This window comes from Simochromis diagramma, unplaced genomic scaffold (assembly GCF_900408965.1).
Source record: "Simochromis diagramma unplaced genomic scaffold, fSimDia1.1 OVJJ01000544.1, whole genome shotgun sequence".
Classification (NCBI taxonomy): Eukaryota; Metazoa; Chordata; class Actinopteri; order Cichliformes; family Cichlidae; genus Simochromis; species Simochromis diagramma.
The window spans coordinates 397,872-469,416 of NW_024387370.1; the positions used below are offsets into that span (position 1 = coordinate 397,872).

The window sequence follows — 71,545 nt, forward strand, 5'->3', positions numbered from 1 at the left end:
GTAACGTTCACACAGGAAATCATCAGGAAATGATAAAATGTCCAAACGCGCTCTAATCACTCTCTCCCGGCGGAGAGCTCTGCAGAGAATTCGGGCTTCACGATCTACTGGCTCTTCAAGGCAGGGACACGCCATGTCCGACACTTCCTACTGTCAGGTTTCCGACAAAGGGGCGGAGACAGTCAGGGTTAGTTGTAGTAAACCTGCTAGGGGGCAGGTTAGCTTCACGGAGTGTGTCGTCATGGTGACTCACTGAGGCTTCATCTGAACTCGCTTTGTGAAACCGAAAACCCAGAGTTTTCGTTAACTCAGGGTATACTTACTCAGTTTTTCCACTAAACCGGCTTCCTGAAACAGGGCCCTGCTGTCAGAAATTCAATTCTATTTATTTCTGTTTAAACAGATTTTTCATCCTGTTTTAAGACAGAAACAAGAGGAACAGATGACATCAAACTTCCAAATGTAAACAAATGTATCCTCAGTCCCACAAAAACATTTATTCAAAGTGAAAGAAAAACAGATTGTGTCAAACTGAATCAAAGTCCATCCCTCATTCACAGTGTTAATGTTCTCTTCATGAAAACTCTTCCAGCAGCACTTGTTGTTTAACACCTTTCAGTACATTTAACCAGACACTTGGACTGATGTCAGGTCAGGATTTTGTCCTTCTAGCAGCGGCTCGACTAAACACACAGATTTAACAGCAGAAAAAACTGATTCCATGTAAAACACTTTCGTTCACGAGTATTAACTCGCATAACTTCACATTTCCTCAAATTGAATGTTAGTCATTTAATCACAGGAAGTTTCTGGGATTTTGTTCCAGTCCTCCTGGCAGAAATGCTGGAACTGAATCAGGTTTTTAAGACTGTCACGGCCCAGCGGCACGAGGGAACAGAGATTGACACAGGTGCAGAAACCAACCCGGAAGCGAGACGATAAGGGAACAAAGGATTTATTTCCGCCCACAGGCAAAACACAAGCGAAAAAACAAAACGATGCCACCACAGTAGTGGCGCGTAGGATAATCTAAGATAACGGAGGGTGACCTAGACACCTCTAGGAGACGGCTGAACAGCAGAGGCAGTGGGGAGGTGGAAACAGGACTAGGTAGGGGCCGGGGCACTGGAATAAGAGGCGATCACAGTCAGTGGGATCCAGCAGACAATCAACGATCCTCCATAGTTGAATTGAGTTGCCTTACTTGGTTTCAGGTGGAGGGGAGAGGTGGGGCGGAAGGCCCGGAAGCGGTCGAGGCGTAGGGAGGCAGGCAAGTGAGTGGTGGGCCGGCAGGCCACGTCGTATCAGCAGCAAGCGGCCCAGGTCCAGGGAGGCGGGAGTGAGGGAGACAAGACCTCCACTCCAGGTGCTACCTCTGAGAACAAGAAGAACAAGTAAGTCATCACACAGATTCTGGACAGAGTTATGATGCTCCACTTGACTAACATGGGGATAGCAGATACTCAGGCGATGAATGGTTGAGAGCGCAGGTCTGATATACTGCCGGAATAATTGCTCACAGGTGGTCAGCCAGGGAGGAGCAACCGAACTCCGCCTAAAGGAGGAGGGGCCGCTGTTGGAGACCTGCAGGTACCCACCAAGACCATGACAGACTCTTTGTTGAATTTTGCTTCTTTCCATAAATACATAATAAATAAACTTGACTTTGCTTTCTTTAAAGTGTAATGTTTGTCTTTTTGTTCACTTCCTCACTGATGACCTGAGGTTTTCTGCACTACAGCCACATTAGTGTTCTTCTTCATGCCACCTTGTGAAGTAAACTTATACCTTGTCCTTGTTTCAGTATCTTCAGAAGCTCCTTTGCTGTTGTTCTGCGACTGATTTGCACTTTTCAAAACAGAGTCTGTCCATTTACAGGAGACTGAACACACATTGACTTACAGACCTATACATAGTTTTTAGTGCTAGAAGTTGTATTTCCCTTTCCTACAAGGAGTAGTAGTTTTTTTCTTTAATTCAAATTAAAAGGGGGGGAAACTGGCTTGATTTCCTGAGAACCATTGCTTATGATATGACGGCCATATTCAGTGTTTCCTCACAGGTTAGCTGCACAGAGAAAACCACAAAGCAAAAAAACGTAGCACACTTCGCACACGGCAGCGCCAAGGATGGTGTGTAATATAGTTATTAGACCCTTCAAACTTAGAGAGAATGGCAGCAACAGCCTTCACTGTTTTATAAGACACTAGTTCAGATCAGACAGACGAGCCACTCAGTGTTGTCAGGTTGTGTTGTGAAAGGACAGCCTGTCACATCCTGCCTGTTCAGAGAACCTGTAATATTATCACATGAACTATTAGAGTGGAGCCTGAACCCACAGTGGGTGGAGCTCCGTATTTCATTAGGAATGATGTGTGCTCCTCGTCATGATAATTGTTTTTAATCATAAAAGGTGATATTGTACAAGAGAGTAATGGAACAGGAGCGCTGAGGCATCAGAACTTGTCTATGAAGCCTACATTTTTAAGATTTCTTCAGCATTAAAGTAATCCAGTGACAGCTGTCAGTGTTTCCATGACTACACAGCAAACAGTAACTGTTGATGGTTAATTCAACAAACTGAACTGTAAACAAATACAGTTTAAAACAGCGCTTATGTGTAACTGTCCATCAACGTGACCAATCACATTAAAACCCTCTTCCTCTGGCTCCGTCCTCCTAACAGTCAAAAGGCAGATGATTAAGCTCCAATCGCATTCAAACTAATGACTGTAGAAAACATGAGCGACCTGACAGCTTCCCCCAAAAATGAAGTCAAAACATCTCTATCGCCCCCTGGTGTCTGGGTGCAGGTTTCCTTCCTCCTGAGTTTGACTCTAATTACTAGGGGTGCAACGATATTCGTATCGATATTGAACCGTTCGATACAGTGCTTTTGGTTCGGTACGCATATGTATCGAACAATACAACATTTTTAATTTATTTTATCAACTTTTCTTCTGACGATGCTGTCTGTGTTGAGAGCTCAGTGAATCTGCGTTCGACTACTCCGCCTAGGCTGCACTGTCGATTGCAGATCCACTGAGCACAGCGCAAGCTAGCAAGACAGAAGCTAAGCTTGTTGCAACATGGCAAATTGAACCTCCCCCACCCTCATTCAGATCTGGTGTTTGGAACTATTTTGGTCTTCATATTAAGTATGACCCTGAAGGTAAGCGCGTCATGGACAAAAGTAAAACAGTATGTCAGATGTGCCACGCAATGCTCAATTACATGGGTGGGAACTAGTGCGTTAGTGCAGTTTGCTTGTTAACGTGTTGCCGTCCAGCCCCACGCACGGGGCGATCCGCGGTAGCTCGTTAACGGAGATTTGCCGTGTTGTGGCGTTAACGTCATTTCAACGAGATTAACGCTGACAGCACTAGTGGGAACACAACAAATATGACTGCACATTTACGCCGACATCATCCTAGTGCAAAAACAAGTGGAAGCAGACAAAAACAACAAGCATGCTACAAACTTTACCCGAGTCATTTAGACAGCCGTTAGCACATGATTCTCCTTATGGGGACCTGATATGTTTAATATGCTGCTGAGAATATAGCCCATAAGAAGCGTATAGTATAGCTTTTATTTTGGAAAGAGCCATTTCTCTGTAATAAACTCTCTTTTCCAAAGATGAGTGATTTCTCGATCAGATAGATTTATTTCTTTATTACTTTGTTGTTTCAGCAACATTAAATTTAAAAACTGTACGTTTCAGTTAAAATATATATTTATAATTTTAATAAATGACAAATTAAAAAAGCATGAACATTTTTTTGTATTGAAAAAATATCGAACCGTGACACCAAAGTATCGAACCGAACCGTGAGTTTTGTGTATCATTGCACCCCTACTAATTACGTTAGTTAGTTAATGCTGTTAAACTGGGTGCAGCGTCACCCAGTTTAACAGCATTATCGTTTAACAGTCGGGTCCTTCCATCTAACCGACAGAAGGACTCGAGGCACCGACACACTTTGTCGGGAAGTTAAATTTTTGTTTGTAAGCTAATCAGTAACTAACGTCATTAGCTAGTTAGCTAAGATGATGCAAGTCGTGTTTGTTAGCTAATCTGTGCACTTGAGTGAATTTACCCTGACTAAAAAAATCACTGTGAGCCTGAATGCTGATTAAAGTTGTCACGGTTCTGGGTCCGTTGGACCCAGTATTTTGAGTTTATTATGTTTTGGTTTATTTTTGCATTATGGATTGTTTTCTGATGTTCTGGTGCTTTGTTTATTATTATCATTATAGATCTGTTTCTGTTATTCTTGGTGAGGGATCAGTTCTTAGGTTTTGGGTTCTCATGTGTATTATAGTTTCTGTTCAGTGTCTAGTCTGTCTCTCAGTGTCATGTCTGCATCTGGTTTAGTAATTCTTGTTTCCTGTTTTATTGTGAAAGTCTTTGTCTTATGTTAGTGTGTGCAGCTTAGCTCCCCCGTCTCGTTAGCCCTGATCTCCCCCAGCTGTGTCTCCCTTCTGTTGCCCATTCCCTCATTACTACCCTGTGTATTTAAGCCCTGTGTTTTCCCATGCTCGGTGTCGCGTCGTACCATCAGATTATGCCTGTGTGTTTCGGTTCTCCATAGTCCATGTTCACTTCACTTCATGTTTTGTTTTCGTACCAGCAATAAAGGTGAGGTTTTTGAGTTTCAAGTTAGTGTCTGAGTCCTGCGTTTGGATCCTCCTCTCCGCCTGCCGGCACACAGAGCCCTGACAAAAGTCAGTGCTGTAGTTCAGACATTAGCTCTGCTGCTCTGACTGAACTCAGGATGTTCAGACCTGCAGCTGAAGATGAGGCACTGAAACGTTTATATGAGAAACAGAAAAGTCGAAGAGGCTCTTCAACTGGTGGGGGAGGTTGTTACACCTTGCAAGAGCTCTCCTCTCTTCAGGAACTCACTCTGCAGGAGGGGCAGATACAGGAGAGGTGGAGTAAGATCTCAGCCTGGGCGTCTATTGTCTTGTGTAGTCTGGAAGATGAGTGGATGGTGGGGTGGGTGCAGTTTTCTCTGTGGTGGGGTCGGGTGGGCTGTTCCGGGCTCTGTGGGGCCAGGCGGTGCTGCTGCACTGGGCCCCGGTCCAGATGGGCCTGGGTCCCCTTTCCCTGACGGGTTGCGGAGTATGGGGGTGCCTACTGGGGTCAGCGGGGGAGCTGGCCCCAGGGAGGGGTCACTTGCCCCTCCCTTCCTTCCCTCCCCATCTCCAGCTGCCTCCCTCTTCCGGCTACACCACAACCACCCACACATGCAGGGCCTTGGGGTAAAGGTGTGTCACCAGGGTGCAGGGGAGGCATCCCCCCCTCTGTCCCCTTCTGGCTGCCTGTGCCTCAATTTTATCTCACAACTTAGACATTCACATTACTCACACTCTCATTACACATACATATAGGATCTTGGGGGTGGGCACGATACACGGACTCCAAAAGACCATCAGGGTGTACACCCCACCCCTGGCGTCGTTGCCCACCTCTCAATTTTAAATACACGTAGACATTGAGGGCTAGCAGGAGGGGCTATGCGCTTACCTGCTGCTCTCTGGCAGGTAGCTCCATGCCCTCCTGGGTTTTAAATGCACCTTAGAACACACATGCATCAACACTACATATGAGCGGGTGGAGGGAGGTTTGGAGTCTTCTCTCACCCCCGTTCTCTGCGACCTGCTGGAGCGGGGGGGCTAGGAGGAGGAGTTGGCCGTTCGACTGGGGTCTGGAGTGTGGGGCCTCCCTGCTGCTGCGGAGTCGGGGCGGTCTGCTTCTCCCCACCGCAGGGAAAAGGGTAACACCACCTGGGTCTGGGTGCAGTTTCCCCCTACAGGAGCAAGGGTACCTGGACCCGGTTCTTAGAGTACGCTTGGGGAGTGTGATTGTGCGTACAGTGTCTCTTTATGTCTGTCTCCACGTTGGTTGAGTGTGGAGTAATTGCATATGAGAGCATGAGGGTGGGAATGGATGTTTGTATATGTGTGTGCCTGTATGTCTGTGTCTATATGTCAGGTTGGGTATAAGACGCCACCTCTCTGGGGACATCTCAGGCCCTCTAAGGTTTGGAGGCCTATCTCCCCCACCACTCCCCCTGCCAGTGGCGGACTCCCTCAGACATCGGTGCGTTGGTGGTTCTTTGTGTCCGGGGGTGAGCGCCCAGGTACACACCGGCTCACTCCTTGGTGGCTGCTTGTCGGGGCCTGGAGCCTGGGGCTCGGTCACTCTGGCGCAGCTGGCTGCCGGCGGAGCTCCGGGACACGTCATTGCAGCCCCCCCTGGCTTCTGCTCCGCGGCTGATGAGTGAGCCCTCATCTGGGACTCTCCTCAGCTCTTTCTGGGACAGTGGCTCGGCTGCCCCTCTGTTGGTTTTCCTTGGTCTCTTGTGTTCTGGGGGCCTCTGGATGTCTGGAGTTTTGATCTCCTCCATACCTGCTTCATGCCCTGGAGGACGGGGCTATGGCCCCCCCCCACACCCTCTAGCAGATCATTACATGAAGGAACCTTTTAAAAACAAGCGCGTCCATGCTCACAGGTGTACACACGGGTGCTCACACCCACAAACTACACCCTTTTTGGCTCCTACCTCCGTTGTAAATCCGTTGGGCATCTTACTTCGCCTTTAGACAATAATTCTGATGGCAAAAGAGCCAAACGGGACAGGCAAAAAAAAAGTGAAACAGAAAAGTCATCGATCAGTCTCTGACTAACGTTACTGTACTTTTATTATGAGTGTAAAAACTTTAATCTGGAATTCACTCACACTGTGTTTTGCCAATATTGTGTTCTTTACCATGACGTCATTCAGAGTCCTTCATACCAGAGTAACCAGAAAGGATAATATATATTTTAAATATGTAACTTTCTACAGGACTGAATATAACATCATTATGTAAAAGTCCAGAGTCTCTGTGCTTCATCTGAGGATGATGTGAAAACTTCTAACATCACACAAAGTAAAGGTCTCTATCACACTGCTCATGAAATGCAGATTTGTCCATCTTCTATTTTGGGCGTATAGTGGAGGTCTGAAGATTTCCCTCTGAGGAAGCTGCTGGTGAAGATCGCGAGTTCTGCTTGATCCCTGCGGTGACCTTCAGTTCCTGATGTTTCTGAAATGACACATCAGGAGTCTTCCTCCGTGGGTCAACAGAAGCTGTGATAAATGAAAGGGAGGACATTTCTCAAACCTCTGGACCCAGGAAACCCAGCTTGGTAATATGGTCAACACCTTGGAGACGCTTACAGCTGCTGTGAAGGCTCAAAACAACACCATTGAGCGTATGAGGGGAAACATCAGAGAAAGGCCTGCTCAAAATGACACCCTTGAGCGACAGTTGGAAAACATCGCGGAACGGATCACTGCAGTTGTGAGGTCTCAGAATCAAAAGACTGACAACACCATGGAACAGAAGTTTGATACCATCATGGGGAGGCTCGCGGCTCTCCAACGGGAGATCGAGGGACCAGTGTCGGAGGGCTAAATTCGAGCTGCTCACAAAGGAGAAATCAACAATATTCAACATTTGGACACCACGGCGCCAGCTGCTAGGCCCAAGGCTGGAGCCCACCAAAACAACTCCCTGATAACGACTGTGTGATGACTATTCTTCCCGTCCCATGAAGGCCACCTGGGTTGGCTGGCAGACTGTTTACTTAGCCTGATAGAGCGAAGGACACTGTCTCCGCTGAACTCTGGACACACACACACATACACTTACACTGATAGGCACTCACTCATCCCCCCTCCCTCTCCAACGCCTTCGATGCTTGTTTCCGGCGAGGGAACACGGCGGGTCTGTGTGCCGCGCTGGAATGATAGCGCTGTGCAGGGTGGCTGCTGTGTTTCTTCGGATTACTCCTCACCCCCCACCCACCCCTGTGGCTTGTCATGTCCTCACAATGTTGTGCTGTGGACATTTATGTGCTTTTTTGTGCAAAGGAGTTTTTTTGTTTCCTGTTCTCATGCTGTCCTACCATGGAAGCACAGCATGAGTAGGGGTCTCTTTTTTCCTCTCGTACTTTCCCCACTGTAGTGTACATTTCAATGTTTTTCTCTGATTCTACCAATCTCCGACCTGTATCCCCATGTAATGTTTGTGCTATATGTGTAAGGTCGGGGGGGGGGTCCCATTTCACTGCAGGGCAACCTGCATGTGACGAATAAAGCTTTGATTGATTGATTTGATTGATTGGTCCTCATGGTCACCTTCACTTGTTGTTCCCCAGGGTGAATATAGCTGTTGATAATAATGTGGACTTTGGACCCTGTTATTAAATGAAAAGAACAAACTACACTTCTTTCAAACCTTTTGTCAGTGTGCTTTATTTCATTTAAACTTTCCATGTTAGCGGGCTGTAGAGCGCTCTGTGTGAACTGAAACTAAAACTGTTTAAATCCATATAATTCAGATACTAACAGTAACTCTGGGTCTCTGTGGAGTCTGCTGCTGATGTCATCTCTGTCTAAAATAGGATAAGAAAAAATGAGACCTGTGGAATCATTGAAGCATAAAGACTACGGGAGTAACAGGTGTGCAGCATCGCTAACTAGCAACAACCCTCTAATACAGTGTGGCTAATCTAGCTAATGATCGCTTACAGTTAGAATGACAGAGATGACATTTTGTATAAAAACTGGTAAAACTGTTTCACGGGTTGTTGATCCTGTCGTGTTCTTTGTGCGTTTGGCAGCCATCATGAAGCTGTACGTGTCCATCACTGCTGTCAGTGTGAGACCAGGACTTCTGTGTATTCTGGCTATCAAACAGCTCTACAGAGCACACTGTTTGTTCTTTAAAACATTTATTTAATCACAGCTCAGTGGCCGTGATATCACCACTGTTCTCTGTAGTTCCACTTTTACATCACAGTATTTTACCTTGGATGTCAGGTTGTGTTTTTGTGCCAGCAAACATTTAAAACTGTTCTGACTTCAGTTCTTCTCAGACTGAACCATCAGGAGGATTCATACCTGCAACACCTGGAACCAGTCAGCTGGAGGCAGCAGCAGTTTGTCTCAGAACAACTTTATGAACAAAAAAAAGTAATCTCAGAGAGATAGATACCAACCTCTGAACATGGATTCAAACCAATAACCTTCATCTGATCGACCTGTCAGGCTACACCTGTTATTTGTAGCTGTCCACTGTAACACAGCAGGCTGAAACTGACTCTGATCCACAAAGCAGGACCTCTGCTAACTGGAATGCAGCCGTCATTATCACACCTGTATTTTTCCTCCTGTGAACTAAAGACATCAGCTGTGGAAGAGGTCTGTCTGTGTCCCACATGTCTGTCTGTGACTCTCAGGTGCATCACTGTTTACAGGATCACAAGGATCCACCTGACAGCAAGAACACAGGAGATGGAGGCGAATCCATCAGCAAACCATCTAAAAGTCCTTTTACAGTAATCTGCTTAAATGATCTTAATATATGCTGCTCAACAAATAAAGGGAACCCTTCAACAACACAGTGTAACTCCAAGTGTTCCCTTTATGTTTTTGAGCAGTATATAACTTTGAATGTAATTTAGGAAAGCTTGAGCAGCATTGTCACAGCCACACTGTGCTACTAACTTTAAATGACTGTCAGGTGATTTGTGACAGAAGGACAGCAGCAGAGTGAAAGGAAGGTTTACAGGATGTTGGTGAGAGCTGTTGTGATGTCTGGTTTGGATCCTGTGGCTCTGACAAAAAGACAGGAGGCCGAACTGAAGATGTTCAGACTTTCACTGGACAAGATTAGAAATGAGTTCACGAGAGACAAAGTCAGAGAGGCTGACATCCTAATCTTTCCTGGGAATAACACTCCAGGAAATATAAATCTAATAAACTAATAGTTCATAAAGGACACAGACTCATTACTGTAAGATTATTTTTAATAGTTTAATTGATAAATTTAAAAAATGCTGGAGCTGCAACATGTTAACATGTGGTTAACAGATTAAAATTGAGGCTCTCATATTAACAGCTAACTTTCTATGCTGTGCTGATTTATTTGTCACAGTCTTGGTCATTTATTTTGAACTTTTTTGTGGAGGTTAAACTTTCTGTTATAAATTTACCTGTATGTGTATTTTAAATATGATCTGTTTCATTAAATGCAACAGTTTCAAATCCACCTTGAAGGCTGAGTTCTTGTTCTGAAAGATGAGGATGTGTAACTGTGACACTAGAAGAGGTGTGGATCTAATTCTCTGAACTTTCTCTAAACTTATATTTTATGTGACACTAACTTTGTATTTTCTGTTAACAACACCAGGGCCCACTGGGATGATGTCCATTAGCTTGGATATTCTCTTCTGCCAAGACTTCTGCTGCCTTCCTTCGTCCATACCTGATAAAGACGACTGACTGTTGTGTTCTTTTCACATCAAGTGTCCACATTATTCAGCTCATCAACACAGAGATTTTTAAGGAGAACATCTCACAGATGACCCAAAGGTTATGTTCCCACATGCTGGGATTGTTGTGTGTGACCCTGGTTGGACATCCACAGAGAAAGGTGAGTGTTATTATCTTTATTATCATATCACCACCAACATCTGATTTTTGTGATCATTAAAATCTTTTACATACAAAACATTTTTACGGAGCAGGTCGCTATGATCAGCCAGCAAGACGCTAAGCTGACCGTGGAGACAAAGGCTGTGGTGAGGTGACCAAGGATCCATCCCAGAGCTGATTGGCCGCCCCACACTTTCCACAGAGGTGGAGGCTAACCCAACCTAATATCCAGAGCTGTGAATGCCCTAACAACCTCAAAAAGTATGAGCTGGTTTAGGTAGCAGCCTGCGGAGTAGAGGATGGACTCAGCCTCAAAGTCCTCCTGATAGCTGTCCTCCAGTAGCCCCTGGCTGGCGAGAGAGGGAGCTGGCTACACAGTGTATTGAGGACACTCTGCCATTGCCTGTGAGGCATCCACCTTCCCTACATTAGCCTTAGGCATGTCGGGAAGTGGTTGGCTGGTGCGCTTAGAGTAAAAAAAGCGAGCACGAGCCTCTCTGGTATGTGCTGGCAATATGAAACAGTCTATGCAGGACTGTGGAGCTTCCCTGGTCTGCATGGCATGTTCCCAGCAGCGAGCATGGAGAGGGCACCGAGCACGAACTCGTGAGACTGTGAGAACAGCTCCATGTCCACCAGAGAACTCCCACACACTGGGCAGGTGATCCACAGCGGATCCACTGGATACGTGAACACACAGTAATTCAATTCAATTTAATTTTATTCATATAGTGCCAAATCACAACAAAAGTTGCCTCAAGGCGCTTTATAGATAATGTAAAAAGTGGAGATCCAACGATCACCAGTTTCACATCTGCACAGCTGATTATAGTTAAGCTGGTCTGTAGAGTTCACATGGAGCCGGTGTGGGTGAGGGGACTCGCCCAGCTCTAATGACCACAGTCCAGGTGTTGTCCCTCTGTCCACTGACAAGAAACAAAGAGCTGAGTAGCCTTGCAGGTCAAATCCTACCAGTCCCCTCAGTATGACAGCTCCCCCCTAGATCGTGGAACTTGTTAGTAACAGGGTTGATGTCAGAGGCCTGAACAGTCAGTCCCAAGGGAGAGTTATATTTAAAGGCCCGGAGTAACCTCTAAGAACTGTTTACAATAAAATGATTAATATTCTTATATTTACCTTTACTGTTTCACAAAGGTTTAAAAAGGGTATGTCCACAATTTAGACTGTAATTACAGGATATTTTACTTTATTTGGCAGGAGTGAAGCAGAGGCAGAATTAAATGATAATAACAGTCACAGAATAATAAGAAAATCACATCAATCATAATTATCTCATGAACCTACTCTGAGCTAATGCTGATTTTAAAGGATGAGAGAGGTTGGAGGAGAGAATGAGCAGATCTTGTGCTGAATTTTGTTTCATCTCAGTGTTTTGTGCTAATGGAAACAATCCAACAGGAAAGCAGGAATCCTTGAATATTCAATACTTCAGGAAAACAGCGAGACCCCAGATCTTCTCAGTGTTGGGAGAAGCTGCAATCCACCAGGAAAATGATGGGAGTCCAAACCTTTAGAATTATAATCCAACACAGCAAAGATGATGATGATGATGATGATGATGATGAGCAGAGATGGAGCCAAATCCATGTTAAATTTGTAAGTCCACTGTTTGGGCAGCTGGTTGATGTCTCTGGTGGCTCTGCTAGAATTTCCAAAGGTGCATTTCTGGCATCCAATCATCTGAACTGCTCACAGGACTGCTGGAAACAGAACCTGAACATCTCTGAGGCTCCAATTTATGCTCTGACAAGTGTTCACTCACCCCACCTCTCCTCCCTCTGGTAGGTCGTCACCAATCACTGTGTTTCTGGATGTTAAATCCTTTTACCCCCTCAAAGATGTGATGACAGGGGAAAGTGAAGGAGACATCAGCCTCTCTGTCACACTTTTCTTCCATCAGAAACTTTTTGTTTTTTATTGAGCTGAGATCAGATTTGTGATGGTCACTCTGATAACTTGATGTTGTTTCCCTTAAACCATTTTGCCAAAGTTTCTGTACAACTGTGTGTTTATAACCTCAAGTTCAGCTCTTGAAGGTCTTCAGCTGCTCATGTTGCAGATCCACTGTGAGCTGAAATTCCAATGAAGCTGTTAGAAAAATCAAAGTGATTTTTTAGATTAGTCAATGAGCTCATTAGTTAATAACTGTGTAAGATGCTGTTATGGTCCCCTGATCCTCTGCTGCCTACCCACCATCGATCTTTCCTTTCTTGTCATTGTGGTGCTGCATGGCCCACTTTCTCCTGAGATTCAGTTCACAGACAGATGTTCTGATAGTTTTCTTTACAATTTGCTGCTAGAATTCAAAGTTGATTGTGTGATTAATGATGGTGAGCCAGATGGGCCAAACCATGATACTATCAGCAGCATGTTTCATTGTAGTGGTGCATCATTGATGGGATAAATGGACTGGTGCTTATATAGTGATTTTCTATTTTCATGTGGACTAAAGTAGTGGACTGACCAACAGACTGACATTAAGATCAGAGCCGTGCTGCTAGTGTGGCTAAAAGAAAAGAGAAGAAGAGACAGTCATGTTGATATGAACATTAGAGAAACACATCATGGAGCTGAAATATGATCCTGCTTCCTCATTTGGACTCATTCACCTCAGCTGACACGTTCAACAGCAGACAGGTTTTTGTATTACTCTTTCTCACTGTGGGAGACTACTACATCTTTGGCTCTGGAACTAAACTGTCTGTAACAGGTAAGAACAAACATTTATTTTCCTTCAGTTGTTTTATTGTAGAAGCTGAAAATGTGTTTAAAGTCAGTTTCTGCTGCTTCAGGCTTTACATGTTAGTTTTTCATCATTAGTAGAGAATTCATCTGCAGCCATTGTTACATAAGAAAAGCTCAATAATCTCTGAAAACATGTTGAAATCTCACTGAACAACTAAAGTTATTCTTTATTTCTGCAAATATTAGTGATGTTACAAATATTTAGGATTTGATCCTCTCAGTGATTCTGCTGGTTTTCAACACAAGATCATATTTGATGATAAAAATAATACAGTAGTACATTTGTAAATATAAATGAAAATGTAAACATGTTTTTAATATTCAAAGAGATTCTATTTGTGATTTTTTTTTAAAAAATATATTAATATATAAATTGACATGGATACTGATTAGGGACACAAAAAGTGTTTAAACAGTGAAGAAAAAATATAAATAATAAATAATATAGATCAAACAACAAAATATGAAATTGTTAAAGTCATGTTTGTGTTTCTTGCTTGTTTGATTTGTCAGTCTAAATTAGAAATGTAGAAAAAATTCCACAATGATCATATTTCAGTAAATATTACTTCAGAAAAATAATTTTCATGATGTTTCAGATTCTTTAGATTTTATATTATAAATAATGATGAATTAATTTATACTGTTGAAAAAAGGTTTTTAATTCTCATTCAAATTGCAGCTTAATTACATTTAATTTGTGCATTAATTCAAACATACACCGTATATAATCAAAACAAAAAAAAAACAATAATCAAACTAAATAATAGATGTAGTGCCCTTCAAGTTATTCCAATAACATTTTTAAGGATTGTGAAGTCTGTGAAAGACGTATAGTATTGATTAAAACATGAATAAAACAGCTGTTTAAAAACTGATACAAAAGTGTAAATTTCATTGCTGGAATTAAATCATGTTGAATTATTAATATCTCTGGTAAAACTTGTGTTTAAGATGGAAAATATAATTTAAATAGTTTGAAGACAAATCTATATATGCGTACATTTGTGATAAATAATATATTAAAATATCAGCAAACAAATATTTAATTTAATGATGTAAAATCACGCTGAGTGTTCCTCATGTGAGCCATGATGACATGAGGTGATGACTGTGTTTGATATGAAGCTGAATCCAGTGTATGTAGTGAACTTTGTGCTGTATTGATGAGTAGTTTAGTGATCAGAGTCCATGTAGTTTCCAGGATCAGACTGAATGCAGTGCAGTGCTGGAAGCTGCTGCTGACTGTGTGAATGTGTGTCTGTGCTGCTTGTTGCTGCTGTCAAACTTCAGATGAGCAGGTAGTGAAGCCCGTGGTGAGCGTGTACCCAGCAGCATCCAGAGCCCACCTGGAGGGGAACAGCTCCCTGCTGTGTGTGGCCTCAGCCATGTTTCCTCCTCTGGTCCAGTTCTCCTGGAAAAGACAGAAGAAGAACGGCGGAGAAGCGGAGGAGCTGCCCCCTGCTGAGGGAGAGCAGCTGGAGCTCAGAGAGGCGGGACGCACCATTGCCATCAGGATGGTTGATGGGAGCCATTCTGACACATATAAATACAGCTGCTGGGTGAAGCACGAGGGGGGCACAGTGGAGGCCCAAACACAACAAGGTAATGAAGGCTTGGTGACTGTGTTCAGCAGTGATTCAGCTTCATGTGGAGATGCTGTCAAAGAGAGCAGAGCAGCAGAGGACTGACATTTCTCACTGCAGCTCCAAACATTTGACTCCTTTTCTGTTTCAGAGCTTCCAGCTCCAGCAGCCTCCTGTCCTCCAGAGAGAGAGCCAGCAGACCTGCCAGCTCTGCAGCCAGCTGACTGTAAGATCACCTGCTGCCTCTCTGCATGGACAGCTCCAATGTCCAATGAGGGAGCTGGAACAAGTTTAGGCTCTTAAAGTTGCACTAATTGATCAAATCTTCATCCAACAAGCTCTGATAAAGCCACTGTACACTAGCTGCTCAGCACCAAACAGCAGACAGACCATAATATGTCAGAGATCAGTTTGTTAGCTGCTTGTGGAGTTCTTCTGCCCCCAAGTGGACACAAACACTACATCAATTCATCCACTTGAAGAAGAAGCTGTGACTGTTTCTATTTGGACTTTTTCTCCTTGATCTGAGAGGAATAACCCGACTGTCTGTCTGTCTCTTTGTGTCTGTCTGTCCTTCAGTGTCCTTCCAGTCTCAGTGCAGGGTGAAGCTGCTCTGCCTGCTGTACACAGTGCTGATAGTGAAGAGTCTGGTGTACTGCTGTGGACTCTCTCTGCTGATGATGCTCACAAACAAGGGAGCGTCCACCAACTGCACACATGCTGACTGACTGTTTCCTGCTCGCCTTTTCTCACCATCACATCTCATCAATTCATCTCATTCATCACTTTGATCACAAATGTTAGTTATGATGTGTTGTGCTTATTTTGCCTTTTTCTTCAACAGTTAGAAGATCATCTGAAATAAATACATCTTTACATGTATTGTTGCTCTGAGTTAGAATTCTTTTTGTACTTATTGTGACTTTTATTGTAGTAAGAAAAACCATCAGGAATATTTTTATCACAAGTTTTTGTTTGATTTTCAAATGTCAAACAGTGTAGTTGTGTTTGTGTGAATAATAAAGATTTGAAGATGAAGAGTTTGATTCTACTTTCATTGTGTGATCAACAACAACCCGTGTGAGTGAAGCACAAACTGACTGTATCCAAACTTGCTCTCCTGCAGCAGACGGGCTGTGTGGGTTTCTGCTCTGCAGCCTCCACACCGTTAGCTGTGGCTTTTCACTTTAATAACACAATGACAGTTACAAGCATGAACTCTGCTTCAAGAATGATTCCAGGAAGGATCTGTGTTCTTCACCTGTGAGAGAAACAGCTCAAATCCTCAACTCACAGCTGACAAATGAACTTTAATGGAATCAAAGGAGAGACCATGAAGCCCCTGCAGTCTGCTCAGCTCCCATTTTATTACCTGAGCTGAGTTTTTCATTCTGGATATCACACACGTAAGAACAGATCAAGTCTGAACAGCAAATGTTGGAGAATCATTTTGAAGTCTTGCTAAATGTCGTTATTATTAAAAAACTACTGAATGATTCAGAAAATCCTTTCCAACAAGCAGAAATATGCAAACAAAGTAGAAACAAGGCAACATGAGTCATTCAGATGCAGATAACATATTCTCCTTATTTTGAAGAACACAGTCATGAAATCTTTCTGTGTGTCATTCATTGAGTTGAAGTGCCTAATAGAAGAGGAAAAGCAGCAATAATCAATGATAGCTGAGACATTGAGAACATGGCTGTATGCCTGCTATCATAACAGCAAACAAAGCACACAAACAGCAAACAGACAATAATGTGCTCGCAGCTTGTTGTGTGTTGTGTCATTTTTGACATTTCATGAAGTCACAAAAATGTGTGCGACTCATTAAAGGAGTCTGTACGTGTCAGTCAGTGCTCTGTATTCATGTGTTCACCTCATTAAAGTCACTCAGACACTTTTCTCCTCCAAACTTACAGCACAGCTTCATATTTCACTGACTGATTCTTTCATTACATCCATTAAGGGTCACACAGTGAAATTAGTGCAAACTTACAAATGTGTTGCAACAATTTTGGCCTCCAAACTGAACTTTGAGACAAACAGTGAAGCTGTGAGCAAAAAGAGGCTCCAGTGTGTGTCATGGTGGAGGAAACTGTTGTATTCCCACATTAAAAACATGCTGATCTTATTGGATTTTTCCCTCAAAGTCTTTTTCCTCCTTTTTCTCTTCATCCAAATGTTCTAGCAGGCTGACTGTGAGTCCCTGTTGAACCTGTACAGCAGAAAGTAACAGCAGTCAGCGGCCTCCACTTGACTTCATGACTTCAACCCCTCGCACAGTCACTTTCACTTTCTTCCTTCTGTCTTTTAGTCCTAAAATGTAGAACAACACCAGATCCAAATATTTGTGTCCTTCACTCACATCTTCAAATGATCCCTTCCATATCAGAGATGATACAAAGGCAACATTTGTCTTATTTCTCTTTCATGAATCAAAAAGTACTTTTGTACTGTTGTGTAAATGTGTGTGTAAAGGTGGATGACTGCCTGCTGCAAATGAAATCTAACCATGGCTACAAATAAATGAAGCTGAAGCTGACGTGAAACACAGCCCTGTTTTTATTACTGTTTATAGATATTAGAATTGATGATCATCATTTGAATGATTCTTAAAAAGCCTTTAATGAATCCTTCAGTCTGAAACCAACTTGGAACAAAACACATTAGAAGATGTGGGAAAGAACCACAGTGTGCACATATTTAAACACACAACACAACCACATGTGTTTGTTTCAAATAAGATTTTTACTCTAAATGTTGTTAAATATGATTTTGTTTTTTTTAACTACTTTGTGTGCAATTTATGAACTTTTAAAATATTTAACCATATTATTTATTTTTAGATTTTTCTATTTATTTATAGTTTCATTATATTTAGTTTGTATATTTAGTGTTTTCATCACAGCTGTTCAACAACAGATAACAGTGTGTGTTAGTAAATTCACAGCAACATGAATGTTTCTGAGTGTTTGTGCATCATGTGACCCAGATTCTTGGATCTGCTGTCAGATTGAAATGAAGACGATGAAACCACAGCAGCTTCAGCTGAGCTGTCAATCAGCAGCAGCAGTCTTATCTGTGGGCCGCAGGGGCTGATGGGAGCTTTGAGGACCTGTTAGAAACCACGTGGCCCTCGTCTGATCTCACAGCTCGTCCTTGTTTGGCCTCAGCTGCATCAGAGCGCCACTTCTCCCCAGGTTCACCAGAGGAAACACCACTGCACAAAATGCTTTTCCTCCCAGCTGCTGCTCTGTGCTGTCTGTGTTCAGGTGAGTGTTTCCAGCCAATCAGGAGCCAACAAAGTCAACCTGTAACAAACACTGTCACACTAACCTTCATCTATCTGTCTGTGTCTCTACAGCACTGGTTACCATGTCAGCAGAACAGCTGATTCAGGACGATTTAACATTGACCAGGAAAGTTGGAGAAAGTGTCTCCTTCAGCTGTGGAGGGACTGAACAGTGTTATTTCAATCCACGTGAGGTATTCTGGTATCAGAAAAAAGAAAGAGAAACATTCAGAGTGATTGGGTATACAGTTAAGCGTAGTGGTAGCTGCACGCTTAACAAAGGATACGGTCATCCTCAGGAAGATGACTTCATATCTGTCGATAAACAGGACAGCTGTGAGTTGAGCATAGGAAAAGTTAAACCTGATTATTCAGCCACCTACTACTGTAACTGTTGGAAGGAGGATCCCCACAGTGAGAAATGATCCCTGCAGCCTGAACAAAAACCAACAGATGAACAGATGTCAAACAGTGTCTGTGACAGGAAGAGAGCAGTAAACCACAGCCCAGCTTCACATGTTTCACCTCCATCTCAGAGTCACAAACATACTGAGCTCAGGGACGATTTTTATTTACTGCTGTCAGAAATTCAATTCTATTTATTTCTGTTTAAAACAGATTTTTCATCCTGTTTTAAGACAGAAACAAGAGGAACAGATGACATCAAACTTCCAAATGTAAACAAATGTATCCTCAGTCCCACAAAAACATTTATTCAAAGTGAAAGAAAAACAGATTGTGTCAAACTGAATCAAAGTCCATCCCTCATTCACAGTGTTAATGTTCTCTTCATGAAAACTCTTCCAGCAGCACTTGTTGTTTAACACCTTTCAGTACATTTAACCAGACACTTGGACTGATGTCAGGTCAGGATTTTGTCCTTCTAGCAGCGGCTCATTAGGACGCTGATGTTGTTGGACACATTTCCATCTAGTTGGTTCTGAAATTGTCCAAACCCAGCAGGTCATGGCCGCCCTGACCTGGTAGTGTCAGAGGTTTGTTCCCTGAAAAACAGAGCTGCTCCTTCCCACTTTCTGCAAGTCCTGCTAGTAAGGAAATGTTGTACATTTAGTGTTTCTGTTCATGATGTTGAAAGGTTTTAATTCCATCTTTGGTTTTAAGTCCTGTTAGTCGTGCTTTATCCTCACATCCTCGGAAGAGGCGGACGCACTTTTCCTCCTCTCCCTTATCTTCCCTACTTATGTCCTTGTCTAGTCTCGTGTTTTTTTTGTATTTTCCCTGAACACTCTCTCACAGTCTGTTCTCTAAAACCTAAAAGAGGAAGTATGGATTGGATCAACTGGTCCCTAAATGCAATTGACACCCCTTCTCAACGAGAAGTCTGGGCTTGGGTGAGCCTGAGTGCTGAAGATATCTACCTATTTCGAACCATGGTCACAGGGTTCTGGCTGATCGGAGCTGGCTTGGCCCTGACTTATCGAAGAATTAAGGAAGCGGAACCGGCTGTTCAAACCTCCACAAGGCTGCCCGCTGGGATTGGAACGATGGGAGAGGCGTGAGTTTCTCAAAATTGGCCCATTGAGTGCAGCACGGATAAGATCTTGGAGAGGCTACGGCTGCTGTGAATACTCAGAATAAGATCTCTGACTGCAGACTGGATGCATCTCGGAAGGGCTCGCTCGGAATAACATCTCTGGGCGCAAAATTGGATGACATCTCGGGGAGGCACACTGCTGCTGTGAGTTCTCAGAAATTGGCTCCTTGAGCACAAGAAATGACAACATCACAGAACGCAAGTATGGCGAAGCTCGCGGCTCTCCAACGGGAGATTGAGAGACCAGTGTTGGACTGTAGAGCTGCTTTGAAATTCATATGAGCTGTTCGCACTAAAGTAAAAAATAACATCACTTATGCGGATACCCCTTCGGCGCCAGCTGCAAGGCTGGAGCTGAACAAAACACCCTGATAACGACTGTGTTTTGTCTGTTCCTTCCAATTCCCTACAAGGCCACCTGGGTTGGCTGGAAGACTGTTTACTTAGCCTGATAGGGCGGAGGACACTGTCTCAGCTGAACTATGGACACGCACACACATATACTTCACACTGATGTATATATCAGTATACATATACATATACTGATACTGATAAGCACTCACCGACGCATCACCCTCCCTACCCCGGATCCAACGCCACCTCCAACGCTTACCTCTGATGTGGACATCGGGTCAGTTGGAGGTGCAGTCGAAAGATTGCAGCGGTCCCAGATCAGATGTACACACTGGGACTCTTTCCCATGTTGCTGTCTGTGTTTATTGTGCTATGGTGTGTTGATATCTGTGCATTCCTGTATTATCCTTCTGTGTTACACATTTCGATGTTATTTTTCCTCGCTACCTAGCCTGACCTGTCTCCCCAATGTGATGTTTGTGTATTGTATGTACGGTCGGCAAGGTCTGTCATCTCGGTTGTGGGCAAAAGACCTGCAACTGACAAATAAAGGCCATCTCATCTATCTCATCATCATCACATAGAGAATTTAGGAAACATGTCGTCCTGAACAAGCAGCTTGTATTAAGATATGTGGTCTGAGCCTCCTTCAGCTTTCAGAATAAACATGAGTTTTACATGATTTAGTCTCTGATTGAAAGTAAACAGGAAGGAGATGAAAAGCCAACAGAAGTGTCCTGAAAGACCACCTGAGCAAACTGGTGGTTTTCCTGCAGACTAAGGAAAACTGCAGAGTCAGACCTGCTGCTTCCACCTACAGAGCCTCTGTCAGTGCCCCAGGTCAGCTGTGGTACAATGTAGCTGCTATCAGCAGTGAGTGAATGTGTGAATGACTGAATGTAGTGTAAAACGCTTTGGGGTCCACGGGACTAAGTAAAGCCCTACACAAATACAGGCCATTTACCATTTAAGTTGTACTTGTTGTCCTCGTCCTGGCTGATGTCCTGGGATTTTCTGCACTACAACCACATTAGTGTTCTTCTTCATGCCACCTTGTGAAGTATACCTCAGCCTCATGTAGCAAAACACCACCACAGCATGATGCTGCTGGCAAAGTGTCATGTGACCTGGGGGTAGAAAGAGATTTATATCCCAGAATTCATAGCGCGGCCCAGCCAAACTCCAGTTTCCAACAATGGCGGCCGCTACTAAGTTTTAAAATTACTCATACTAATCTTTCTGAGTCACAAAATAAACTTTTAACATATTTTCAGGCAAGAAAGTAGTTGTGTAAACAAATGTCTGCTCGGTTTATCAAGATATCGCATATTTGCAAAAGTGCTTCGACGTTTTCGGAGACGTCTGCTACCCACCAGCTCGATAGCGAGCCGGGAGCTCGAGGGTTACTGATGCGGCTGAGAACGGCACAACTCCCGGCACATCATTATCAGATCACCGCGGACTTTCGCTGCTTGGGTTAAACGTAATATATAAGTCACTTAGACAACCTACAAATGTTATTGTTGGGCTTTTTTCAGTGTTTTGTTTGTTCGTGAGTAAATCGTTTTGGCTGAGATTAAAGTTATTAGATTAGATTAGATAAAATAAAACTTTATTAATCCCCCGGGTGGGTTCCTCCTTGGTTTTTACACAGCTGACTAAACGTCAAACAGAAAACTGATTAAACAGAAGTATGAGACAGTCGAGAATTTACGCCAGTGTCCTGTTATATTTTAGATAGCAAGGAGCAGACGGCCGAGTTTATTAAACTCCACCGAGACAGCGGTGACGCTAATCTGAAGGCTAGACCGTCCAATTTCACGGCCGTTTACATCCGGCCTACCTGACCTTCTGAGGACCCGGCCCACGTAGACTGCGAAGGCCGGGTCCTCAGGAGGATGCAGCCCATGAATTTGGACACGACCGTGGACTGCAAACTGCTCTTCCTGGGATCTTCCTTTCCAACGTACGCTCACTCAGGAATAAGATGGACGAGCTGGCCCTGATGAGAAGCATGAACAGAGACGTTGCCTCCTCCTGTGTCTTATGTTTTACGGAGTCGTGGCTCTGTGAGGACATCCCGGACAGCGCGCTCAAGCTGGAGGGCTTTCATCTGCTGCGCGCGGACCGGCAGGCCTCTCTCTCTGGTAAGACCAAAGGTGGAGGTGTCTGCTTCTACATTAATAGTGGCTGGTGCACAGATGTGACAGTGATTGCTCAGCACTGCTCTTCCTCTCTGGAATACCTTTTTATTCACTGCAAACCGTTTTATTCTCCGCGGGAGTTTGCTTCATTCATCCTGGCCGCTGTTTACATCCCGCCAGATGCGGATGCGCAAGCAGCTCAGTGCGCACTGAGCAGATACTGCACATGGAGCGGACATTCCCGGACTCTCTCATCATTGCTCTTGGGGACTTTAACAAAGCCAATCTGAGCCATGAGCTTCCCAAATACAAGCAGTATATTAAATGCCCGACCAGAGAGGAGAGGACATTAGACCGCTGTTACAGCACGATCAGCGGGGCCTATCGCGCGGTGCCCCGCGCTTCACTCGGACTTTCTGACCACGTCATGATCCACCTGATCCCCGCGTACAGACAGAGGCTGAAGCTCTCCAAACCTGTCGTGAGGACCAAAAAACTGTGGAGCAACGAGGCTGTGGAGGAGCTTCGCACGTGTTTGGAGTCTACAGACTGGGACACAATGAAGGCTGCTTCTAACAGCTTGGACGAGTTTACGGACACTGTCACCTCCTATATCCACTTCTGTGAGGACAGCATTGTGCCATCACGCACCAGGGTGAGTTATAACAATGACAAACCCTGGTTTACTCCTAAACTCAAAAAGCTGTGGCTGGAAAAGAGAAAGGCGTTCAGAAGCGGAGACAGGGACTGCTACAGAGAGGCCAAGTACAGGTTCACTAAAGAAGTGGACGTTGCTAAACATCAGCACTCTGAGAAGATGCAGCAGCAGATCTCAGAGAATGACTCGGCCTCTGTGTGGAAAGGTTTTGGGAATATCACCAACTACAAGCCTAAAACCCCCCACTCCACTGATGACTTGCTCTTGGCCAACACCCTCAACGACTTTTACTGCCGTTTTGACGAGCCATCAGGCAGCCTTCACACCTCCAACGGCCCCAACAATAGAGGCACTTTAGACACTAATTCCCCCACCTCTCCCCCCTCCATAGAGCCATCACCACCTTCAAACACTTCACCTACAACACCCCCCTCCTCACCCCACACAAAGGAGGATTTCACACCACCTCCTCCCACCACAACTCTTCATATTCATGAAGCAGGTGTGAGGAAGCAGTTTAAGAGTCTGAATGCTCGAAAAGCTCCCGGCCCAGACGGTGTGTTTCTTGCCACCCTCACACTGTGCAAACGAGCTGGCCCCAGTGTTTTCTGGCATTTTCAACTCCTCACTGCAGGCATGTCATGTGCCTGCCTGCTTCAAGTCCTCTACCATAATCCCTGTCCCCAAGAAACCTAGGATCACTGGACTAAATGACTACAGACCCGTGGCTCTGACATCTATGGTCATGAAGTCATTTGAGCTCCTGGTTCTCTCCTACCTCAAGACCCTCACGGCCCCCCTCCTGGACCCCCTTCAGTTTGCATACAGAGCCAACAAGTCTGTAGATGACGCCATCAACATGGCTCTACACTTCATCCTGCAGCATCTGGACTCCCCAGGAACCTACGCCAGGATCCTGTTTGTGGACTTCAGCTCTGCCTTCAACACCATCCTTCCAGACCATCTCCGAGGCAAGCTTTCCCAGATGAATGTGCCTGATCCCATCTGCCGGTGGATCACTGACTTCCTGACGGACAGGAAGCAGCATGTGAGGCTGGGAAAGAATGTCTCGGACTCCCGGACCATCAGCACCGGCTCCCCTCAGGGCTGTGTTGTTTCTCCTCTGCTCTTCTCCCTGTACACCAACTGCCTCACCTCCACACTGCTCCCACTGGCTAGGCCACTCCAGGACTTTCAAATGCTTCTTACGGAGCCACTCCTTTGTTGCCCGGGCGGTGTGCTTTGGATCATTGTCATGTTGGAAGACCCAGCCTCGTTTCATCTTCAAAGTTCTCACTGATGGAAGGAGGTTTTGGCTCAAAATCTCACGATACATGGCCCCATTCATTCTGTCCTTAACACGGATCAGTCGTCCTGTCCCCTTGGCAGAAAAACAGCCCCATAGCATGATGTTTCCACCCCCATGCTTCACAGTAGGTATGGTGTTCTTGGGATGCAACTCAGTATTCTTCTTCCTCCAAACACAACGAGTTGAGTTTATACCAAAAAGTTCTACTTTGGTTTCATCTGACCACATGACATTCTCCCAATCCTCTGCTGTATCATCCATGTGCTCTCTGGCAAACTTCAGACGGGCCTGGACATGCACTGGCTTCAGCAGCGGAACACGTCTGGCACTGCGGGATTTGATTCCCTGCCGTTGTAGTGTGTTACTGATGGCGACCTTTGTTACTTTGGTCCCAGCTCTCTGCAGGTCATTCACCAGGTCCCCCCGTGTGGTTCTGGGATCTTTGCTCACCGTTCTCATGATCATTTTGACCCCACGGGATGAGATCTTGCGTGGAGCCCCAGATCGAGGGAGATTATCAGTGGTCTTGTATGTCTTCCATTTTCTGATGATTGCTCCCACAGTTGATTTTTTCACACCAAGCTGCTTGCCTATTGTAGATTCACTCTTCCCAGTCTGGTGCAGGTCTAAAATACTTTTCCTGGTGTCCTTCAAAAGCTCTTTGGTCTTGGCCATGGCGGAGTTTGGAGTCTGACTGTTTGAGGCTGTGGACAGGTGTCTTTTATACAGATGATGAGTTCAAACAGGTGCCATTCATACAGGTAACGAGTGGGGGACAGAAAAGCTTCTTACAGAAGACGTTACAGGTCTGTGAGAGCCAGAGATTTTCCTTGTTTGAGGTGACCAAATACTTATTTTCCACCCTGATTTACGAATAAATTCTTTACAAATCCTACCATGTGAATTCATGGATTTTTTTTTCACATTCTGTCTCTCACAGTTGAAGTGTACCTCTGGTGCAAATTACTGACCTCTGTCATCATTTTAAGTGGGGGAACTTGCACAATCGGTGGCTGACTAAATACTTTTTTGCCCCACTGTATATACACATTACACATACATACACAAAGCTGTGTAAACCAACTATAAATAATGAATCTAAACTTATATACATAAAATACAGAAGTGAATGAGGTGGAATGAATACTACAGAATGTACATGAGGTGCAGTTGCAGTCTGGCAGTGGGAGCAGTGTGACAGGTCAACTGTTAAGAAGGGAGATGGCGGGGGGAAAGAAACTGTTCCTGTGTCAGGTGGTCCTGGTCTGCAGGCTTCTGTACCGTCTGCCAGAGGGCAGCAGATCAAAAAGTCTGTGTGCAGGGTGTGAGGGGTCTGTGATGATTTTCCCTGCCCGTTTCCTGGTTCTTGAGAGGTACAGATCCTGGATGGAGGGCAGGGGGGCGCCGATGATCCTTTCTGCTGCCCGTACAGTCCGCTGCAGTCTGCTCCTGTCCTGTTTAGTGGCTGCTCCATACCAGACTGTGATGGAGGAGCACAGGACAGACTCAATGACCGCAGTGTAGAACTGGATCAGCAGCTCCTGTGGAAGACTGTACTTCCCCAGTTGTCTCAGGAAGTACATCCTCTGCTGGGTCTTTTTGAGGAGGGAGTTGATGTTGGTCTCCCACTTCAGGTCCTGGGAGATGGTTGTACCCAGGAACTTGAAGGTCTTCACAGTTGACACAGGGCTGTCTGATATGGTGAGGGGGAGCAGAGTTGAGGGATGTCTCCTGAAGTCCACTGTCATCTCTACAGTCTTAAGAGTGTTCAGCTCCAGATTTTGCTGACTGCACCAGAGTACCAGCCGCTCAACTTCCTGCCGGTATGCAGACTCATCACCATCTTGAATGAGGCCAATGACAGTGGTGTCATCTGCAAACTTTAGGAGTTTGACAGCCGAGTTACTTACAGAAGACGTTACAGGTCTGTGAGAGCCAGAGATTTTCCTTGTTTGAGGTGACCAAATACTTATTTTCCACCCTAATTTACGAATAAATTCTTTACAAACCCTACCATGTAAATTCATGGATTTTTTTTTCACATTCTGTCTCTCACAGTTGAAGTGTACCTCTGGTGCAAATTACTGACCTCTGTCATCATTTTAAGTGGGGGAACTTGCACAATCGGTGGCTGACTAAATACTTTTTTGCCCCACTGTATGAGTACTCTGGCAGAATAACAGTTCAAATGAAAAATACACCAGAACAAACAAGCAAACAAAAAAAAGAAGTGTGGGGTACCTTTGAACCAATGAACAAAGTATAACAATTTATACTTTTTAACATAACCCGGCCACGTCAATATGTGATATGTCTCACAATACTCTAAGACACTTAAAAAAAAGCATCTGGACGTCTTTAAGTTTCTTGAAGATGTTTCACCTCTCATCTGAGAAGCTTCTTCAGTTCTAGGGTCAAATGGTGGAGAGTCCCACTCCCAACAGGGCTTAAAACTCTGGGACTCTCCACCATTTGCTCTCAGAACTGAAGAAGCTTCTCGGATGAAATGTTTTCAAAAACCACAGGGGAAGATGAGTGGAGGAAACGCAGACAATCCAACCAGGAGCAAAGGCAAACACACACAATAAATACACAGAGGGGAACGAGGGAAAAGCACAACAAGAGGGAGACACAAATGAACGTAGTCAAAGGAGCTTGCAAAGAAAAGCGTCTGGACTTCTTTAAGTTGCTTGAAGACGTTTCACCTCTCATCTGAGAAGCTTCTTCAGTTCTAAGGTCAAATGGTGGAGAGTCCAGTACCCCCTCTTTGACTCCCATCACCCTCTGGAACACAAACTTGGAGTAATTAGGACCCTACACCACCGGGCAGAACATGTTCCCTCTAAGCCTGAAGGAAAAAGAAGTAACACACATGTAAAGGAAGCTCTTAAAACATGCGGTTATCCTAAATGGGCGTTCTTAAAGTCAGCAAAGAGGGACAGAAAAGAAGATCAGACACCAGCGAGGGAGGATAAGAAGGACAGACGCAACAACATTGTCATCCCCTATGTAGCCGGTGTATCAGAAAAACTCAGGAGAGTTTTCTCCAAGCATGACATCCCGGTGCATTTCAGACCCAGCAACACACTCAGACAGAAACTGGTTCACCCGAAAGACAAAACGCCAAAACACAGACTTAACAATGTGGTGTATGCTGTACAGTGCAGCGAGGAATGCCCAGACCTCTACATTGGAGAGACCAAACAGCCACTTCACAAGCGCATGGCACAACATAGAAGAGCCACCTCCACAGGACAAGACTCAGCAGTCCATCTGCATCTAAAGGTCAAAGGTCACTCTTTCGAGGATGCCAATGTTCACATTTTGGACAGAGAGGACAGATGGTTTGAAAGAGGAGTGAAAGAAGCATCTATGTCCACTGTGAGCGACCATCTTTGAACAGAGGCGGGGTTTACGACACCAACTCTCTGCCATCTATAATCCAGTTTTGAGTTCCCTCCCCAGACGCCTTAACACCCACTCACATCCTGGGCCATCTGACCTCAGGAAATCACATGATAAGGTGGGGCTGTCAGGGTTCCTGGGTCGTTGACCCAGTGATTTCAGTTTGTTCATGTTCAGTTTAGTTCGCCACATTAATGTTCTCACTTCCTGTTTTTTTCCCCGTGTCAGCTTGTCTCCCGTGTCATTAGTCAGATTATGTTCAGCCCTGTACTCACCTGTTTCCAATCATTGTCATCGTTCAACCTGTGTATTTAAGTTCCTCGGTTTCACCAGTTCTCTGTCGTGTCATTGATGTACGTCTGATGTTAGTGTCGTCTGTATGTTCAGTTAGCCAGCCAGTCCTTTGTTCACTCACTCATTCATTCATTCATTCAGTCAGCCAGCCAGCCATTTCCTCCCTCTGTACTGTTTGCTCACTCCTTCGGCAATAAACATCCACCTTCACCTACCTGCCTGTGAGTCCAGCGATTGGGTCCTCCTTCTCTCGTCCACGACACTACTCCTGACAGGGGCCAGGTTTCACAATGAGCTCACCTGAAACTCTGGCTGATTGGGACCCACACCCAGTTTCACACCTTGGCTCAGGCGATTAGAGGATCATCAGGGGGTCCTTTTGTCCCTCTGTGGGGGGAAACTCCCACTAGGTTTAAATCTGGGACTCTCCACCATTTGACCTTAGAACTGAAGAAGCTTCTCGGATGAGAGGTGAAACGTCTTCAAGTAACTTAAAGAAGTCCAGACGCTTTTCTTTGCAAGCTCCTTTGACTACGATGACCTGGACGACTGAGAACCTTCACAGACACAAATGAACGTAATTAGACCTGACGAGACACAGGAGGAAGCAAAACAGAACACACTGGCACTGGACACAAAAGTAAAACAGGAAATACATGAAAATAGAGACAAGGATGACAAGAGGGGACACAAGGAACACAAGGGAGGCACAGTAACATCAAAACACTGGAAACCATTAACAAATAACCAGAAAATAATAAAAACGATGAATATTAATAATCATTAACAAAAACACAGAGTCAGTAGACTCCAGACCATGACAGTGACTTTCATTGGCAGCGAGCAGAACAGACAGGATTAGAAATGAGTTCATCAAAAACAAAGTCAGAGATGCTGAGATGATAACATTTCCTGGGAATAACACCCCAGGAAATATAAATCTAATAAATGAATAGTTATTAAAAGGACAAAGACTCATTGCTGTCAAATTAATGTTATTAGTTTAATTGATGAACCAAAAATAAGACTGAAGCTGCAACAGATGAAGAAAAGCTGAAAACTTGCATGGTTTGGGGTGGCTGTAGCTCAGGTAGTAGAGCAGGTCACCTACTAACCAGAAGCTTTTTGGTTTGATCCCAGTCTGCAGGCCAAATATCCTCGTGCAAAATACTAACTTCTGTTGCTCTCTGATGCATCCATCGGAGTGTGACTGTTAGATAGGAAGCAGCTTAGAAAAAGGTGAATGTAGAAGTTGTGTAAAACGCTTTGATTGTTCAGATTGAGTAGAAAAGTGCTATATAAGAACCAGTCCATTTTTAACTTTTTGTGCAGGTTAAACTTTATCTTATAAATATATCTGAATGTACATTCTAAGAAATGATCTGTGCTATTGAATGCAACTGTTTCAAACCCTCCTTGAAGGCTGATTTCTTGTTCTGAAAGATGAGGATGTGTAACTGTGACACCAGAAGAGCTGTGGATCTTATTCTCTGAACTTTCTCTAAACCTTGATCATATTTTATACGACAGTAACTTTGATTTGTATTTTCTTTTACCAACACCAGGGCCCACTGGGATGATGTCCATTAGCATGAATATTCTCTTCTGCCAAGACTTCTGCTGCCTCCTCCTGATAGCTGTCCTCCAGTCGCCCCTGCCGGGAGAGTAAGGGAAGGTCTGCCGAGAGAGGAAGCTGGCTACACATCAAATGGAGAACACTCCACCATTGCCTGTGAGGCATCCACCTTCCCTGCATTAACCTTAGGCACGTTGGGAAGTGGTTAGCGGGTACGTTTAGAGTAAAAAAAGCGAGCACGAGCCTCTCTAGTATGTGCCGGCAATATTCAGGACTGTGGAGCTTCCCTGGTCTGCATGGCATGTTCCCAGAGGGAACACAGCTTACAACAGCGAGCATGGAGAGGGCACCGAGCACAAACCTGCAAGACTGTGAGAACAGCTCGATGTCCACCAGAGAACTCCCACACACTGGGCAGGTGATCCACAGCAGGACATACTGGACACCTGCAAGGCCGCGGGCAATATTCATGCAGGCTGCAGGACCCTAGGTGTGCACCGAGTGTGCGGCCCGCGAGACATGGCGCCAGCAGCACGTCACTGCAGGACAGATTTTCCATTTTGGATCGGGGCAACAGAAACCTGGGAGGCTGCAGAGAAAGGCTCCAACCACAAAGGTAACAAACACACACCAGCCACACACGGTACCACACACAATGATATACACACTACAAAGTGGAGATCCAACGATCACCAGTTTCATGTCCACACAGCTGATTTATAGTTAAGCTGATCTTACCCAGCAGGCAATGTAGAGTTCAGAGCCGGTGTGGGTGAGGGGACTCGCCCAGACAGAGGAAAATGTGCAGGACAGAAGAAACAGCAAAGGAAATCCTGTCAGTGTTGAAAATAGAAGAGCCTGTGCAGACCAACATGTTTCTCTTCTAAAATCCACCAGGTGTGGTTTGAAGGACGCAACAAAACCACATCAGAAAGACATCAGAGACTCATCACATCACTCGCTGGATTCACTGGATTCTTTTTCTTTCACCATTATTTGGAACAAAGAAAACAAACGTGACTGGTTTGTGTCATTGTGGTGCTGCATGGCCCACTTTCTCCTGAGATTCAGTTCACAGACAGATGTTCTGATAGTTTTCTTTACAATTTGCTGCTAGAATTCAAAATTGATTGTGTGATTAATGATGGTGAGCCAGATGGGCCAAACCAAGATCCTATCAGCAGCATGTTTCATTGTAGTGGTGCATCATTGATGGGATAAATGGACTGGTGCTTATATAGTGATTTTCTATTTTCATGTGGACTAAAGTAGTGGACTGACCAACAGACTGACATTAACATCAGAGCCGTGCTGCTAGTGTGGCTAAAAGAAAAGAGAAGAAGAGACAGTCATGTTGATATGAACATTAGAGAAACACATCATGGAGCTGAAATATGATCCTGCTTCCTCATTTGGACTCATTCACCTCAGCTGACACGTTCAACAGCAGACAGGTTTTTGTAGCAGTCTGTCTCACTGTGGGAGGAACAGGATGGAGCTACATCTTTGGCTCTGGAACTAAACTGTCTGTAACAGGTAAGAACAAACATTTATTTTCCTTCAGTTGTTTTATTGTAGAAGCTGAAAATGTGTTTAAAGTCAGTTTCTGCTGCTTCAGGCTTTACATGTTAGTTTTTCATCATTAGTAGAGAATTCATCTGCAGCCATTGTTACATAAGAAAAGCTCAATAATCTCTGAAAACATGTTGAAATCTCACTGAACAACTAAAGTTATTCTTTATTTCTGCAAATATTAGTGATGTTACAAATATTTAGGATTTGATCCTCTCAGTGATTCTGCTGGTTTTTAACACAAGATCATATTTGGTGTTAAAATAATACAGTAGCAGATTTGTAAATATTAATGAAAATGTAAACATGTTTTTAATATTCAAAGATAGATTCTATTTGTGATTTTTTTTTAAAAAATATATTAATATATAAATTGACATGGATACTGATTAGGGACACAAAGTGTTTAAACAGTGAAGAAAAAATATAAATAATAAATAATATAGATCAAACAACAACATTTGAAATTGTTAAAGTCATGTTTGTGTTTCTTGCTTGTTTGATTTTTCAGTCTAAATTAGAAATGTAGAAAAAATTCCACAATGATCATATTTCAGTAAATATTTCTTCAGAAAAATAATTTTCATGATGTTTCAGATTCTTTAGATTTTATATTATAAATAATGATGAATTAATTTATACTGTTGAAAAAAGATATTTAATTCTCATTCAAATTGCAGCTTGATTACATTTAATTTGTGCATTAATTCAAACATACACCGTATATAATCAAAACAAAATAAAAACAATAATCAAACTAAATAATAGATGTAGTGCCCTTCAAGTTATTCCAATAACATTTTTAAGGATTGTGAAGTCTGTGAAAGAAGTATAGTATTGATTAAAACAGGAATAAAACACCTGTTTAAAAACTGATACAAAAGTGTAAATTTCATTGCTGGAATTAAATCATGTTGAATTATTAATATCTCTGGTAAAACTTGTGTTTAAGATGGAAAATATAATTTAAATAGTTTGAAGACAAATCTATATATGCGTACATTTGTGATAAATAATATATTAAAATATCAGCAAACAAATATTTAATTTAATGATGTAAAATCACGCTGAGTGTTCCTCATGTGAGCCGTGATGACATGAGGTGATGACTGTGTTTGATATGAAGCTGAATCCAGTGTATGTAGTGAACTTTGTGCTGTATTGATGAGTAGTTTAGTGATCAGAGTCCATGTAGTTTCCAGGATCAGACTGAATGCAGTGCAGTGCTGGAAGCTGCTGCTGACTGTGTGAATGTGTGTCTGTGCTGCTTGTTGCTGCTGTCAAACTTCAGATGAGCAGGTAGTGAAGCCCGTGGTGAGCGTGTACCCAGCAGCATCCAGAGCCCACCTGGAGGGGAACAGCTCCCTGCTGTGTGTGGCCTCAGCCATGTTTCCTCCTCTGGTCCAGTTCTCCTGGAAAAGACAGAAGAAGAACGGCGGAGAAGCGGAGGAGCTGCCCCCTGCTGAGGGAGAGCAGCTGGAGCTCAGAGAGGCGGGACGCACCATTGCCATCAGGATGGTTGATGGGAGCCATTCTGACACATATAAATACAGCTGCTGGGTGAAGCACGAGGGGGGCACAGTGGAGGCCCAAACACAACAAGGTAATGAAGGCTTGGTGACTGTGTTCAGCAGTGATTGAGCTTCATGTGGAGATGCTGTCAAAGAGAGCAGAGCAGCAGAGGACTGACATTTCTCACTGCAGCTCCAAACATTTGACTCCTTTTCTGTTTCAGAGCTTCCAGCTCCAGCAGCCTCCTGTCCTCCAGAGAGAGAGCCAGCAGACCTGCCAGCTCTGCAGCCAGCTGACTGTAAGATCACCTGCTGCCTCTCTGCATGGACAGCTCCAATGTCCAATGAGGGAGCTGGAACAAGTTTAGGCTCTTAAAGTTGCACTAATTGATCAAATCTTCATCCAACAAGCTCTGATAAAGCCACTGTACACTAGCTGCTCAGCACCAAACAGCAGACAGACCATAATATGTCAGAGATCAGTTTGTTAGCTGCTTGTGGAGTTCTTCTGCCCCCAAGTGGACACAAACACTACATCAATTCATCCACTTGAAGAAGAAGCTGTGACTGTTTCTATTTGGACTTTTTCTCCTTGATCTGAGAGGAATAACCCGACTGTCTGTCTGTCTCTTTGTGTCTGTCTGTCCTTCAGTGTCCTTCCAGTCTCAGTGCAGGGTGAAGCTGCTCTGCCTGCTGTACACAGTGCTGATAGTGAAGAGTCTGGTGTACTGCTGTGGACTCTCTCTGCTGATGATGCTCACAAACAAGGGAGCGTCCACCAACTGCACACATGCTGACTGACTGTTTCCTGCTCGCCTTTTCTCACCATCACATCTCATCAATTCATCTCATTCATCACTTTGATCACAAATGTTAGTTATGATGTGTTGTGCTTATTTTGCCTTTTTCTTCAACAGTTAGAAGATCATCTGAAATAAATACATCTTTACATGTATTGTTGCTCTGAGTTAGAATTCTTTTTGTACTTATTGTGACTTTTATTGTAGTAACAAAAACCATCAGGAATATTTTTATCACAAGTTTTTGTTTGATTTTCAAATGTCAAACAGTGTAGTTGTGTTTGTGTGAATAATAAAGATTTGAAGATGAAGACTTTGATTCTACTTTCATTGTGTGATCAACAACAACCCGTGTGAGTGAAGCACAAACTGACTGTATCCAAACTTGCTCTCCTGCAGCAGACGGGCTGTGTGGGTTTCTGCTCTGCAGCCTCCACACCGTTAGCTGTGGCTTTTCACTTTAATAACACAATGACAGTTACAAGCATGAACTCTGCTTCAAGTTATTCAGGAAGCATCTGTGTTCATGTGTGTGAGAGAAACAAAGTGTGAACTCAGAGCTGTTACACAGTTGATGTTTAGTACGATCACAAAAGACAAACACAAGATGAAGTCTAAACATTAAATCCCACAGAACTCAAGTTGAACCGTTATGATTTAAAAACACTGAAAAAGGGAATAAATTAAGACAAGATTTGTAAAAACAATTTCACAAAACACCATCAGTTCAGATGGATGTTGAGCATCTTTCCATCTTTTTCTAATAATTATAAATATGTAAAATGTTTCATCAAAATGTGTCATTGATTAATCAGCTTAATTATTCAGACTAGTACAATTTATACAAATAATATAATTGAGTTAAAAACTGAAATCAAATCATAATTATTATAATTAAGAGCAGCACAGAGAAACAAAGTCAAACAAAGAACATTCATCAATTTGATGATTTAACCAGTGCTGAATATTTATTAAGTTCAGCCACGCTGTGCTGTAAATTCTGTTGATATTAATATTAAGATTTAACCCTCATAATGTCCCGATTTCCACACACCTGTGGTCCTCAGGGTCACAAATGTCCCCACTTCATTTCAGTGTTTTTTAAAGTATAAATTGTCGATCAATTCAGTGTAAAAAATACATGAAATGATCAGTTATTGTGATTATTGTTTCACAACCAGAGTCGGTCGCTTTAACAGATGATCACAGACGGGTTTATGTCAAAGTTAATGTAGGAAGCTGTTTTTAAACGACTTCAAGTTTTTTACTGGCAGCAAATAATCAGGTTTTCCTTTGGGCTCAAAAATGACCCCGTCTGCTTTGACTGTTTATAAATGAAAGGTATAAAATATCATCCATCTCTGTGTTTCAAGGTTTGATTCAACTTTATTCCAACTCATTGCCTGACATGTTTCTGTATGTTGGCATGGTAGGAACAGCAGGGCATGGGTCTGAGTGAAGGCAAACTTTCATGAGGACAAAGGCGTGTCCATATTTGACACAAGTGCAGGAGGATCAATTAGAAATTCGCTGAACTTTAGTGATGCTTTTAAAGAATCTGTGATTTTAAAATCTTACATGCAAATATAAAATCTGATGAGATTTATTCCACAGATTTGTGTTTTATGTCAGGGTAAATAATCTATAACAAGTTAAGTGATTTACTATGAAGTGAAAAAGACCAAATATGAAACAGATGTTGTCATGGAGGAGTGGACTCAGGCGCAGACAGAACTCAGACGCTCGATGGCGAAGAATGAAGTGAAGTTTATTACAGGAGGTTCGGTGTGACGACAACGAGTGATGAAAACAAACATGAACTAAAGGCGAGAGCCTAAAAATCGGCTCTGAGGTAAATGACTCATTTACAAGGTGTCACGTATCACACCACGCTGTGAGACGCTGTCAGCAGCACTGAAGGAAACACTATGAACAGTGTTGAGACCACACCAGCCTCTCCCATCCTTTTGTCTTATAGAGATCACAGAGATGTTTCCAAATATTCCTACTTTTGTACTGTTGTGTAAATGTGTGTGTAAAGGTGGATGACTGCCTGCTGCAAATGAAATCTAACCATGGCTACAAATAAATGAAGCTGAAGCTGACGTGAAACACAGCCCTGTTTTTATTACTGTTTATAGATATTAGAATTGATGATCATCATTTTAATGATTCTTAAAACTGTCGTCAACAAAACAGAACAATTAAAAATGAGATGCTGTGAATATTATTTATTCATTTTGATTCACAAAAACAAAGAAAAGGTGAAGATGTTCAACAAGTTAGATGAAGAGGAAAACCACAGATAACAGTGTGTGTTAGTAAATTCACAGCAACATGAATGTTTCTGAGTGTTTGTGCATCATGTGACCCAGATTTTTGGATCTGCTGTCAGATTGAAATGAAGACGATGAAACCACAGCAGCTTCAGCTGAGCTGTCAATCAGCAGCAGCAGTCTTATCTGTGGGCCGCAGGGGCTGATGGGAGCTTTGAGGACCTGTTAGAAACCACGTGGCCCTCGTCTGATCTCACGGCTCGTCCTTGTTTGGCCTCAGCTGCATCAGAGCGCCACTTCTCCCCAGGTTCACCAGAGGAAACACCACTGCACAAAATGCTTTTCCTCCCAGCTGCTGCTCTGTGCTGTCTGTGTTCAGGTGAGTGTTTCCAGCCAATCAGGAGCCAACAAAGTCAACCTGTAACAAACACTGTCACACTAACCTTCATCTATCTGTCTGTGTCTCTACAGCACTGGTTACCATGGCAGCAGAACAGCTGATTCAGGACGATTTAACATTGACCAGGAGAGTTGGACAAAGTGTCTCCTTCAGCTGTGGAGGGACTGAACAGTGTGATGATGATTATATAATCTGGCTTCAGAAGAAAGAAAATGAAACATTCAAATTAATTTTTGCTTTTCATAAAGATAGTGGTGAAGTTCCTCCTGTTTTTGAGAACAGTACTTTCGCAGGTGTAAATAAAGGGAAAGGCTGGGAGTTAGTGATTAAGGATATTAATTTAAATCATTCAGCCACCTACTACTGCTCCTGTGTTAAAGTTGATACCCACAGTGAGAAATGATCCCTGCAGCCTGAACAAAAACCAACAGATGAACAGATGTCAAACAGTGTCTGTGACAGGAAGAGAGCAGTAAACCACAGCCCAGCTTCACATGTTTCACCTCCATCTCAGAGTCACAAACATACTGAGCTCAGATTTTTATTTACTGAGATACTTGTAAATAAACAAAAGAGACAGTTTGTGGCCTTTTTGAAAAAGCAAAATGTTTTAGAGTTTTTCCAATCTGGTTTTAAGTCCTTTCATTGCACTAAATCCGCCCTTTTAAAAGTTTGTAATCACATATTTTAGCTACTGATGCTGGTGACTGTGTTGTTCTTGTCCTTTTAAATTTGACAGCTACATTTGAAACAGCCAGTTATGCTATTTTAATCTCTCGTTTGGAGCAGTGGTTGGCATTGAAGGCGCTGCACTGGAGTGGTTCACGTCCTACTTGGCGGAGCGAGATTTTGTGTCAGTCTCTGTGACCATGTATCATGCTGTGCTCCCCTCTTGTGTGGTGTCCCACTGGGCTCAGTTCTAAGCAGCCTCCTCCTTTGTTAGTATCTGCTCCCTCTTGCTTTTATACTGAGAAAACAGATCATTGCTGAAGACTGTCAGATCTATCCTGTACAGCCATTATCCAGTGTGTTGATGACATTAAAGCTTGGATGTCTCTTAACTTTTTAAAATTCAATGAATGGTTTTTGGTAGCCCGACTGAGACCCCCAATCTGTATTTAGATACCTTGGCCCAGTTAAGCCAACTGTCATAAACCTGGGGGTCAAAGTGGACTCTGAACTGAAGCTTGACAGTCAGATTAAGTAAAATCAAGCTTCTCTCAGCTCAAAGGGCAAAATTAAAGCCAATTCTTTAACAACAGCACTTTGAGACAGTGGTCCACACCTTTGTTAGCACTCGGCTGGATTATTGCAATGCACTTCATATTGGGGTCAGTGTGTCATACTTTACTCATCTACAGAGGGTGAAAAATGCCACAGCTCATCTTTAAACTCCCACTTGAAAGTTTGAGCACATTTCCCCTGTTTTAGTTTCACTTCACTGGCTGCCCATTTCTTCTAGGACTCATTTTAAAATTCTTTTATTTGCTTTTAAAGCTCTCCATGGTCTAGCCCCATCGTATCTCTCTGAGCTGCTACAGCCATATACACCCACCCACTCTCTGATCAGCTTTTCCTGAATGTACCCAGGACTGAGTGATAACTTAGAGGAGATTATGCTTTTGCTGTAGCAGCTCCAAAACTGTGGAGTGATCTGCCTTTAAAGATTAGGCAGGCCTCTTCTCTGCCTGTTTTTAAATCACTCCTGAAAGCCCCCCTCTTCACCCTGGCCTTTGACACCTTGTGAGATGTTGGTTTAATGTTATGTTTATTTCTGTTGTTGTTTTAGTTGATTGTATGTTTTATTTATTTATTTATTTAGTTATTTATTCTTTGCAGTTTCATTTTATCTATTGTTCTTAACTTATTAACTGTGCAGCACTTTGGTCATGTGCTATTTTAAAGTGCTTTATAAATAAAGTTGTATTTGGATTTACTGCTGTCAGAAATTCAATTCTATTTATTTCTGTTTAAACAGATTTTTCATCCTGTTTTAAGACAGAAACAAGAGGAACAGATGACATCAAACTTCCAAATGTAAACAAATGTATCCTCAGTCCCACAAAAACATTTATTCAAAGTGAAAGAAAAACAGATTGTGTCAAACTGAATCAAAGTCCATCCCTCATTCACAGTGTTAATGTTCTCTTCATGAAAACTCTTCCAGCAGCACTTGTTCTTTAACACCTTTCAGTACATTTAACCAGACACTTGGACTGATGTCAGGTCAGGATTTTGTCCTTCTAGCAGCGGCTCATTAGGACGCTGATTTTGTTGGACAGGTTTCCATCAGTTTCCTGTGGATGTTTATAGAGGATGAATCAGTCACGGTGCCTCATCTTTCTGTCACCTTCTTTTCTCTCTGATAGAAAAAAACTGATTTTGTATCTGAATATGTCAAATCTGGAATCAAAGGACAAGATTTCTCCTTTTGTTTCCTGACCAATCACATTTGAGCAGCTTTGGCTGCTTCATTTCATTTCCAGCGTCGCTGCTGAAGAAGAATCAGAGTCTGACTGGATCAAACACACAGATTTAACAGCAGAAAAAGTGATTCCATGTAAAACACTCTCGTTCACCAGTTTTAACTCACATGACTTCATTTCCTCAAATTGAATCTTAGTCATTTAATCACAGGAAGTTTCTGGGATTTTGTTCCAGTCCTCCTGACAGAAATGCTGGAACTGAATCAGCTTTTATGAGTCTTTGTTCAATTTTGCTTCTCTCCATAAATTTTTACTGAACTGAGATCAGATTTGTGATGGTCGCTCTACTAACTTGACTTTGCTTTCTTTAAACTGCAGTTTTTGTCTATTTGTTCACTTCCTCACTGATGACCTTAGAACACATTAGTGTTCTTCTTCATGCAAACTTGTGAAGTAAACTTATACCTTGTCCCTGTTTCAGTATCTTCAGAAGCTCCTTTGCTGTTGTTCTGGGACTGATTTGCACTTTTCAAAACAGAGTCTGTCCATTTACAGGAGACTGAACACACATTTATGATATGACGGCCATATTGCCTGTTTGTTTTGTTTGTTTGTTTTATGTGCTGAGTTTATAATTCTTGTGTTTTCATTTAGTTTTGGTTCCTGTTTTGATTTTATTATTTCTTCTTGTGTTTCTGGTGTCCTCAGTGTTTCCTCCAAGGTTAGCTGCACAGAGATAATAATAATAATAAACTTTATTTATAAAGCACACTTAAAAACCAAGGGTATGCCAAGGTGCTTAACAAGTAAGATAGAGAATAGGAGGAGGATAATAGAAATAGGACCAAAGCAAGTACTAAGTATGCAAGCAGGTAGCTGTCACTGATACACAGGAAAGCAACAGGTACAGAGCAAACAAGCATTTAAATGAGCATAAAAGTGCATGATATAAAATCATAAAAGAAATATTAACTAGAGGGAAAGGCAAGATTGAATAAGTGGGTTTTTAGTCGTGATTTGAACAGTGCAATGGAATCAGATGCGCGGAGGTCGAGAGGAAGGGTATTCCACAGTACCGGGGCAGCCAGAGCAAATGCACGGTCACCCCGAGACTTCAGCCGAGATCTGGGTCGGGTCAGAAGTAGTTGAGTGGCAGATCTGAGTGTTCTAGCAGGAGTATGTGATTTGAGAAGTTCACTAAGATAACTTGGCGCTAATTTATTAATAGTTTTGAATGTAAGGAGTAATATTTTAAATTGAATACGGTGCTTTATGGGCAGCCAATGCAAGCTAGCTAGAACAGGAGTAATATGGCAAAATTTCCTGGTTCCAGTCCAGGGGCGGGCTGCTGCATTTTGGACTGTTTGCAGTCTAAGAAGAAGAGAAGAGGGAAGACCGTAGTACAAGGAGTTACAATAATCCAACCTGGAGGTCACAAAAGTGTGAATAAGCTTCTCCAGGTCCTCGTGCGCAGTGTTGGGAAGGTTACTTTTAAAATGTATTCCATTACAGATTACAGATTACATGCCCCAAAATGTATTCTGTAACGTATTCCGTTACGTTACTCAATGACAGTAACGTATTCTGAATACTTTGGATTACTTAATATATTATCATGCTTTTTACAACAACGTGAATGTACTATTGCTGTGTGATTTATTACTATTACTGAAGGTCCGCGACTCCGAACTGTAGTAAAGGGACCTCTGACTAATACGGCGGGGTCCCTGTCGGCTCGTAGCCGAAAAATAGCTTTACTTTGTTGTGTGGGTCAACTTTTCTTGCGAGAGACAGAGAGAGGCGTTGAAAGGCTGCTCCAACGGAACTTATTGTTTTCGGAGGAAAACACGAACACGGTGTACAGTCGAGTCTTAATAGCTTACTTACAACTGGGCTCGTCAGGCACTCTTCTTGGCTGAAGTGGTTATTATTATATTTACATGCTTCCAGCTCCCGTTTTTCCTCGATGACAACTCGTACCTTTCCACTCCCCTTTTTTTCCCTCCTCGCTCACAGACACATAACGTGTATGGCAGTCTATTCTCCCTGCAACACGGACTACACTGCCCATGATGCTACATTCTTTAGAGCTATGCTTGTAGCATTCTGCCTGTTAGCTTAGCACAACAACAACAACGAAAAGGCGCTCTCTCACCCAGGAAACACACAGTCGCAGAGAGAGAGAGAGAGCGTCGCCCTGTAACCATGGCAACCGTAACGCTGCCGCCTGGAACAACAGAACGTAGCTGTCAAACAAAACCCAAACAGTCCTGACCCGCGACAAGATGAAACAGGAAAGTACTGCAGTGTAATCCATTTATTTCAACAAAGTAACTGTATTCTGAATACCACCTTTTTAAACGGTAACTGTAACGGAATACAGTTACTCATATTTTGTATTTTAAATACATAACTGCGGCACATGTATTCCGTTACTCCCCAACACTGCTCGTGCGGAACATAATGCCATAGCCTTAGAGATAAGGCACAGTTGGTGGAAGCTGGATCTCACTACAGCAGACACTTGCTTATCGAGTTTGAGCGAGCTATCCAGCAGTGCACCCAAGTTACTGACATAGTCACAGGAAGAGCTAGCAAAGGAACCCAGGGCAGCACCGAGTTGGGCACGAGGGATTTTACTGTTGAACACCACAGTCTCAGTCTTCTTATCATTCAAAACAAGAGAATTACTCAGGAACCATTCTTTGACCTCCTGCATGCATCTAGATAACTAAAAGGAAAAAAAGGGAAAAAACAAAAAAAACGTAGCACAAGGATGGTGTGTGATATTGTTATGAGACCCTTCAGATTTACAGAGAATGGCAGCAACAGCCTTCACTGTTTTATAAGACACTAGTTCAGATCAGACAGACGAGCCACTCACTGTTGTCACGTTGTGTTGTGAAAGGACAGCCCGTCACATCCTCCTCTCCTGTCACTCCACAGCCTGCCTGTTCAGAGAACCTGTAATATTATCACATGAACTATTACAGTGGAGCCTGAACCCACAGTGGGTGGAGCTCTACAGCCAGATGTGAACAGATGTGATGTTTACTGAGTGGCCCTCTGGCAACAACATATGCATCTCTTATATTTGCTCACAGTTTGTACAATGAAGGATGAAAACTAGGAATGATGTGTGCTCCTCGTGATGATAATTGTTTTTAACCATAAAAGGTGATCAAGAGAGTAATGGAACAGGAGCGCTGAGGCTTCAGAACTATATGAATCCTCAATTTTTTAAGATTTCTTCAGCATTAAAGTAATGCAGTGACAGCTGTCAGTGCACATGAGTGAATTTACCCTGACTAAAGAAATCACTGTGAGCCTGAATGCTGATTAAAGTCAGTGCTGTAGTTCAGACATTAGCTCTGCTGCTCTGACTGAACTGAAGGATGTTCAGACCTGCAGCTGAAACGTTTATATGAGAAACAGAAAAGTCACCGATCAGTCTCTGACTAACGTTACTGTACTTTTATTATGAGTGTTAGACTGTAAGAGCGACAGGCTGGACTCTCCTTCAGCTCCTGTACAGAACTGATTATTAAATATAAACAGCAGCATGTTTCTGCCTCCACATCTGTAAGGACAGTAGCACCAAACTTGCACTTCAATAATCCCTCATTAATCATTAACAGCAGATTAAACAGTTTGAACTGAAGATGAATCACTGAGGACTGAACATGTTCTCACAGTGTTCTTCACTCACAGACTGTAACATCAGCTCCAGTTTCTGATGTGTTTGTTACTGACACAGCTGATGTCCACAAAATACAAGAAACACCATTAAAATAACAAAGCCCAACATTGATGCACTGGAACATATTACAGACGTTTGGAGCTGAAGTCAGAGTTTATATTTAATTTTTCCTTTGAAGACTTTTTTAGCACAGACTGTATATTTATTTATAGATTTTACTCTACTGAATTTGTTTGAAATATTCAGGTTAAAGATCAGTCTGATTTATTCTTCTTTGTTCACAAAGTTACATGTAATGTGTTAGTATATAAGACTTTGTCTTTTCCTACATGTTCACTCTTTGTCAGTGGAAGCTGCAGCTGTTTGATTGATAAAGTTAAAGACAAGAAGTCAAAGGGATTCATCATCCATGTAACTGTGTCACTATATAGGAGCATAAATATTAACTCAGTTTGGTGTTTCAGAAAGTTGCTGATCTCAGACCTGCACAGCTTCTGTTTTAAACATGAATGTAGTCAGCTGCATAAAGTGAGATTTTCTCTGACACAATTAAATAAAACCTGATGAAGGTCAAAGGTCGTCACTTGTATGTTGAACTAAAAACTTTAATCTGGAATTCACAAACACTGTGTTTTGCCAATATTGTGTTTTTTACCATGAAGTCATTCAGAGTCCTTCATACCAGAGTAACCAGAAAGGATAATGTATATTTTAAATATGTAACTTTCTACAGGACTGAATATAACATCATTATGTAAAAGTCCAGCGTCTCTGTGCTTCATCTGAGGATGATGTGAAAACTTCTAACATCACACAAAGTAAAGGTCTCTATCACACTGCTCATGAAATGCAGATTTGTCCATCTTCTATTTTGGGCGTCTAGTGGAGGTCTGAAGATTTCCCTCTGAGGAAGCTGCTGGTGAAGGTGGCGAGTTCTGCTTGATCCCTGCGGTGACCTTCAGTTCCTGATGTTTCTGAAATGACACATCAGGAGTCTTCCTCCGTGGGTCAACAGAAGCTGTGATAAATGAAAGGGAGGACATTTCTCAAACCTCTGGACCCAGGAAACCCAGCTTGGTCCTCATGGTCACCTTCACTTGTTGTTCCCCAGGGTGAATGTAGCTGTTGATAATAATGTGGACTTTGGGCCCTGTTATTAAATGAAAAGAACAAACTACACTTCTATCAAACCTTTTGTCAGTGTGCTTTATTTCATTTAAACTTTCCATGTTAGCGGGCTGTAGAGCGCTCTGTGTGAACTGAATCTAAAACTGTTTAAATCCATATAATTCAGATACTAACAGTAACTCTGGGTCTCTGTGGAGTCTGCTGCTGATGTCATCTCCGTCTAAAATAGGATAAGAAAAAATGAGACCTGTGGAATCATTGAAGCATAAAGACTACGGGAGTAACAGGTGTGCAGCATCGCTAGCTAGCAACAACCCTCTAATACAGTGTGGCTAATCTAGCTAATGATCGCTTACAGTTAGAATGACAGAGATGACATTTTGTATAAAAACTGGTAAAACTGTTTCACAGGTTGTTGATCCTGTCGTGTTCTTTGTGTGTTTGGCAGCCATCATGAAGCTGTACGTGTCCATCACTGCTGTCAGTGTGAGAGCAGGACTTCTGTGTATTCTGGCTATCAAACAGCTCTACAGAGCACACTGTTTGTTCTTTAAAACATTTATTTAATCACAGTTCAGTGGCCGTGATATCACCACTGTTCTCTGTAGTTCCACTTTTACATCACAGTATTTTACCTTGGATGTCAGGTTGTGTTTTTGTGCCAGCAAACATTTAAAAACTGTTCTGACTTCAGTTCTTCTCAGACTGAACCATCAGGAGGATTCATACCTGCAACACCTGGAACCAGTCAGCTGGAGGCAGCAGCAGTTTGTCTCAGAACAACTTTATGAACAAAAAAAAGTAATCTCAGAGAGATAGATACCATCCTCTCAACATGGATTCAAACCAATAACCTTCATCTGATCGACCTGTCAGGCTACACCTGTTATTTGTAGCTGTCCACTGTAACACAGCAGGCTGAAACTGACTCTGATCCACAAAGCAGGATCTGCTAACTGGAATGCAGCCGTCATTATCACACCTGTATTTTTCCTCCTGTGAACTAAAGACATCAGCTGTGGAAGAGGTCTGTCTGTGTCCCACATGTCTGTCTGTGACTCTCAGGTGCATCACTGTTTACAGGATCACAAGGATCCACCTGACAGCAAGAACACAGGAGATGGAGGCGAATCCATCAGCAAACCATTAAAGTCCTTCACAGTAATCTGCTTGAATGATCTTAATATATGCTGCTCAACAAATAAAGGGAACCCTTCAACAACACAATGTAACTCCAAGTGTTCCTGTGATGTAGCAAAACTTAAGCAGCAAGGAAGGTGAAAGTAAATAGCATTTAGCAGACGATTGAAGTTCTTTTAAGCATATTTTATTGCTGGCATCTCCATTTTACCATAAAACAATTAATCAGGCATGCAAAAATCCCACTGGCTTTATACAAGACTTTGCCCACACCTGACCTCGTTAGTCCCTACCATTGAAACAAAATAGGTCAAACCAAATAATACAAATCTAAACAAAGAACAGGAATAAAGTCATGCATGAAACTGACAAACTCATTTACTCAACTAAATGGTTTGTAAAGTAAAACACTGCATACAATATAACTCAAAAGGCTACTTTAAAGAAAACAAACAATACTATACAAAATGAAAAACCCTCCATTTGGTTACACTCAGTGATGCAATCATTGACCTCATGACCCTATATAAACAGGAAGTAGTGGGCGGCCCTTCCCATACACCTGTCTCACATATAGGACCTGAATACACAACATGGACACCATGGTAAGTATAACCAAAGCAACATAAAGAAACATAATTTACCAGACGTGCCTGTAAACAGAAGAAAATTCAGATGACCTGATGGTCAGTAGTGTTTGCTTTAAAACACATGCATGGATGTAACAGATGTAACTACTGCTACCACAAACAAAACCCGGGATAGTGTGTGTTAAGAGAAGTTACACCAGCAATGTCTAACTTAAAGCATTATGGCTGACTGTAAAATAACAGAACACAAAATAACAATATATGCAAGTGACAAATGGCAAATTAATTCCGTTCTAGCCACTTTGTCACAGTTCCCTTTATGTTGTTGAGCAGTTTATAACTTGGAATGTAATTTAGGAAAGCTTGAGCAGCATTGTCACAGTCACACTGTGCTACTAACTTTAAATGACTGTCAGGTGATCTGTGACAGAAGGACAGCAGCAGAGTGAAAGGAAGGTTTACAGGATGTTGGTGAGAGCTGCTGTGATGTCTGGTTTGGATCCTGTGGCTCTGACAAAAAGACATGAGGCCGAACTGAAGATGTTCAGACTTTCACTGGACAAGATTAGAAATGAGTTCACGAGAGACAAAGTCAGAGAGGCTGACATCCTAATCTTTCCTGGGAATAACACTCCAGGAAATATAAATCTAATAAACTAATAGTTCATAGAGGACACAGACTCATTACTGTAAGATTATTTTTTTAATACTTTAAAATGATAAATTTAAAAAATGCTGGAGCTGCAACATGTTAACATGTGGTTAACAGATTAAAATTGAAGCTCTCATATTAACAGCTAACTTTCTATGCTGTGCTGATTTATTTGTCACAGTCTTGGTCATTTATTTTGAACTTTTTGTGGAGGTTAAACTTTCTGTTATAAATGTACCTGTATGTGTATTTTAAATATGATCTGTGTCATTAAATGCAACAGTTTCAAATCCAGCTTGAAGGCTGAGTTCTTGTTCTGAAAGATGAGGATGTGTCACTGTGACACTAGAAGAGGTGTGGATCTAATTCTCTGAACTTTCTCTAAACTTATATTTTATGTGACAGTAACTTTGTATTTTCTGTTAACAACACCAGGGCCCACTGGGATGATGTCCATTAGCTTGGATATTCTCTTCTGCCAAGACTTCTGCTGCCTTCCTTCGTCCATACCTGATAAAGACGACTGACTGTTGTGTTCTTTTCACATCAAGTGTCCACATTATTCAGCTCATCAACACAGAGATTTTTAAGGAGAACATCCCACAGATGATGTTCCCACACGCTGGGATTGTTGTGTGTGACCCTGGTTGGACATCTACAGAGAAAGGTGAGTGTTATTATCTTTATTATCATATCACCACCAACAGCTGGTTTTTGTGATCATTAAAATCTTCTAAAGTGTTTCAGTTACAGTGAGAACATTTGCACTAATACTGAACCATTCATTAAAATCTTTTACATACAAAACATTTTTACGGAGCAGGTCGCTATGATCAGCCAGCAAGACGCTAAGCTGACCGTGGAGACGAAGGCTGTCGTGAGGTGACCAAGGATCCATCCCCAGAGCTGATTGGCCGCCCCACACTTTCCACACAGGTGGAGGCCAACCCAACCTAATATCCAGAGCTGTGAATGCCCTAACAACCTCAAAAAGTATGAGCTGGTTTAGGTAGCAGCCTGCGGAGTAGAGGATGGACTCAGCCTCAAAGTCCTCCTGATAGCTGTCCTCCAGTAGCCCCTGGCTGGCGAGAGAGGGAGCTGGCTACACAGCATATTGAGGACACTCTGCCATTGCCTGTGAGGCATCCACCTTCCCTACATTAGCCTTAGGCATGTCGGGAAGTGGTTGGCTGGTACGCTTAGATTAAATAAAGCGAGCACGAGCCTCCGGCAATTTACGAATAAATTCTTTACAAATCCTACCATGTGAATTCATGGATTTTTTTTTTTCACATTCTGTCTCTCACAGTTGAAGTGTACCTCTGGTGCAAATTACTGACCTCTGTCATCATTTTAAGTGGGGGAACTTGCACAATCGGTGGCTGACTAAATACTTTTTTGCCCCACTGTATGCAGGACTGTGGAGCTTCCCTGGTCTGCATGGCATGTTCCCAGCAGCGAGCATGGAGAGGGCACCGAGCACGAACTCGTGAGACTGTGAGAACAGCTCCATGTCCACCAGAGAACTCCCACACACTGGGCAGGTGATCCACAGCGGATCCACTGGATACGTGAACCTGCGAGGCCACGAGCAATATTCCAGGGGAACACTGGCTGCAGGACCCTCGGCAAGCACCAAGTGTGCGACCTACGAGACATGGCGCCAGCAACTAGTCACCGCAGGAGCTTTTCCATTGTGGATCGGGGCAACAGAAACTTGGGAGGCTGCTGACAAAGGCTCCCCATCACAAAGGTAACGAACACACCCCAGCCACACACAGTAATTCAATTCAATTTTATTCATATAGCGCCAAATCACAACAAAAGTTGCCTCAAGGCGCTTTATAGATACCGTAAAAAGTGGAGATCCAACGATCACCAGTTTCACATCTGCACAGCTGATTATAGTTAAGCTGGTCTGTAGAGTTCACATGGAGCCGGTGTGGGTGAGGGGACTCGCCCAGCTCTAATGACCACAGTCCAGGTGTTGTCCCTCTGTCCACTGACAAGAAACAAAGAGCTGAGTAGCCTTGCAGGTCAAATCCTACCAGTCCCCTCAGTATGACAGCTCCCCCCTAGATCGTGGAACTTGTTAGTAACAGGGTTGATGTCAGAGGCCTGAACAGTCAGTCCCAAGGGAGAGTTATATTTAAAGGCCCGGAGTAACCTCTAAGAACTGTTTACAATAAAATGATTAATATTCTTATATTTACCTTTACTATTTCACAAAGGTTTAAAAAGGGTATGTCCACAATTTAGACTGTAATTACAGGATATTTTACTTTATTTGGCAGGAGAGAAGCAGAGGCAGAATTAAATGATAATAACAGTCACAGAATAATAAGCAAATCACATCAATCATACTTCTCTCATGAACCTGCTCTGAGCTAATGCTGATTTTAAAGGATGAGAGAGGTTGGAGGAGAGAATGAGCAGATCTTGTGCTGAATTTTGTTTCATCTCAGTGTTTTGTGCTAATGGAAACAATCCAACAGGAAAGCAGGAATCCTTGAATATTCGATACTTCAGGAAAACAGCGAGACCCCAGATCTTCTCAGTGTTGGGAGAAGCTGCAATCCACCAGGAAAATGATGGGAGTCCAAAGCGATGGATGGAGCCAAATCCAATGTCTATGTCCACTGTCTGGGCAGCTGGTTGATGTCTCTGGTGTCTCTGCTAGAATTTCCAAAGGTGAATTTCTGGTATCCGATCATCTGAACTGCTCACAGGACAGCTGGAAACAGAACCTGAACATCTCTGAGGCTCCAATTTATGCTCTGACAAGTGCTCACTCACCCCACCTCTCCTCCCTCTGGTAGGTCGTCACCAATCACTGTGTTTACAGAAGATCAGCAGTTATTTTACTTACTACATTTATTATTTAACATATTGATCAGGATCATACTTTGATTATAACTGTGAATAGAAATAAAGATGATTTACTACGAGGACATAGGGAACATAACTTTTTTACAACCAGAAATCTGGGTCTAACACATGAGGCTGGATGTTAAATCCTTTTACCCGCTCAAAGATGTGATGACAGGGGAAAGTGAAGGAGACTTCAGCCTCTCTGTCACTTTTCTTCCATCAGAAACTTTTTGTTTTTTTATTGAGCTGAGATCAGATTTGTGATGATCACTCTGATAACTGGATGTTGTTTCCCTTAAACCATTTTGCCAAAGTTTCTGTACATCTGTGTGTTTATTGATTGATTAAAATACCTTTATTAGTCCCACAAGGGGAAATTTCATAAGGCTGCCGACCTGTTGACTAAGACCACCAGGTACCGGAACAGCTTCTTCCCCACAGCTGTCAGACTCCTGAACTCTGCCTCCTGACATCTGACCCACGTTAAACTCATGGACTGAACATACACACAATGGACAACTGTACCCTCAAACACACAATAATAACATGGACTGAACCACCACTCACAACCACTAGCACTTTATATAGCCTCTGTAGAAACTATCTACACCCTCACTTATCTTAACTGCACTACTGTATAGCTCTGTGTAAATAATCATTCTGTACATTCGATAATCTTTAATCCTACAACTGTTTACAACTTGCATAGTTCCCATTTCTGTATAGCTGTATATCTCAGATTCTGTAAAGTTATTTATTTCATATTCTGTATAGTTTTTCATATTTATATCCTGTTCATAGCCTGTACATAGCTTGTACTCACTACAGCCTGTACATACTTATAGTTATAGAATATTCACAACATACTTCATACCGTGTACATTATAACATACCATAATAGACCCATTTCTGTAATATACTCACATATCTATACTATTGCTAATATATATTGTAATATATCTATATCACTAAAGCACTTCTGGATGGATGCAAACTGCATTTCGTTGCCCTGTACCTGTGCATGTGCAATGACAATAAAGTTGAATTCTATTCTATTGCACGCAATGGCGGCGCCATCTTACCCTTCGACCATACATACATTACACAAAACATCACATGGGGAAGACAGGTCAGAGGTATAACAATGGAAAAAGCACCACACGAGGAAAGATAAGGAGAAAAAAATAACTCCCCCCAGACTGAGCTCCAACAGGGAGATCAGTCTGAGAACAGAAAAAACACCTCTGCACATGAAAAAACTCTTAATACACCAAAGAAACACATGAAGAGCAACGGGGGGTAAAGGGTGAGAGACAGCCAGTGTAGACAGTACATCCGGGCCTGACATCCACCGTCAGGATCGGAAGGGAATAAGCATCGAAGGCGTTTGGAGAGGGGATCAGTGTGTGCATATCAGTGTATATGTATGTGTGTCCAGAGTTCAGCTGAGACAGTGTCCTTCGCCCCGCCAGGCTAAGTAAACAGTCTTCCAGCCAACCCAGGTGGCCTTGCATGGAATGGGAAGAACAGACTAAACACAGTTGTTATCAGGGTGTTTTTGTTCGGCTCCAGCCTTGCGACCGCAGCTGGCGCCGAAGGGGTATCCGCATAAGTGATGGTGGTTTTTACTTTAGTGCGAACAACTCATATGAATTTCAAAGCAGTTCTACTTGCGTTCTGTGATGTTGTCATTAATTGTGCTCAAGGAGCCGATTTCTGAGAACTCACGGCAGTGTGCCTTCCCGAGATGTCATCCAATTTGTGCCGAGAGATGTTATTCTGAGCGAGCCCTAGCTAGAACTTCAAGCTCAGCTCTTGAAGCTCTTCAGCTGCTCATGTTGCAGATCCACTGTGAGCTGAAATTCCAATGAAGCAGTTAGAAAAATCAAAGTGATGTTTCAGATTAGTCAATGAGCTCATTAGTTAATAACTGTGTAAGATGGTGTTATGGTCCCCTGATCCTCTGCTGCCTACCCACCATCTATCTTTCCTTTTGTGTCATTGTGGTGCTGCATGGCCCACTTTCTCCTGAGATTCAGTTCACAGACACATGTTCTGATAGTTTTCTTTACAATTTGCTGCTAGAATTCAAAATTGATTGTGTGATTAATGATGGTGAGCCAGATGGGCCAAACCATGATCCTATCAGCAGCATGTTTCATTGTAGTGGTGCATCATTGATGGGATAAATGGACTGGTGCTTATATAGTGATTTTCTATTTTCATGTGGACTAAAGTAGTGGACTGACCAACAGACTGACATTAAGATCAGAGCCGTGCTGCTAGTGTGGCTAAAAGAAAAGAGAAGAAGAGACAGTCATGTTGATATGAACATTAGAGAAACACATCATGGAGCTGAAATATGATCCTGCTTCCTCATTTGGACTCATTCACCTCAGCTGACACGTTCAACAGCAGACAGGTTTTTGTACCAGTCTGTCTCACTGTGGGGAGATATAGCTACTTCATCTTTGGCTCTGGAACTAAACTGTCTGTAACAGGTAAGAACAAACATTTATTTTCCTTCAGTTGTTTTATTGTAGAAGCTGAAAATGTGTTTAAAGTCAGTTTCTGCTGCTTCAGGCTTTACATGTTAGTTTTTCATCATTAGTAGAGAATTCATCTGCAGCCATTGTTACATAAGAAAAGCTCAATAATCTCTGAAAACATGTTGAAATCTCACTGAACAACTAAAGTTATTCTTTATTTCTGCAAATATTAGTGATGTTACAAATATTTAGGATTTGATCCTCTCAGTGATTCTGCTGGTTTTCAACACAAGATCATATTTGATGTTGTAATAAGTTGCAGCAAACTTGTAAATTAAAAATTATGCTGAAGAGAAAATTTAGATTTAGTTGTCAAAGATGTATCTTCTTCATGAAAGAGGATTTCTTGCAATTACATTCATATATAAATTGACATAGATATTGATCAGGGACGTGTAAAACATTTGTAATATGGAATAAAAAAAATGAGGCTAAAATATGACATTGTTCTTACTGAGTCAGGTTTGTTTGATGTGTGAGTCTAAATTTCAAATGAAAAGAAAAACTTGAAAAACTTCACCAGTAAACGATTCTTTAAAAAGAATGAAGAAATAAATAGACATTTTCACATACTTTAAATTTATAACATAAAGTATGACAATTATTTTATATTATGTTAAAAAAAAAAGGTACAAAATCATGATTCAAGTTTCTGCTTCATTGGATTTAAATGTAATTATTTATTCACACATATGAAAAGCGCATAATAAAACCAAACAGTAGATGTATTGCTGTTCCAGTTACTGCAGAATAAAACCAAAGAATTATGAAATCTGAAAAAGAAGTATGGTATTAATTCAAACATTTAAAAATCACCTGTTTAAAAACTGATACAAAAATTTAAATTTCATTGTTGGAATTAAATCATGTTGAAAAATGTTGTGTTATGTTTAGTGCAGAACAATGTCAAAAATGATCAATTTATTTTTGAACAACAGTATCGACACACACACACACACACACACACACACACACACACACACACACACACACACACACGTACGTATATGTGTGTATATATGTATATATGTGTATATATATGTATATATGTGTGTGTGTGTGTGTGTGTATAAATATAAATATAACATATTACAATAAAAAAAATACAATATATTTGAAATACATTTTATTTCAGTTTAAAATCATGCTGAGTGTTCCTCGTGTGAGCCGTGATGACATGAGGTGATGACTGTGTTTGATATGAAGCTGAATCCAGTGTATGTAGTGAACTTTGTGCTGTATTGATGAGTAGTTTAGTGATCAGAGTCCATGTAGTTTCCAGGATCAGACTGAATGCAGTGCAGTGCTGGAAGCTGCTGCTGACTGTGTGAATGTGTGTCTGTGCTGCTTGTTGCTGCTGTCAAACTTCAGATGAGCAGGTAGTGAAGCCCGTGGTGAGCGTGTACCCAGCAGCATCCAGAGCCCACCTGGAGGGGAACAGCTCCCTGCTGTGTGTGGCCTCAGCCATGTTTCCTCCTCTGGTCCAGTTCTCCTGGAAAAGACAGAAGAAGAACGGCGGAGAAGCGGAGGAGCTGCCCCCTGCTGAGGGAGAGCAGCTGGAGCTCAGAGAGGCGGGACGCACCATTGCCATCAGGATGCTTGATGGGAGCCATTCTGACACATATAAATACAGCTGCTGGGTGAAGCACGAGGGGGGCACAGTGGAGGCCCAAACACAACAAGGTAATGAAGGCTTGGTGACTGTGTTCAGCAGTGATTCAGCTTCATGTGGAGATGCTGTCAAAGAGAGCAGAGCAGCAGAGGACTGACATTTCTCACTGCAGCTCCAAACATTTGACTCCTTTTCTGTTTCAGAGCTTCCAGCTCCAGCAGCCTCCTGTCCTCCAGAGAGAGAGCCAGCAGACCTGCCAGCTCTGCAGCCAGCTGACTGTAAGATCACCTGCTGCCTCTCTGCATGGACAGCTCCAATGTCCAATGAGGGAGCTGGAACAAGTTTAGGCTCTTAAAGTTGCACTAATTGATCAAATCTTCATCCAACAAGCTCTGATAAAGCCACTGTACACTAGCTGCTCAGCACCAAACAGCAGACAGACCATAATATGTCAGAGATCAGTTTGTTAGCTGCTTGTGGAGTTCTTCTGCCCCCAAGTGGACACAAACACTACATCAATTCATCCACTTGAAGAAGAAGCTGTGACTGTTTCTATTTGGACTTTTTCTCCTTGATCTGAGAGGAATAACCCGACTGTCTGTCTGTCTCTTTGTGTCTGTCTGTCCTTCAGTGTCCTTCCAGTCTCAGTGCAGGGTGAAGCTGCTCTGCCTGCTGTACACAGTGCTGATAGTGAAGAGTCTGGTGTACTGCTGTGGACTCTCTCTGCTGATGATGCTCACAAACAAGGGAGCGTCCACCAACTGCACACATGCTGACTGACTGTTTCCTGCTCGCCTTTTCTCACCATCACATCTCATCAATTCATCTCATTCATCACTTTGATCACAAATGTTAGTTATGATGTGTTGTGCTTATTTTGCCTTTTTCTTCAACAGTTAGAAGATCATCTGAAATAAATACATCTTTACATGTATTGTTGCTCTGAGTTAGAATTCTTTTTGTACTTATTGTGACTTTTATTGTAGTAAGAAAAACCATCAGGAATATTTTTATCACAAGTTTTTGTTTGATTTTCAAATGTCAAACAGTGTAGTTGTGTTTGTGTGAATAATAAAGATTTGAAGATGAAGAGTTTGATTCTACTTTCATTGTGTGATCAACAACAACCCGTGTGAGTGAAGCACAAACTGACTGTATCCAAACTTGCTCTCCTGCAGCAGACGGGCTGTGTGGGTTTCTGCTCTGCAGCCTCCACACCGTTAGCTGTGGCTTTTCACTTTAATAACACAATGACAGTTACAAGCATGAACTCTGCTTCAAGAATGATTCCAGGAAGGATCTGTGTTCTTCACCTGTGAGAGAAACAGCTCAAATCCTCAACTCAGAGCTGACAAATGAACTTTAATGGAATCAAAGGAGAGACCATGAAGCCCCTGCAGTCTGCTCAGCTCCCATTTTATTACCTGAGCTGAGTTTTTCATTCTGGATATCACACACGTAAGAACAGATCAAGTCTGAACAGCAAATGTTGGAGAATCATTTTGAAGTCTTGCTAAATGTCCTTATTATTACAAAAACTACTGAATGATTCAGAAAATCCTTTCCAACAAGCAGAAATATGCAAACAAAGTAGAAACAAGGCAACATGAGTCATTCAGATGCAGATAACATATTCTCCTTATTTTGAAGAACACAGTCATGAAATCTTTCTGTGTGTCATTCATTGAGTTGAAGTGCCTAATAGAAGAGGAAAAGCAGCAATAATCAATGATAGCTGAGACATTGAGAACATGGCTGTATGCCTGCTATCATAACAGCAAACAAAGCACACAAACAGCAAACAGACAATAATGTGCTCGCAGCTTGTTGTGTGTTGTGTCATTTTTGACATTTCATGAAGTCACAAAAATGTGTGCGACTCATTAAAGGAGTCTGTACGTGTCAGTCAGTGCTCTGTATTCATGTGTTCACCTCATTAAAGTCACTCAGACACTTTTCTCCTCCAAACTTACAGCACAGCTTCATATTTCACTGACTGATTCTTTCATTACATCCATTAAGGGTCACACAGTGAAATTAGTGCAAACTTACAAATGTGTTGCAACAATTTTGGCCTCCAAACTGAACTTTGAGACAAACAGTGAAGCTGTGAGCAAAAAGAGGCTCCAGTGTGTGTCATGGTGGAGGAAACTGTTGTATTCCCACATTAAAAACATGCTGATCTTATTGGATTTGTCCCTCAAAGTCTTTTTCCTCCTTTTTCTCTTCATCCAAATGTTCTAGCAGGCTGACTGTGAGTCCCTGTTGAACCTGTACAGCAGAAAGTAACAGCAGTCAGCGGCCTCCACTTGACTTCATGACTTCAACCCCTCGCACAGTCACTTTCACTTTCTTCCTTCTGTCTTTTAGTCCTAAAATGTAGAACAACACCAGATCCAAATATTTGTGTCCTTCACTCACATCTTCAAATGATCCCTTCCATATCAGAGATGATACAAAGGCAACATTTGTCTTATTTCTCTTTCATGAATCAAAAAGTACTTTTGTACTGTTGTGTAAATGTGTGTGTAAAGGTGGATGACTGCCTGCTGCAAATGAAATCTAACCATGGCTACAAATAAATGAAGCTGAAGCTGACGTGAAACACAGCCCTGTTTTTATTACTGTTTATAGATATTAGAATTGATGATCATCATTTTAATGATTCTTAAAAAGGCTTTAATGAATCCTTCAGTCTGAAACCAACTTGGAACAAAACACATTAGAAGATGTGGGAAAGAACCACAGTGTGCACATATTTAAACACACAACACAACCACATGTGTTTGTTTCAAATAAGATTTTTACTCTAAATGTTGTTATATATGATTTTGTTTTTTTAACTACTTTGTGTGCAATTTATGAACTTTTAAAATATTTAATCATATTATTTATTTTTAGATTTTTCTATTTATTTATAGTTTAGTTATATTTAGTTTGTATATTTAGTGTTTTCATCACAGCTGTTCAACAACAGATAACAGTGTGTGTTAGTAAATTCACAGCAACATGAATGTTTCTGAGTGTTTGTGCATCATGTGACCCAGATTTTTGGATCTGCTGTCAGATTGAAATGAAGACGATGAAACCACAGCAGCTTCAGCTGAGCTGTCAATCAGCAGCAGCAGTCTTATCTGTGGGCCGCAGGGGCTGATGGGAGCTTTGAGGACCTGTTAGAAACCACGTGGCCCTCGTCTGATCTCACAGCTCGTCCTTGTTTGGCCTCAGCTGCATCAGAGCGCCACTTCTCCCCAGGTTCACCAGAGGAAACACCACTGCACAAAATGCTTTTCCTCCCAGCTGCTGCTCTGTGCTGTCTGTGTTCAGGTGAGTGTTTCCAGCCAATCAGGAGCCAACAAAGTCAACCTGTAACAAACACTGTCACACTAACCTTCATCTATCTGTCTGTGTCTCTACAGCACTGGTTACCATGGCAGCAGAACAGCTGATTCAGGACGATTTAACATTGACCAGGAGAGTTGGACAAAGTGTCTCCTTCAGCTGTGGAGGGACTGAACAGTGTGACCACTCTGGGAGGGTTAACTGGTTTCAGAAGAACAAGACATTTCGATGGATTCTTGATATTAATAAAAATACTAATAAAATTTATCGACTTTACGGTCATCCTCAGATCAACGATTTTTCAGCTGAGAATACAGTGAGTGGCTCTGAGTTGAAGATAGAGAAAGTTAAATTAATTCATTCAACCACCTACTACTGCATGTGTTGGAAAAAAATCCCCACAGTGAGAAATGATCCCTGCAGCCTGAACAAAAACCAACAGATGAACAGATGTCAAACAGTGTCGGTGACAGGAAGAGAGCAGTAAACCACAGCCCAGCTTCACGTTTCACCTCCATCTCAGCAACAACATCAAAACAGAAGTTTACAGCAAGACTATAATCTTGAAATTTGGTCTTTTGATTTTTGATATTTGACACAAAGCTTGAAAGCTAATTTAGCAAATGATAAAATAAATCATCTGATTCTTTCTCAGGACACAGAGGAAGTGCAGCTGCTGCTCCGCCTTCTTTACCAGGCCATTGATATTTGGGGTCCAGGTTAGACCAATCTTGTGTTACTCCTGGAAATTCCATCACACTGAACCACTCACCTTGGAAATCTGGTTAACCCGCCTGCTTTCACAATCATCTCCTTGCCTCACCTGCCTGCCCTCCTGCCCTTACACCACCTCGGGCCTTCACCGCTCAGGACAGCTGCCACACACCACCAAACCCACCTGGACCGCACCACCTCTCCTTCAACGCTCCCACCTGCACAGTAAAACGAAGATTTTCATAGCTTCCACCCTCTCCACAACTCCTCATTGGCTACCGCTCTAACACTGCTCTCCTCTCTTCCAGTACGTACCTAATCATCAGCCAGCTGCCGTTGCTTTCTTGGACCTGTCCCCTTGCTTAGCCCTCTCCCCTGGCCAAGACCCTCACACCCCATGTATCAAGCCTTAAGTCAAGTACTATCGTAAACGTCATTTTTGTGCTAGTTAATAAACCTTTGCTAAACCCTTTCTTCAGCCTCCGCTTTGGGTTTTCTGCACGTGGGTTTGATTTTTGGTGCTCGGCCTCCGGCCGTTTTGTGACAGTTGTGCTGACTTTTCCGTACTGCTACTAGCTAGCATGACCGAGTTTCTATACAGCTGGGTGGGTGCTATGATGTTACTGATGTTGAACTTGTTCATAAGCTTAATTATTAGAGTTGCCAACCGTCCCGTAAAAACACAGAATCGTCTCTCATTCAGAGAAAATATTACGCGTTTCGTGTTGAGGTGAAAAGGAACAGTTTGTCCCGGACTTCAGCTACAATGAAAAAGACACAAAGCTGGAGTTATTCTGTCTTTGCTGCACAGCTGCCTCTTCTTCTCTCATTCTCTCCCCCTCCCTCTCCTGTTTCTACTTCAATCATGAAACTGATCAATGATCAGCTGATCTGCTCTCTTGTTTGTTTATCGCTCACTTTGCGCCGAAAGAGGAAACCAGTGGATGTCGCACTAAACAACAGCAGCACGTTTGATCAGCTGTTGTTAGAATTTATTTAATATTAATTTCTACTATCAGCTGATGTTTGCTGGAGCCACAGCTGTAAAGCTGCTGGTCATGATGTCGGCTTGGATATGTGGTGAGAGGGAAACATGAAGATGAAACCAGGAGATGTCCTTACTGAATCATCAGAGCTGAACAGGTGATGGAGAAACAGGTTTACCTTTTAGGTGACATGAATGAGTTGAAGTTATGAACTGTTTCTGAGAGACAAATAACACCAGGATCCTTTTCTAAGTAGCTGACAGCTGGTAACTGTGCAGGGGCGGGTCTAGCAAAGTTTTGTCGGGAGCCAGGTAGGGCATTAACAGGGAGAGGGGGGCACAAGGAAATATTGTTTTCTTATTCTCATTTAAAATATCTGAGTCTTACAACAAACGATTGATACATATATACCATCAAAACAGTGTACATCACTGTCACGACAGTGTTTGTTTTCATTCAAAGGCTTTATGATTTTTCCTATAATGGTGGGCCGGTCTCTAGTCAAAATTGGGAATGCAGAGCTGCGAGTCTCTGAGCCCTCACACTCGTGCGAGTGCTCTGTGGCTGCCCTTGCTAGCAAGAAAACCTGTGTGTTTCTCCTCTCTGATTCTCTGCTGAAGAAGTTTTAGAATACATCTCTTGACATTATTATTCTGTCCTTCGTAGCCGGAGCAGAAAACGTCAGAACTGTTATCTGTGACTCTGTTCCAGGATCCAGCACTGAATCCTGACGCCGTGGGAAGCCAGCACCGAAGTCTGTCGACAGCCCTCTTAGACGAGGACGAAAGCCCCAGGATGTGAATTCGGGTCCGGGCCGGTGTCTATAGTCTGGTCCACGGCGGTGGGATGCAGTCTGACGATCCGAACCACCAGCGAGACGTCCGAGGGTGAGAAACACTATTTTGGTATATAAAACCGCCGCAAAAGGTTTAAAGTAACGAACAAAATAGAAAAATAAAATAGGTTAGGATTCGCCGAAAGGAACCGAATTAGACTTTGGTTTCAGAGGTAGCCATAATTACTTCGTAACAAATTGTAAAAGCGCGCAAATGTCTATGTGTATGTGTCTGGAAGTAAGTTGATTTTACAGCACAATACGCTGCTGAACTACCATTTTTTGTTTTCTTTGCTGAGGCTCACATACTGAATTTTACAAATCAAAATTTATTAAGAACTACTAAAAGCATAAAGTTGTAAAATCAGAAAGTTACCAGGGTTGAGACGGCAGGATAGTTAATTAAAACACTTTATTAACAACCAATGATTAAAATGACCAGACTCCCTACCACGATGGTACCCTAAAACAATCACAGCTTGATTAAAAAACAAACCCCTGAACAAAATAGTGGAGACCGGCCACTTGAGGAGGCACCTACGGGGAGGAGTGCCAAAGGGGGCCACCAATTACTCACCCGTGTAACTCCACTGCAGACCTCACTGTCACTCACACTGATCTCTAAATGGTGCAATCTACCTATGCCCGGTGTGTACACTTGCATGCATCGGGGAGGGGATTCCACCTCACGTGCCTAGCCCCTCAACAAGCAGCCACACCTCCACTAAAACAATAAAACAAAGCATAAAACATTAAACACATAAATAAAGGAGATCCACATAAAACAAATACACCCCAAGTTATTGTTCTTTATAAAAGCATCACTTGACAAACAAAACAGCATAAGACTAGACAGCAGCAGTATGGCACAATCCTGCAACAAAAGAGGGAAACAGTCATCAAGGTCAACCCTACTATATGCCACATTATGATAAACGCAAGAGTCCCACTTACCACTCTCTAAAGGCCAATACTAAACTGAGCAGATTTCCTGGAGAGATCTGCAGTGCTTAGCTGCCTAATGCTCTCAGCCACCTTGCATGGACAAGACTGCCAAATGCCTCCTTCTGGTAGTGAAGCGCAGCTGTTTCTTATAAGCCTGCTAATATCAATCAATCAATCAATCAATCAATCAATCTTTATTTATAAAGCACTTTTCATACAAAAAAAATGTAGCACAAAGTGCTTTACATAGTTAAAAGCAGCCCACCCCACCCTCCAACTCACTCCCCACACTCTCATTAACATAAATGATGTGAATACACACATATCTCCCCCCCACACACACACACACACACATACACACACGCGCACACTTAAAGAGTAAAAATTGGGCTGGGCTCGCATGAGCCAAGTGAGGAAACACTATAACAGGGAGCCATCTGCACCGGGAGCCGGTCACAGACCGCAGCCTCCAGGCTGGGCACACAGCAGGAGGGAGGCCAAGGAGCCCCCCAACCAGGCTGAGAGGACCCCCAGAAACCCAGCAGCCACAGTCGATCACAGCCCCGGTGCAGAGAGCGCCCTCTGAGGAAACACTGGAGATATGACACAATAGGATATATACAGGGTAAAATGATAAAATAAATAAGAACAGGATACAATATAAATATAAATATAAATAGAGTAAGAAGATTAAAAAATGAATAAGAATAAAATCAATAAATATTAGGTAAAGTCTAAATTAATAATAGAATAACAGGATAGAATAAATAAGCATAAAATAAATAAACGTTAAGTAAAAGCTAAATTAAAAAGGTGGGTCTTGAGCCTGTTCTTAAAAACATGCACGTTCTCTGCGGCCCTGAGCTCCTCCGGCAGGCTGTTCCACAGACGAGGACCGTACCACTGAAAAGCTGCCTCTCCGTGAGCATGTGTCCTGACTTTAGGGACAATTAAAAGGCCAGCACCAGAGGACCTCAGGGTCCGCGAGGGTTCGTATGGTAAAAGCAGATCTGAGAGATAAGAAGGCCCAAGACCATTAAGACATTTAAAAACCAATAAAAGAACTTTAAAATCGATCCTGAAACACACGGGGAGCCAGTGCAGCGATTCTAAAACCGGTGTAATGTGGGCCCGCCCTCTGGTCTTCGTCAGCACACGAGCTGCCGAGTTTTGCAAAAGTTGTAAAGTTGAAATATTCTTCTTAGGAAGACCAGAGAGCAGGGCATTACAGTAATCAATGCGACTGGTAATAAAAGCATGCATCAGCATCTCCGTGTTGGCCCGAGAGAGAATAGGGCGGACTCTGGCTATATTTTTTAGATGATAAAATCCAATTTTGGTTACATGTTTAACATGTGGGATAAAACCAAGCTCAGAGTCAAAAATAACACCCAGGTTTTTCACTTGTAGCGAAGGACATAGTGAAAATGCCTCTAATTTAGACAAGAGTTTCTCTCTCTGAGCCTCGGGACCGACAATTAAAACTTCAGTTTTGTCCTGGTTAAGCTGTAAAAAGTTTTCTGCCATCCAAGATCGTATATAGTATATAGTATATAATAGTCAGCTGGGAAGGTGTGGACGTTAGTGGTGCATTCGTAGACAGCATGTAAAATCCTACCCCAGAATCTACTTCACTACAGATATATATCGTTATATCGAACAGCCCTAGTGGGCACGCTACACAGAATCCAAAAAGACCATCAGGGTGTACACCCCACCCCTGGCGTCGTTGCCAGCCTCTCAATTTTAAATACACGTAGACACCGAGGGCTAGCAGGAGGGGCTATGCGCTTACCTGCTGCTCTCTGGCAGGTAGCTCCATGCCCTCCTCGTTTTAAATGCACCTTAGAACACACATACACCAACACTACATATGAGCGGGCGGAGGGAGGTTTGGAGTCTTCACACACCCCCGTTCTCTGCTGCCTGTTGGAGCGGGGGGGCTGGGAGGAGGAGTTGGCCTTCCGACTGGGGTCTGGAGTGTGGGGCCTCCCTGCTGCTGCCGAGCCGGGGCGGTCTGCTTCTCTCCACCCCAGGGAAAAGGGTAACACCACCTGGGTCTGGGTGCAGTCACTGCAACTCCCCCTGGCTTCTGCTCCGCGGCTGCAGAGTGACCCCTCATCTGGGACTCTCCTCAGCTCTTTCTGGGACAGTGGCGCGGCTGCCCCTCTGTTGGTCTTCCTTGGTCTCTTGTGTTCTGGGGGCCTCTGGATGTCTGGAGTCTTGATCTCCTCCGTGCCTGCTTCATGCCCTGGAGGACGGGGCTGTGGCCCCCCCACACCCTCTAGCAGATCATTACATGAAGGAACCTTTTAAACACAAGCGCGTCCATGCTCACAGGTGTACACACGGGTGCTCACACACACAAACTACACCCTTTTTGGCTCCTACCTCAAAGCACACTGTGTGCTGTCGATCTTACGTGTTTGTTTTCTATTTTTTCTTTCTCAACAGGTGATCCAGGTGATTGATAGATGTATTTTTTGTCTGCTTATTTTGTTGGTTTTTGTCTTTTTGCACTTTATCACTGTTCTTCTTCCCCGCTGTTTTTCTTTACCTCTTTCTTTTCCCCAGTCAAGCCTGTCCCGTATTTAGCAGGTTAAAATAAAATAAACAATAAAAGGTGAATCAAATGGACCATTATGGCAAGGCTGGGATGGTCAGTTTGGTAAAGTAAATCCGTTGGGCATCTTTCTTCGCCTTTAGACAATAATTCTGATGGCAAAAGAGCCAAACGGGACAGGCAAAAAAGAAAAAAAAAAAAGAAAGTAACGAGTAACTTGAAGTAACTGAGTTGCTTTTAATAGAAGTAACTTTTAATGTAACTAAGTTACTAATTTAAAGTAACTTACCCAACACTGGTGATACCACAATTAAGAATTAAAAACAATTAATTAAGAATCACATAAAAATGGGGATTTCTTTTCTAACTACTGAACATAACATCAGCACAATTACGTACTCAAAGAAATTCCACAATGTGCATCCTCCCTATAGTCAGAAGGAAAAAACAAATTCACACTTTATGATCATCGTCGCTCCATCTGAGCCTCCGCCCTTTCAAAGGATGGCAGTTATATCATAAAAGAAAACACAATATGAGACCATATACAGAAATGAAACAGCCTTCGTTGTACATCTGCAAAAAAACCCATCAAGCTGCTCTTTCATAAGAACCCGTTGTTTAGATAAGGACGTCTTGTGATATATTTTCCACTTTATCATTAAATTCATCAACCCATGTTTCCCAATATATTAACGGTTTCTGTAAAAGACCCCCTTCCCCAGTGTTATTAGGGATTGAGGCACACATGCCTCACCAAACATCACACACTACTTTTTGCCATTTGCTTTGCCCGTCCAGATGTTTGCCATCAAGGACAGTGAATGTCCAAACCTGCAGGTAAATTAATACCATAAACATATACTAACATTGATGTTAGTGCTTCTCGAGTTTTAGAGTAAAACCCAGAAGTATCCATGAATTTCCACACAGCCAACATATATCAAACACTTCTGAGCTAAATTTACAACAGAGAGATCGATCTTTCCTCTCTATCTATGCATCGTGCTGTACTCGTTACTACTGTAGACCCATTTACACAGTGTAAACCCTCTCAAAGGCATTTACAATTATCTTTACTGTCCCCACATCAGTGATTGGGGAAACCAAAACAACCACACTTAACTCTGGAAGAACAACCTCATTCTTTAGGTACTTCCAGCATGTTTGAGGCCTACCATGCCTCAATGAAATGTGATGAACCCAAAATCTTACTTTAGGCTGTCAAACAATGTGTCAAATCTGAGTACACATGTCAAAAGAACTCACAACTGTTGTTACTATGTTTGCTCAGACAATGAGGATCTAATGCACTTATGCATCAGTGACTGACATGCTAGAAAATCAGTCTAGCTACCCTACAAAATATACACAAGTAATTATTAGTTATTTGCTGTAAAACTTGCATGCTATAACTACTCCAGTCACTTCTACTCAGGCTCAGGACTCTAACAGAGTTTGTGATGTTCAGAGAGTCGCGTAAATGCATATCAGTTATAAGTTATAAGATGATTAGAAATGTGTTGAATTCTCCCAATTCTTTTGATCTTTGGGCTGAAGGAAGGACAATACTCGTTGTATAAATGCTCAATCAACAATCTTTTATTCCATACAATTCAACACTTTATGAGCATAAACCATCCGGAGGGGAGATGAGCGCGGGAGAGTGTCCGCCTGATCTCGAAGTGTCTGAGCGTTCCTCCCATTCTTATAGCTTCAGCCCCCCCTCAACCTAGTCATAAAACCTAAACATTCACATTCTTTCTCTCTCTCAGTGAGCCTGAGTCATGACCTTGGCTTCCTGTGCAGTCTGTTCTGTTCTTTTCTAATCAGACAAATAAGGTCCAGACTCTCCATCCATCCATCCATCCATCCATCTTCATCCGCTTTATCCGAGGCCGGGTCGCGGGGGCAGCAGCCTAAGCAAAGAGGCCCAGACCTCCCTCTCCCCAGCCACCTCCTCCAGCTTATCCAGGGGAACACCAAGGCGTTCCCAGGCCAGCCGAGAGATATAATCTCTCCAGCGTGTCCTGGGTCTGCCCCGGGGCCTCCTCCCGGTGGGACATGCCTGGAACACCTCACCCAGGAGGCGCCCAGGGGGCATCCTTGTCAGATGCCCGAACCACCTCAGCTGGCTCCTTTCGATGTGGAGCAGCAGCTGCTCTACTCTGAGCCCCTCCCGGATGGCCGAACTTCTCACCCTATCTCTAAGGGAGAGGCCAGCCACCCTTCGGAGGAAGCTCATTTCTGCCGCTTGTATCCACGATCTCGTTCTTTCGGTCACTACCCACAGCTCGTGGCCATAGGTGAGGGTAGGGACGTAGATCGACCGGTAAATTGAGAGCTTCGCTTTTACACTCAGCTCCCTCTTCACCACGACGGACCGGTGCAGCGTCCGCATTACTGCAGCTGCAGCCCCAATCCTTCTGTCGATCTCCGGCTCCCTTCTCCCATCACTCGCGAACAAGACCCCGAGATACTTGAACTCCTCCACTTGGGGCAGGAACTCATCCCCGACCCGGAGTGGGCACTCCACCCTTTTCCGGCTGAGAACCATGGCCTCAGATTTGGAGGTGCTGATCCTCATTCCCGCTGCTTCACACTCGGCTGCGAACCGTTCGAGTGCGAGCTGGAGGCCCTCACCCGATGAAGCCAACAGAACCACATCATCCGCAAAAATCAGAGATGAGATTCTGAGGCCACCAAAGCGAAAGCCCTCCGCCACTTGGCTGCGCCTAGAAATCCTGTCCATAAAAATTATGAACAGAACCGGAGACAAAGGGCAGCCCTGGCGGAGCCCATCACCCACCGGGAACGAGTCCGACTTATTGCCGGCAATGCGAACCAAGCTCTTACAACGGTTGTATAGGGATCGAATGGCCCGTAGCAATGGGCCAGACACCCCATACTCCCGCAAAACCTCCCACAGGACACCCCGAGGGACACGGTCGAATGCCTTCTCCAAGTCCACAAAACACATGTAGACTGGTTAGGCAAACTCCCATGCACCCTCAAGTATCCTCGAGAAGATAAAGAGCTGGTCCAGTGTTCCGCGACCAGGACGAAAACCGCATTGTTCCTCCTGTATCCGAGGTTCGACTACCGGACGAACTCTCCTTTCCAGCACCCTGGCATAGACTTTCCCAGGGAGGCTGAGGAGTGTGATCCCCCTGTAGTTGGAACACACCCTCCGGTCTCCCTTCTTAAAGATGGGGACCACCACCCCGGTCTGCCAGTCCACAGGTATTGCCCCTGATCTCCAAGCAACATTGCAGAGGCGTGTCAACCAGGACAGCCCTACAACGTCCAGAGCCTTCAGGAACTCGGGGCGGACCTCATCAACACCAGGGGCTCTGCCACCAAGGAGTTGTTTAACTGCCTCAGTGACCTCGCCCCCAGAAATTGGCGGGTCATTCCCCTCATCCCCAGACTCTGCTTCCTCCTCGGAAGACGTGTCAGTGAGATTAAGGAGGTCCTCGAAGTATTCCTTCCACCGCCTGACAATTTTCTCAGTCGAAGTCAGCAGTGCTCCACCAGCACTATACACAGTGCAGGTAGAGCACTGCTTCCCCTCCTGAGACGCCTGACGGTTTGCCAGAATCTCTTCGAGGCAGTCCGAAAGTCTTTTTCCATGGCCTCTCCGAACTCCTCCCACACCCGAGTTTTTGCTTCAGCCACTGCCCGAGCCACATTCCGCTTGGCCTGTCGATACCTGTCGGCTGCCTCCGGAGTCCCACAGGCTAACCAAGCCCGATAGGACTCCTTCTTCAGCCTGGTGGCTCCCTTCACCTCTGGTGTCCACCATTTGGTTCGAGGATTACCACCACGGCAGGCACCAACCACCTTGCGGCCGCAGCTCAATGCAGCAGCTTCGGCAATGGAGATGCTGAACATGGTCCATTCGGACTCAATGTCCCCAGTCTCCCTCAGAATGCTGTTGAAGCCCTGCCGGAGGTGTGCATTGAAGATCTCGCGGACTGGGGCCTCTGCTAGACGTTCCCAGCACACCCTCACTACGCGTTTAGGTGTACCGGGTCTGTCCAGCGTCCTCCCCCGCCACCTGATCCAACTCACCACCAGGTGGTGATCAGTTGACAGCTCAGCCCCTCTCTTTACCCGAGTGTCCAGAACATATGGTCGCAGGTCTGGTGATACGATTACAAAATCGATCATCGACCTACGGCCTAGAGCGTCCTGGTGCCACGTGCACTTATGGACACTCTTATGTTCGAACAGGGTGTTCGTTATGGCCAAACTGTGATTTGCACAGAAGTCCAATAACAAAACACCGCTCGGGTTCAGATCAGGGAGGCCGTTCCTCCCAATCACGCCCCTCCAGGTCTCGCTGTCGTTACCCACGTGAGCATTGAAGTCTCCCAGCAGGACAACAGAGTCTCCAGGTGGAGCACCTTCTAGCACCCTCCCCAGGGACTCTAAGAAGGCTGGGTACTCCGAACTGCCACTCGGCGCATAAGCGCAGATGACAGTCAGGACCCATTCCCCGACCCTAAGGCGCAGGGAACAAACCCTCTCATCCACCGAGAAAAACCCCAACGTACCGGCAGCAAGCCGAGGGGATATTAGAATACCCACCCCAGCCCGCCGCCTCACACCAGGGGCAACTCCAGACTGAGACAGAGTCCAGCCCCTCTCCAGGAGACTGGTTCCAGAACCCAAGCCATGCGTAGAGGCTTGACTCTCTGAAAACAGTATTTCTTATACCTCAGCAGTATCATGCATCATAAAACAATATCATCCATTCACAATAAATTAGCAGTCTAATGTAATACAAATCAGTTTAACAAATCTAATAGTTATCACCTCTTCTAAGTCAGGAGAATAATGCAAACTAAAACTACATAATGATTTCACAATCTTTAATTAGGGGTCTAACATGGCATAAGATAATATAATAATCTCACAAACGTCACACCAACGACCCCCTTAACTCAAAAACACACAGAACTACTTCAGGCAAAACTGCCTGATAGTTTAATAAGGTGTCATCTGCATTCATGATTCTTCTTCGGTGGCACAGAGTCTGCTCTGCAGTCGCTGAGTTGGAGCTTGGCACGCTCTTGTTAGAGGAGGGCGCTCTTTACGCTCTTTACTCTTTTTTTACGTTAACCGGTTTGTTTACATATTCCACTCTCCGTGTTCCACATGTTGCATTCGCAGATTCTCATTTTCACCAACCGATCGTCTCTTTCCGCCTGGTCTTGTGTCTCTGTGCTTCTGTAACATAAAGAACCAGCTGACATTTTTCTAATGACACCAGCGATCAGCTCAACAGACCCTCAGTTTACCTGCATGCATCCTCCTCACCTGTCAGCTGTTTAACACCTGCTGCTAATTCAAGAAACACGCCTACGTTACCTGGTGATAGTCACAGTTTAACTGGGCAGCCGGTGCTCGATATAAAGCAATGTCAGCGCATTTTTCTGCACAAGATCAGTAAATATAGTTTTTTTTTTCAGAGCTGCTGGAGCTTGTTTCCCAACAGAGCACTTTATAGGCGAACCAGCTTCATCAGCGGCTGATGTCCAATCACTGGCAGACTCAGTCTGCGGATTATCAGGAAATGCGTGGAAGATGTCGTCCATCCAGAACAGTCAAATCCTTCCCAAATCAAAAACCCTGGATTAATGGAGATGTTCGCGCGGCACTGGCGGCACGGAACACCGCCTTGCCTCCGCGAAACACATCGGATACAAACACGCACATTTCCAACTCCGGAAGACGATCAAGCAGCCAAACGTGAGTACAGGGACAGGGTGGAGCAACAGTTTGACAACCCTCGGAGTATGTGGCAGGGACTAAACACGATCACAGGACTTTAGAGGGAAAACCAGCACACCGCAGACCACGGCCTCTCTGTGTGAGGATCTAAACGTATTCTACGCTAGATTCGACGCAGCGAACACCATGAGACCGGACAGTGTGCGCACCGCGGATGACGTCAGTGCGCACACTGTGTCTGAGGAGGATGTGCGGAAGTGCTTCAGGAAGGTGAACGCACGCAAAGCTACTGGTCCGGACGGGATTCCCGGCCGTGTCCTCAAGTCATGCGCGGCTCAGCTGGCTGGAGTGTTCACGCACATCTTCAACCTTTCCCTCTCTCTGTCTGTAGTCCCCGCCTGCTTCAAAATGGCCACCATCGTCCCTGTACCCAAATCCCTCCACCATCTCCCTCATTGAACGACTGGCGACCTGTAGCCCTGACCCCCATCGTAAGCAAATGCTTCGAGAAGCTGGTCAGGGACTTCATCTGCTCTGCACTACCCGACTCACTGGACCCTCTACAGTTTGCATACCGCCACAACAGGTCCACTGATGATGCCATAGCCCGGACACTACACACTGCCCTGTCACACCTGGAGAAGAGAGACAGTATGTGAGGATGCTGTTTGTAGATACAGCTCAGCATTCAATACCATCGTTCCCTCGAAGCTGGACAGGAAACTGCAGGATCTAGGACTGAGCAGCTCCCTCTGCAGCTGGATCCTTAGCTTCCTGTCTGACAGACGCCAGGTGGTCAGACTGGGCAGCATCACCTCATCCCCCATCACACTGAACACTGGTGCTCCACAGGGGTGTGTACTGAGCCCTCTCCTGTACTCACTCTACACCTACGACTGCACAGCCACTAACAACTCCAACATCATCGTGAAGTTTGCGGACGACACTACAGTGGTAGGTCTTATCACCAACGGTGATGAGACGGCTTACAGGAGGAGGTCAGCGCCATGACCCACTGGTGTCAAGACAACCATCTCACCCTCAACGTCGCAAAGACAAGGAGTTGATAGTGGACTTCCGGAGGTGCAGAGAAGTACACACCCCCATCACCATCAACGGCGCTGCTGTGGAGAGAGTGAGCAGCTTCCGGTTCCTTGGAGTACATCTGGCTGAGGATCTTACATGGTCAGTACACACAAACAAAACAGTGAAGAAGGCGCAGCAGCGCCTCTTCTTTCTCAGGAGGACTGAAAAGATTTGGCATGAGCCCCCGCATCCTCAGGACCTTCTATCACTGTGCCATTGAGAGCATCCTCACTGGATGCATCACCACCTGGTATGGCAACAGCACCGCCTACAACTGCAAAGCTCTCCAGCGAGTAGTTGCGGTGCTCTGAACGGATAATTGGAGGTGAGCTTCCCTCCCTCCAAGACATCTACAGGAAGCGCTGCCTGAGGAAAGCGGGGAGGATCATCAAGGACTCCAGTCACCCCAGCCATAACTGTTCAGACTGCTTCCATCAGGAAGGAGGTTCTGCAGCATCCGGTCCCGTACCAGCAGACTGAGAGACAGCTTTTTCCACCAGGCCATCAGACTGCTGAACACGTCATAGACACCTCAGCTTCACTACTGGAACTTCAACATTATGCACTCCACACTGTATATAAATGCCACTTGTTTTGCACATATTCAACTCTGTATATTTTATATATTTTATTATTATTATTATTATTGTTTTTTTTTTTTTTTTTTTTTTTTTTTTTTTTTTTTTACTATTTAATTTGTAAAAATGTGTATACACACACACACACACACACACACACACATACACACACACACGTAGGAAAATATTTAGTATACACATCCAGAAATGCATACACTATTATATATTGTACATATATTTATTAGTTTCAGGTTGGCCATTCTTGTATTTTGCTCGTTTGTGTTGTTGTGTTTGCACATCTCTGTTGCCTGTGGGGCTCGCACACAAGAATTTCACTCGCATGTGCTGTGCCAGTGTGCCTGCACATGTGATGTGACAATAAAAGTGATTTGATTTGATTTGATTTGATTTGATTTGATTTGATTTGATTTGAAGGAAAAACTCCCTTTTAACAGGAAGAAACCTCCAGCAGAACCAGGCTCAGGGAGGGGCGGGGCCATCTGCTGTGATTGGTTGGGGTGAGAGAAGAAAAACAGGATATAGACAGAGATTAATAACAGGTATGATTCAATGCAGAGAGGTCTGTTAACACATAGTGAGTGAGAAAGGTGACTGGAAAGGAAAAACTCAATGCATCATGGGAATCCCCGGCAGCCTACGTCTATTGCAGCATAACTAGGGAGGATTCAGGGTCACCTGATCCAGCCCTAACTATATGCTTTAGCAAAAAGGAAAGTTTGAAGCCTAATCTTGAAAGTAGAGATAGTGTCTGTCTCCTGAATCCAAACTGGAAGCTGGTTCCACAGAAGAGGGGCCTGAAAACTGAAGGCTCTGCCTCCCATTCTACTTTTAAATACTCTAGGAACAACAAGTAGGCCTGCAGAGCGAGAGCGAAGTGCTCTAATAGGGTGATATGGTACTACAAGGTCATTAAGATAAGATGGGGCCTGATTATTTAAGACCTTGTATGTGAGGAGCAGGATTTTTGAATTCTGGATTTAACAGGAAGCCAATGAAGGGAAGCCAAAACAGGAGAAATCTGCTCTCTCTTTCTAGTCCCTGTCAGTACTCTTGCTGCAGCATTTTGGATTAGCTGAAGGCTTTTCAGGGAGTTTTTAGGACTTCCTGATAATAATGAATTACAGTCGTCCAGCCTGGAAGTAATAAATGCAAATAATAAATGAACTAGTTTTTCAGTGTCACTCTGAGACAGGATATTTCTAACTTTAGAGATGTTGCACAAATGGAAGAACACAGTCTTACATATTTGTTTAATATGTGTGTTGAAGGACATGTCCTGGTCAAAAATGACTCCAAGGTTCCTCACAGCGTTACTGGAGGCCAAGGTAATGCCATCCAGAGTAAGAATCTGCTTAGATACCATATTTCTAAGATTTCTGACCTTAAGTTTTGAGTCTTGATATTCTGTATTAAGTTCATGTGTATTCTTAAGATCCCTAGATTTTCTGTTCAGTATTGTTTATTTGATTTTCCCCTGTGTTGTTATGACTCCAGTCCAGTTTATTGTTCAGATGAACACCAAGGTACCTGTAGCTGTCCACAGCCTCAATGTCCATACCTTGACTGTTTAGTGGCTGCAGTGGAGGATGTTTGTACCTACGGAAGTCTACCATGAGCTCCTTGGTTTTACTAGTGTTGATCTGGAGGTAGTTCTGCTGCCACCAGTCCACAAAGCCTTGGGTCAGGTCTCTGTACTCTCTGTTGTCCCCATCAGTGATGAGGACAACTATTGCAAAGTCATCAGAGAACTTCTGAAGGAAGCACTGGGTGGAGGTGTGGGAGAAGTCTGCAGTGTAGATAAGTCTCTTTCTGTCCCCAGCAGAGATGTTGCCGCCCCAGCAGGCCACACCGTAAAAGATGGCTGAGGCCACCACAGAGTCATAGCAGGTCTTCAGGAGTGGGCCCTTCACTCCAAAAGACCCGAGTCTCCGAGGCAGGTACAGCCTGTTAATCCAAAATGCTGCAGCAAGAGTACTGACAGAGCAGATTTCTCCTGTTTTGGCTTCCCTTCGTTATATAAATAGGGAGGTCCTATTAACATGTTTAGTTTTAAAGGACACCTTCCTGCCTT

At 43.4% G+C, this 71,545-nt stretch overlaps 3 protein-coding genes and 3 long non-coding RNA genes across 6 annotated transcripts; all 6 read left to right on the forward strand.

The window, feature by feature from the left end:
* The first annotated feature begins 10,433 nt into the window (after window positions 1-10,433).
* Window positions 10,434-30,599, forward strand: LOC120718837. Its single transcript, XR_005692571.1, has 3 exons — window positions 10,434-10,494; window positions 10,589-11,157; window positions 29,857-30,599. It is a non-coding gene; the product is annotated as an uncharacterized LOC120718837 (long non-coding RNA).
* On the forward strand, window positions 12,858-15,735 carry LOC120718835. Its single transcript, XM_040007557.1, has 4 exons — window positions 12,858-13,227; window positions 14,556-14,867; window positions 15,000-15,074; window positions 15,428-15,735. The coding sequence occupies exons 1-4, from the start codon at window positions 13,095-13,097 to the stop codon at window positions 15,574-15,576; spliced, it is 669 nt and encodes a 222-aa protein (XP_039863491.1). The 5' UTR covers window positions 12,858-13,094; the 3' UTR covers window positions 15,577-15,735.
* A 53-nt stretch (window positions 30,600-30,652) lies between the features above and the next one.
* LOC120718833 lies at window positions 30,653-33,481 on the forward strand. The gene is made up of 4 exons (XM_040007555.1): window positions 30,653-30,974; window positions 32,302-32,613; window positions 32,746-32,820; window positions 33,174-33,481. Exons 1-4 carry the CDS (start codon window positions 30,833-30,835, stop codon window positions 33,320-33,322), a joined length of 678 nt encoding a protein of 225 aa, XP_039863489.1. The 5' UTR covers window positions 30,653-30,832; the 3' UTR covers window positions 33,323-33,481.
* Window positions 33,482-44,467: 10,986 nt separating this feature from the next.
* LOC120718836 lies at window positions 44,468-46,841 on the forward strand. Its single transcript, XR_005692570.1, has 3 exons — window positions 44,468-44,996; window positions 46,069-46,300; window positions 46,457-46,841. It is a non-coding gene; the product is annotated as an uncharacterized LOC120718836 (long non-coding RNA).
* A 214-nt stretch (window positions 46,842-47,055) lies between these two features.
* Window positions 47,056-48,162, forward strand: LOC120718838. Its single transcript, XR_005692572.1, has 2 exons — window positions 47,056-47,386; window positions 48,129-48,162. It is a non-coding gene; the product is annotated as an uncharacterized LOC120718838 (long non-coding RNA).
* Window positions 48,163-50,588: 2,426 nt separating this feature from the next.
* Window positions 50,589-53,604, forward strand: LOC120718834. The gene is made up of 4 exons (XM_040007556.1): window positions 50,589-51,005; window positions 52,425-52,736; window positions 52,869-52,943; window positions 53,297-53,604. Exons 1-4 carry the CDS (start codon window positions 50,867-50,869, stop codon window positions 53,443-53,445), a joined length of 675 nt encoding a protein of 224 aa, XP_039863490.1. The 5' UTR covers window positions 50,589-50,866; the 3' UTR covers window positions 53,446-53,604.
* Window positions 53,605-71,545: the final 17,941 nt, after the last annotated feature.

What these genes read in the sequence shown, in the direction of transcription:
- LOC120718835 (XM_040007557.1), top strand. Translation starts at nt 13,095, where the DNA reads ATGATCCTGCTTCCTCATTTGGACTCATTCACCTCAGCTGACACGTTC. An exon ending in AACTAAACTGTCTGTAACAG is followed by an intron (nt 13,228 to 14,555) that starts GTAAGAACAAAC and finishes GTCAAACTTCAG; the next exon opens with ATGAGCAGGTAGTGAAGCCC. An exon ending in AGCTCTGCAGCCAGCTGACT is followed by an intron (nt 15,075 to 15,427) that starts GTAAGATCACCT and finishes TCTGTCCTTCAG; the next exon opens with TGTCCTTCCAGTCTCAGTGC.
- LOC120718833 (XM_040007555.1), top strand. Translation starts at nt 30,833, where the DNA reads ATGATCCTGCTTCCTCATTTGGACTCATTCACCTCAGCTGACACGTTC. An exon ending in AACTAAACTGTCTGTAACAG is followed by an intron (nt 30,975 to 32,301) that starts GTAAGAACAAAC and finishes GTCAAACTTCAG; the next exon opens with ATGAGCAGGTAGTGAAGCCC. An exon ending in GGAGGCCCAAACACAACAAG is followed by an intron (nt 32,614 to 32,745) that starts GTAATGAAGGCT and finishes TTTCTGTTTCAG; the next exon opens with AGCTTCCAGCTCCAGCAGCC.
- LOC120718834 (XM_040007556.1), top strand. Translation starts at nt 50,867, where the DNA reads ATGATCCTGCTTCCTCATTTGGACTCATTCACCTCAGCTGACACGTTC. An exon ending in AACTAAACTGTCTGTAACAG is followed by an intron (nt 51,006 to 52,424) that starts GTAAGAACAAAC and finishes GTCAAACTTCAG; the next exon opens with ATGAGCAGGTAGTGAAGCCC. An exon ending in GGAGGCCCAAACACAACAAG is followed by an intron (nt 52,737 to 52,868) that starts GTAATGAAGGCT and finishes TTTCTGTTTCAG; the next exon opens with AGCTTCCAGCTCCAGCAGCC.